This window comes from Juglans microcarpa x Juglans regia, chromosome 7S, assembly GCF_004785595.1.
Source record: "Juglans microcarpa x Juglans regia isolate MS1-56 chromosome 7S, Jm3101_v1.0, whole genome shotgun sequence".
NCBI lineage: Eukaryota > Viridiplantae > Streptophyta > Magnoliopsida > Fagales > Juglandaceae > Juglans > Juglans microcarpa x Juglans regia.
In genome coordinates, this window is record NC_054607.1 from 14,669,203 (window position 1) to 14,741,291 (window position 72,089).

Genomic DNA, 72,089 nt, shown 5'->3' on the forward strand with positions numbered 1-72,089 from the left:
CAAACTGTCGTACCATAGTATATGTTGTGAAGGCAAAATATGTGAACCGCCGTACAAGTTAAAGATTATGACGTGGTCACCACGGTCAAGTGTGACGTTGGATGATGCAGTACTAGCGTGGAACCAACAGTGCATAGGGGAGTCATGAGATATCCAACTATATTTTATAACAAATGAATAAGGCAATGAAATCAAAGATATGTTATATGTATAATGATCAATATGAAAAGATGGAAAAGTTATTTTTTTTAAAGGTCAAAGTTGCATAAGACATGTTTTATGTCAAGTATATGTCCATGCATCCATTTCATGGTTTGCCTTTTTATGCCTATGTTATCTATTGTATGTTGTGTGTTTACTTACTGAGATTTCTTGAAATCTCACCGTGGTAGTTTTCACTACCATTCCCAACCCGGAATGGTAGAAGTTATTACAGGATAGGAAGAGACCAACTATGGGGAAGCGCAAGAGGCCAGCACCCTGGACAGTCAAGGTGGCCTCGAAGAGCCCTGAGAGCTCCTCGGAGCCATCGATAGTGGAAAAGCTTTTTGAAGATCTAGAGAGATACTGAACAAGGACAAGGCAAAATAAGGATGGCCTTTTTTTTTTTTTTTTCGACGGATCAAAAAACTGGTAGTCAAAAATGAAAAAGAGGATTCATGGATTATCTTGGAGATCCCTTTGTTTTGGGAGATTTCAAAATAGTGTCTATTTTGGGAGTGACTTGAAGTCAAATGAATCATTTTGGGATAATTAGTTATGGTACCATGCTATTTTACTATGGCTATAAATCTTACTTAGATTTACATGAATTTTTTTGCTGTTATTTATTGCATACTACTAGAATATAATAGGTGCATTGCATCCTAACTGTCATGTACGGAGGTATGTAGCCTTGAGTTACATGTTCCGACGCATCAGTCACCATCAAATTCCAATGAGGGGCAAGGGGCATCACATTCCGCTTGGGATCGGACAGACTCTGAAGCATTAGGACATGCAACACAACTTTACCTGCTCTCGTTCGTGATAATTAAAGATGTAATGCACCTACCCTGCATATAATAATATGCAATATTTGCAGTGCATCACTTTTTTTAGCAACACTGTGGACCAAATGAGATATATACCAAACATTTGAAACATAATACATAGACAAGTGATAGGCATTCACGATTAAAACATAACTCCAAAAGGTTTGTAATCACAAAAGTATGGGAGACATAGCTCCTTAAGTACATGTATAAACTAGATCATCTACAAGGCTAATCTGTTGACTAGGTCGCACAACTCACTCAGGGATGCCATAATACTGATTACGAATCAGAGCATGAAGGCTATGAGCTACGCATTGTTCCTACACTACCTAATCAATCATCTCCAGTTGGCTAGTGTCCATTGCATCTTCTGGTTCTGACACATCGTCTACTATTTCAGAGAGAATGGAAGTTGAGACTACCCTGCTGAGATTTGAGTTCAAATCTCTACAAGTTAGCAAGAACCGAACTGACAGTTTAAAGATACATGCATGACAGTAAAAGAATGGATGCATAACATGATCATAAATAAGCTTGACATGACTTGACAAGTAACATGATGTGTGCTGACCTGACTTGACAAGTAACACAATGTGTGCTGACATGACTTGAACTTGACATGACATAAATTTGAACATGGATTGTACTTAAAACTGAACTTGACATGATATGAACTGAACATAACTTGAGTGTGAAACTGAACGTAAAATAATATGAACGTGAACATGAAATGCATAAACTTGGAATCTTGTTCAATAATTAAACATGGTTAATAAAAGTGACCATATAGGTACTACATGGTTTCCCTTGAGCCGTGTGTCCCTGACGATACTACCTCACAACACCTGCACCAGCTTTGAGTGCATTAACATACGTACCAATTCACAGGTATCTGCACCTGCTATAGATATGTATCTCGTGACATATGTAACTCCCCGATCCCGAAGGTCCGGAGAGTTAGCTCTTAATACCTAATATCAACTTAAATAACACAACTATAAAATCCAGAAAATTCCATAAAATATTAATTCATTTACTCAACCCAAAAAATTATGTTCCGTCATAAAGACAACAAAGAAGTTGTCAATAACATAAATTAAAAACTCTTCAAAGACTCAAAAATATTCTTAATTCATCAAATCAAAATAACCGAAATTAAATCAATTTGCTAACTACGCTTCTCAAATAACACGTGTACACTTAGGCACTTATTCCACTACGATCATCACACCTTGCTAAAACTTATTACTCTTGTTCTCTAGCTAAACCTTCAAAATTATCTGAAAAATAGTTGGAGATAAGGGGTGAGTTATCAACAACTCTGTAAGCAGAGGACATTTACTGGTGTGGAAACATGAGCATTTTATAGACTTCAGAATGCAGAATCAGAGTATTTGTTTTCAAAATACAGTGTCAGAACATGTTATCAAAAGTATCAGAACGAAAGTTTAAAAATATTCATAATCAAAATCCCTTTGGCATAGCATAAACTGAAACATCACTTCTTATCTTATCATATCAGAACATGTAACATGTTTAACCCCCGTGGTAGGGTTGTGCAAGCCCCGATAGCTAACCGAGCAGAAACAGAATGTGAATCTTCCCTTTATTCATTCTAGGAGCCCCGAGTATGCACATAGGAAAGATCATGCAAAAAACCACTTTTGTTTCCAAAGTGGGTGCACCAGAAACAGAAAAGTTGGTACCAACCCGAACAGAGACCACAGTTTTACGCCCGTGGTAAGGTCAGAACAGCAGAGAAACAGAATGTTATGCTAGAGATTTTCATAAATCACATCATATCATATCCGAGTACAAAATGTTCAGAACAGAACAAAATCATATCACAAAAAAACATAATTTATGCACAAAATTACATATTCTCTCTCTTTTGTACAGTTTAGAAAACAGAATGTCAAAAATAAGCTAATGTCTACACCAGTCATGTCAGAAAAATACTTTATTCTTAAACAGAATCTCATGAATAAAATGTAGAACAAATAACTGAGGTAGTTCAACTTTCTTTTCATAACAAAATATGCATACTTCTCAAAAATCAACCTCAACACATTTTTATTTTTATAGAAAGTCTAGAATAGGAGCCCCGCTTACCTAGACTTCTTAGTTTTTTCAGAATTTCCCTCAAAAATGCCGAACAATTAACAATCGTCACCTATAAGATAATCAAGTAATTCCTATAAATTTCCAATCCACCACATATTTCGATATTTAAACCTAAATTACTAAAAGAACCTATTTTAAATCCATAAAACCTAACATTCTCATAATTCCTAAAATATTATCATTTTCTAAAACCATCAATATCCACTAAAGTCCTCTCACTATTATACGCTAAGTCATTTCTAATTTGTATAATAATATTATACTAAATACAACTATGCCACAAAAATACATCTCTAGTTTAAAAATTCTCTAAACATAATTACAACAAAACTGATTAGAAGTTAGGAAAGTAAAAATTTCATCTAATAAAATAGACTAATTAGTTTCTTTTTTTTAAAAGGGTTTAAAAATAAAATCTTGCACTTACTATGTACTTCTAAAAATATATTATCCCTAATAATATATTTCAAATCTTTCTCTATTTTCCTTATAAAATCTTGTATTTAAAACAAAACCTACTAATATATATAAACCAAAACATGATAAACCTATAATTTGTCTGATGATAAGGGTATTTTAGGGATTAAATAAAACACATAAGGACCCCTTTTGGAATGACAGAGCATAACAGTATAAATTCATATGGAGCCATACTGATATGAACCCGTGGGAATGAATTCCCTTGAACCCACAATCAATTTGAAAACACCCCAAGAAAGCCAAAAAATCAAGTCAAGGATGGAGAATCTAGACCCGATGAGAACCCGTTTCAAGAACCTAGATTATATTAAAATCTAGACCCGATGAAGAACCCGTCTCAAGAACCCAGATTACAAAGGAGGAACGCCACAAAGGTTGTGATTTACCTTTGATAAGTTCAAGAGTTCAATCAAGAACAAGAGGAGAAAACTCAACTCACAAATAAAATTCAATATATTGTCTAATCTCTCAAATGAGGCTACAAAGAGTTTTTAAACCCAAACCTAATCAAAACCCTAGCCAAAATAAAGCCCCTTTTTCCCAAAATTACCCTTGATGAACAGTACCGGCTACAGTACCCGCAGCTACAGTAACCCCAACAATAAATTGATGAAACCCTAGTTCCTAAAATGTAACTTTCCAAATAAGCCCTTAGCCAAAATACAAGGCCTTCCCAAAAACATAGTTCATAAGAAATAAGACATGTGAGCCAAGCATTTTCAAACCCACTTATTCTAAACTAGTAAAATAAATCATTTAACCAAATTTGAAGCCTCCAATAACAATAGGCCGTATCTCTAAGTCATGTCTTCCACAGCATGAATAAAGTGGATCAAAGCTGGTTCTTCTTCTTTTAGACCCATCTTCAGTGTTGGGCTCTTGCTGGCTTCATCCCAAGTGGATTGCACCAATCCTTGCATTGCTTCCTTGATCTTCTTGGCCCTTGATCTTGTAATTGGCCCATCTGGAACTTGCAAAGGATCTTTAAGAGTAGGCCCACCTTGGTTCCTATCAGCAAATGATCTTTAAGACTAGGCCCACCTTGGTTCCCATCACATACTCATTGAGTGATGGAGGGCACGAAGGCGGCGAGTTGGGCGGTTGTTTACGGTGGTGGGGCTGGCGGCAGAACACTGGTTAGAGAGGGAGACCAACTAATGAGAGAGAGAGGGGAACCTCACGGAGAGGAGAGTGGGTGAGTTCGAGGGTAGCTTACCGAGAGGAGAGCGACGGACTTGGATGGAGTGTAGTGCCCGGCGATGCTCTCTGTGCGGTGACGATGTCATGGAGGAGGTTGGTGGTGTAGGGTGGTAAGTTGGTTGCACACGATTGGGAAAACTACCTCCTTTGTTTCGGGGGTCAAAAACAGAGTATGCCGTGGGTGTTTTTCCTTCAACGGTTGGGCGACAGTCGTTGGCTTTCCGTGGTGGTGAGGACAGGTTGGAGGGTGGTGCTCTGTTTGCAGGGAGGAGTTGCTGGCTACGACTTCGTGTGGCAGGACAGCGGTGTCATTGAAAAAAAACAGTGTTGCATTACGGGCTTGGCCAGTGGTTAGGGGTGCTGCACGGCTGCGCTGAGGGGGAGGGCTCACAATGAGGAGGAGAAGTAGGCTACCGAGGGGAAGAGGTTGGGCAGTGGGGGTGGTTCACGGTGGCAGCCCAAGGCTGGCAGTTGGTTGCGAACTTGCTGATGGCAGTGAACGAGAGGGAGTTAAAGTGGTGTGGAGGTGCAATAAGACGGGTTGCGACAGCCCTAATCTGAGAGTTTCTTCATGCAATAGGGAAAAAAGAGATGAAGCCCTAGGCGACAGTACATGAAAGCGTATAAAGTGGATATATATATATATATATATGTGATGGAAACCCTAAGGAAACACCGAGATGAAGAAACATCCAAGCCAAGGACGTGAGGAATATAGGGGAGAAAATAGACGGAAAGAAAAAAAAAACGTGCGTGAATTACGAAGTTAACGTGTGAAAATAGGTTATTAAAACAGAACAAAAACAAAACCCTAAAGCTGAGGAGAGAATAGAGGCGTACGTGCGTGGGAGTGCAATCATGCGTTGCGGGGAAAAAAAAAAATTATAATCTCAGTTGGTTTTAATGGTTTAAAAGACACGGGTGTGGGCTTGGGTCTTGGTCTTTTTCTTGACTGATTGATCACAACTCAATTTCTAAAACTAATTCCACTAATCCAAAAATATATTTAAAAAAAAAAATTGGACTTGACAGGGTCTGGGTGTTACAACATATATCTGCACCAGCACAAGTACTTATAACATGAGATTGCACGTGTGGGGAGGTATCATCGGCGTCAGTACCAGAATTCGCTCTAGTGACCAGTTAATTTGGCCCCATTCGAAGCCTGCTGATTTTTACCTTGTCGACCTAGATGATTTCACACTAGTTTAGATACTCCTGCGTAAACAAATGAGTTTCACTCGGATCTTACCTCATCTTAGCACTTAGGGTCATGATAACCATAAACAGACTTGACTTGACGTGGAAAAACTATTTTCGAGACACATTTTGTACTCCATACATGAAGTGACAAGAAACAAAAGGACAGATGACCTGAAGTAATGTAACGTGACATGTACGTGAGATGAATGACATGGTATAACATGAAATAGACAAACATTTCGTCACATGCTATAATGTGTAACAGTAACTATTTCATGACATGATAAAATGTATGACACATAAAAATTTTGTGACATGAGAAAATGAGTAACGAACATAGATGAAGTGACCTGGCATACCATGGCATATGCAACGACATAAGAACATAAACAATTGTTCCCTTACCAACACATACACAGAAATCTGACAGTAAATTAGAAGCTGACTTGCATTGATTGTTGCATGACGAATTAAAATGTTCGAAATACAAGAAACTTTAAGGAGATATTTCTAAACATTGGAAATTCCATACTAATAGTTTAGAAACATAAAAATGCTAACTTAGACTATGTTTGGATGTTGATTTGACTTCAGTTGTGAATAGTAGTATTTTGTGGATCCTATTGAGATAGATTTAACTTTTTAGGTTGAAATGTATGAAATAGAATGAGATGAGTTTAAGATTTTTATAGGAAGTTAAAAAGTTCAATTATTGGTTTGAGATGAGTTGACTTTGGTTCAACCACCAAACCCAATCTTAGAGTAAAATTACCATTTTACACCTCTACATGTGGAAAAATGACCATTATACTTGTAAGTTAAAGATTTCACATCCTAACTCCAAAACTCACCAAAAATTTTTCATAAATACAAATATCTAATTAGAAAATTTGAAAATACATCACAACTATGTCAACATGCATAAGCCAAATCTCTTAATTTTTGTTGCAGTTCTATCAACTCTCATCTTTCATGCTTAGAACGAAGTATTGCAACATACAAAATCATATCTTTTTCCAAATAACATACTAAAACAACCATCATAATTTACATCCAAAAAATCATAAATCTCTTCAATGGAAAACTTCATGATAGGAACCAAGGTGGGCCTACTCTTAAAGATCCTTTGCAAGTTCCAGATGGGCCAATTACAAGATTAAGGGCCAAGAAGATCAAGGAAGCAATGCAAGGATTGGTGCAATCCACTTGGGATGAAGCCAGCAAGAGCTCAACACTGAAGATGGGTCTGAAAGAAGAAGAACCAGCTTTGATCCACTTTATTCAAGCTGTGGAAGACATGACTTAGAGATACGACCTATAACAATTGGAGGCTTCTAATTTGGTTAAACGATTTATTTTATTAGTTTAGAATAAGTGGGCTTGAAGATGCTTGGCTCACATGTCTTATTTCTTATGAACTATGTTTTTGGGAAGGCCTTGTATTTTGGCCAAGGGCTTATTTGGAAAGTTACATTTTAGGAACTAGGGTTTCATCAATTTAGGGTAGGGGTTACTGTAGCTGGTACTGTTCATCAAGTGTAATTTTGGGTAAAAGGGGCTTTATTTTGGCTACGGTTTTGATTAGGTTTGGTTTAAAAACTCTTTGTAGCCTCATTTGAGAGATTAGACAATATTGAATTTTATTTGTGAGTTGAGTTTTCTCCTCTTGTTCTTGATTGAACTCTTGAACTTATCAAAGGTAAATCACAACCATTGTGGCGTTCCTCCTTTGTAATCTAGGTTCTTGAGACGGGTTCTTCAACGGGTCTAGATTTTAATATAATCTGGGTTCTTGAAACGGGTTCTCATCGGGTCTAGATTTTTCATCCTTGACTTGATTTTGGCTTCCTTGGGGAGTTTTCAAATTGATTGTGGGTTCAAGGGAATTCATTCCCACGGGTTTTGGGTTTGGCTGAAATTTGCATCACCTAGGGTTTCAAAATTCTAGGGTTTAATGCATATCTGAGTTTGTCAATTGCTTGGAATGTCGTTCCATTGATTCTCTTCTATTTTGTTGTCAATTCTTATGTGCTTCAATTCAATTGTTTGATTTTTACAATTGAGTATTTCTGTTTGTGATTGAATTAGAAAAAAAGAAAAGAGAAGAAAATAAAGGAAAGGAAAAGAAAAGAAAAGAAAAGAAAGGAAAAGAAAAGAAAAGAAAAGAAAAGTCGAAAAAAAAAAAAAAAAAAAACAAGAAGAAGAAGAAGGAGAAGAAGATAAGGAGAGGTAGCATATTTAAAGGTTGCTACATAGTTACAACAAAGATAAAGAAAAACATTTGTTGATTGAGTTTTATCGTCAAAGGGGCTGAATACATATTTGTACTTGGTATCTTGTTCTATAATTACTCTTTCCCTCATATAAATTCCTTGAGTCCCGTGTCGTTTTATTCCTTCCTTGTTTCTTGTTTCTTGGATCTATATTACTGGTTGGAATAATACAAGATTGTATTGTCTTGATTTAGTTCAACTAGTTCTTAAAGAACTTGAGCGGGAAAACTATCGAGGTAAAAGGCAAGAGAGTGTGAGACTATTATCGGGGAAAAGCCAATTACGAGTGAAACACGAGTGGAATGTCATTATTCGAGCGTAAACACGTAAGGGAGTGTGTGAGGTTTTCCCACTAACATTCATTTGTGCAGCACTTTACAATGTCTCATCGGAGTGGCTCTTCACCAAAGGGGATGGTAGATAACTCATCATTTGTGTTGCAATCCATGCAACAACAGTTTGAGCGGCTGAACTTGGTGTTAGGTGAAGTGAGGGATAGGATGGATCATCAAGAAGTGGTAATTAGAAATTTACAAGGCAGGAGAAATAAGAGGAGGAGTGAGCCTTGTATTGAACATAACTGTAAGAATGAAGAGTATGGTGAGTCTCTTGTTGCCAGGCATGATCTCAATATACAAATTAAGATGGATGATACAGAGAAGCAGAGCGAGAACATTTTTCATACTAGATGCCACATCAACAACAAGGTATGTAGTATGATCATTGATTTGTGAAGTTGTATTAACTTGGCTAGCACTACTTTAGTTGAGAAATTGAATTTACCTACCTTAAAACACCCTAGACCATACATGTTGCATTGGTCGAGTGATTGTGGGGAGGTTAGGGTCAATAAGCAAGTGCTAGTTACTTTTTCAATTGGAAAATACCAGGATATGGTCCTTTGTGATGTAGTGCCTATGCATGCTGGTCATATTTTGTTGGGGAAGCCATGGGAGTATGATAGGAAGGTGATTCATGATGGGTTAAGGAACATGTACAGTTTTGAAAAGGATGGAAAAACAATCAAACTTGCTCCTTTAACTCCAACACAAGTCCATGGGGACCATTTGAAACTGAAAAGTGAGGTTACTCAAAAAAGAAAGAGTGAAAATGAGTGTGATCAAAAAAGAAAAAGTGAAAAGGAGATTGAGCTAAAAAGCAAGAGTGAAAGTGAGATTGAGAAAAAAAGAAATAGTGAGGCCGAAAATGAGAGAGAGAGTAAAATGAGAGAGAGAAAAGATGAGGGTGAGGCTGAAACCTCAAGAGAAAGAGAGAATGAGTTGAAAAACAGTTGTCAGGTCGAGAGGTCAAAACAACATGAAGGAAAAGAGAGTGACAGAAAAAAAGAGAGTGAAAAGCAAACAGAGAGTGAAAAAGAAAAGAATTGTGGAAAGAAAAGAGATAGTGAAGAAAGTGAGAGAAAAACAAAAAGAAAAGTGAGTTTTTATGCTAAGACGAGTCTTAATACTAACGAACTTGACGTATCTTTGCCTAGTGTTATTGTCTTTTTATTGCAGGGATATGAGGTCATGTTTCCTAGAGGTGTGTTTAGTGGATTGCCACCTATTAGGGAGATAGAATACTACATTGATTTTGTGCCAGGTGCGACAATTCCTAACCGACCTTTCTTTGAAGAACATGAGTCTTTTTCACACTTGAAGGGACAAGGTAAGTCGTTGACTATAATGCATGCTAAGCGGGAGGACTGTGTTGAGACTTTTCCTCATGTATTCAAATACACACAAGGTATGAAAAATTTTGTGGTTGATGCTTTAGCAAGAAGGTACGTCCTTATCTTCATTTTAGATGTAAAATTGTTGAGACTTGAATATAATAAGGAATTGCATGCTAATGACGATGACTTTGCTAGTGTGTATGGAACATGTGAAAAAGCATCGTTTGGTAAGTTCTATAAATTAGATTGGTACTTGTTTAGAGGGAATAGATTTTGTGTGCCAACTAGTTTTATGCTTAAGTTGCTTGTGTGTGATAGACATGGTGGTTTGTTGGGTAACTTTGGTGTAAGGAAGACTTTCAATATGTTGCATGAACATTTGTGGGAGTATCATTTGCCATTCACTGACGTATTGCATGAACGTTTGTGGAAATATCATTTGTTATTCATTAACGTGTTGCATGAACATTTGTGGAAGTATTACTTGCCATTCATTGAGTTTGCATATAATTGGAGTGGTGGAAGAAAAAATTTAGGTGTGTTTCATGAACGTTTGTGGGAGTATCATTTGCTATTCATTGAATTGCTACATGGACATTTGCAGGAGTATCATTTGCCCTTATTAGAGTGTGCATATAAAACCTTGCATACTACTATTTCTTATTCTCCATTTGAGGTTGTTTATGGTTTTAATCCACTTACTCCATTACCTTTAATGGCCTTGCTTGTTGATGATAGGAGTAGCTTGGATGAACATTTTCAATTTCTTGAGAAAATTAATGAAAATACATATGAAGTAGGTAAGTATCATGTTTTTGCTATTTTCAATGTTACTAACATTTTTCCTTTTGATCCAGGTGGAGATTCGAGGTCGAATCCTTTTGAGGAGAAGGGGAATGATGGGAACCAAGGTGGGCCTAGTCTTAAAGATCATTTGCAAATTCCAGATGGGCCAATTACAAGATCAAGGGCCAAGTGGATCAAGGAATCAATGCACGGATTGGTGCAATCCACCTGGGATGAAGCTAGCAAGAGCCCAACACTCAAGATGGGCTTGAAGAAGGAGAACCAGCATTGGTCCACTTTATTCAAGCTGTGGAAGACATGACTTAGAGATACGGCCTATTGTTATTGGAGGCTTCTAATTTGGTTAAATGATTTATTTTATTAGTTTGAAATAAGTGGGTTTGAAGATACTTAGCTCACATGTCTTATTTCTTATGAACTATATTTTTGGGAAGGCCGTGTATTTTGGCCAAGGGCTATTTGGAAAGTTACATTTTAGGAACTAGGGTTTCATCAATTTATTGTAGGGGCTACTGTAGCCGGTACTGTTCATCAAGGGTAATTTTGGGTAAAAGGGGCTTTATTTTGGCTAGGGTTTTGATTAGGTTTAGGTTTAAAAACTCTTTGTAGCCTCATTTGAGAGATTAGACAATATTGAATTTTATTTGTGAGTTGAGTTTTCTCCTCTTGTTCTTGATTGAACTCTTGAACTTATCAAAGGTAAATCACAACCTTTGTGGCGTTCCTCCTTTGTAATCTGAGTTCTTGAGACGGGTTCTTCAACGGGTCTAGATTTTAATATAATCTAGGTTTTTGAAACGGGTTCTCATCGGATCTAGATTCTCCATCCTTGACTTGATTTTTGGCTTTCTTGGGGAGTTTTCAAATTGATTGTGGGTTCAAGGGAATTCATTCCCGCGGGTTCATATCAAATACTAAACTAAAATTAGGTTCATTTAGGGTTTGGAGGCAAACTTCGGGTTTGGGGAAACCATTTGGGGTTTTGATTTTTTTCAAGTTTTTACAGTTTCAATTGGATTCCAGGTGTTTAGGATTTCTCTAGGGCTAAAACTCTCTTTGGTTTGACACAAATTTGTTGTGCGAAACATGAACTTAACAATATGCATAAGTCCCCTTTAATTGGGACAAAACCAGAACATCTTAGTAGAGGGAACCACTAAAAACTAAAACAGTCAGAATAGTTGCATAAAGTTTTTAATTTAAAAAAAAGAATCATCTTTTTTAGATGAAACTATTATTTAGTTTTTATTTACAATTTCCTGATGAAATGTAAATTTTCATTAATGTAACACCCCGCCTAATTAACCATTAGGATTAACCTTAAGACGTCCTTAGATTAAGCTTATAATTTTGACTTTTAAATATTTTTATTTATTATTTTATTATTGCTATTGTTATTATATTATTTTTTATTGCTTATTTTATTATTTTACTTTAATGTTGATAGTTAGATTCACGTAGACCATGACACTAGTGTCATTGGTTATTTAGCATGGAGGGTTAGAGAAGCAAACCCATTAGTAATTCTATTAAGTACTATAGAACCTTAGGACAATTATGGGCCAAGCCTTAGAAGCGTTTAACCAAGCCTCTTAGGAATTCAAGACTTGGTAGGATAACCTTGGCCCAAGTATGAGGAAGGCTTAAGGCCTTTGGGCCAAGCTTGGTATATATTTGACCCATGGCCCAATTAAGCCAAGGAAAGCCTTTCAAGCCCCATCCTTGTGGATCTTGAGGTCTCTTCTAATTCCTCAAAATCTGGAAACAAGGTCTCCACTCACTCAAGCCCAAAAGCCCACGAGTCATTGACCCACACTCATGGCCCTTTTAAGTCCACAAGACCCAAACCCTTGTTTTGTTTCCTTTCACTCTTCAAATTGAAAGCCCAATGCACCATACCAAGGGTTTCCTTAAGCCCATGTCATAACCCAAGTACCCAAATTAAGTTTTAAAATTGGTTAAGACCATTAATCAACTTACCCAAGATTAGTAATATTTAAACCATGTTTTGAACCTTAATTTTCTTTCTTAATCTTTTTTAACATTTTGATTTGAAATTTTCTTGTTTTATTACTCAATTACATCACTCATAGATCATACTAAGACCCTAGATAAATCTCCACAGATGTCAATTGAGTAAATGACATATCAAACCCCAAAAGTACACCAATCGGCACACATGTGTGCCCTTTGTGTGCATGGATTGTTTTGCCCTTAAGCCTAGCCTTTTTGTATCTTTTTTCAAGGGCACTATGGTCCTTTAACACCTCATATGATCCCTTATAATCTAGACCAAGCCTTTGATGAAATTGGTTTCAAAAACCAAACCAAATAGCCAAAACCAATTGCACCTAGGAAGCTAGTTGGATAGAAATTGAATTGGTTGAGTTTCAACCACCCATCTGCCATGGTTAAGCCACCACCCCAAGCCACGTCTAGCACCACCTAATCTCCAAGAGGTCCTAATGAGCATTTGAATAAGATTTTCCCACCCAAAGATGGAACCAAAACCGCAGGCCCCCAAGACCACTTCACTCGGCAATCACCTCCCTTGCATCACCTTCTTTGAGCTGCACCTCCATGATCACATGGTGGCTAACCCTCCACCTTATACCACCTAAAAAAGGCTTCAAGAAATGACCTTAACTTTGCACAATTCAACCTTGATGAAGAGGCAAGAAGAGGAGTCAAAGTAATGATCAAATCTGCCCTTGGAAACCACTTGATCAAAACCCTTGGATGGTTTTGATGATTTTTCTCCTCTCTCCTCTACTCCACGACTTGACCAGCGCCCATAGGAGCAATGTAGCAACAGTAATGATGAAATAATGGGGGTTTAGGGCATTGTTTTGTTCTGCACAAGTGACACAAAGTGATGGACTACAATTTGAAAAATCAGCCTTTACACCACCACCCACCTCAACCAATCCCCATGAACCAAGGCCAACGCCTCTTCCCTCTTGGCCACATATAAAAGGCCTCTTCACCCCTTCATTCTTCTACACCTCCTCTCCAGCTTTTCTGATAGGAACCAAGGTGGGCCTACTCTTAAAGATCCTTTGCAAGTTCCAGATGGGCCAATTACAAGATCAAGGGCCAAGAAGATAAAGGAAGCAATGCAAGGATTGGTGCAATCCACTTGGGATGAAGCCAGCAAGAGCCCAACACTGAAGATGGGTCTGAAAGAAGAAGAACCAGCTTTGATCCACTTTATTCATGCTGTGGAAGACATGACTTAGAGATACGGCCTATTGTTATTGGAGGCTTCTAATTTGGTTAAATGATTTATTTTACTAGTTTAGAATAAGTGGGTTTGAAAATGCTTGGCTCACATGTCTTATTTCTTATGAACTATGTTTTTGGGAAGGCCTTGTATTTTGGCCAAGGGCTTATTTGGAAAGTTACATTTTAGGAACTAGGGTTTCATCAATTTATTGTTGGGGTTACTGTAGCCGCGGGTACTGTAGCCGGTACTGTTCATTAAGGGTAATTTTGAGAAAAAGGGGCTTTATTTTGGCTACGGTTTTGATTAGGTTTGGGTTTAAAAACTCTTTGTAGCCTCATTTGAGAGATTAGACAATATTGAATTTTATTTGTGAGTTGAGTTTTCTCCTCTTGTTCTTGATTGAACTCTTGAACTTATCAAAGGTAAATCACAACCTTTGTGGCGTTTCTCCTTTGTAATCTGGGTTCTTGAGACGGGTTCTTCAACGGGTCTAGATTTTAATATAATCTAGGTTCTTGAAACGGGTTCTCATCGGGTCTAGATTCTCCATCCTTGACTTGATTTTTGGCTTTCTTGGGGAGTTTTCAAATTGATTATGGGTTCAAGGGAATTCATTCCCACGGGTTCATATCATTTGGTATTCAGAGCAAGGTTTCCAATCAGGTCTTATTCTATCTTTTATTTCTTGTATATTTAATTCTAGGGCTTCACTGTTCTAGGGTCGATTACAAAAAAAAAAATAGTGGTGGTTAGCAGACTTCTTCACTATTGTTAGGGTTTCTGAGTTATTATTAGGGTTTTCTCAACTGCTTATTCTTGTTTGTGATCAAATCAGTTGGTGAAAGGAAAAGAAAAGAAAAGAAAAGAAAAGAAAGGAAAAAAAAAAAATTCGAGGATTTTTTTCTTGAGCCTTATCATCAAAGGGGGTGATTCTAGTTGGTATCTTGTCTTATTGTTAACTGTTTCATTCGTATAATTTCTTTGATTCACGTGCCATTTTTTTTTTCATTCCTTCCGTGTTTCTCTTGTTCTTGTTTCTTGGACCTAATTACTAGTTGGGATAAAACAAAGTTGCTTTGTCTTGATTGAGTCAATTAGTTCTTAAAGAACTGGAGTGGGAAAACTCTTGAGGTAAAAGGCAAGAGAGTGTGAGACTATTATCGAAAAAAGCCAATTAAGAGTGAAACACGAGTGGAGTGTCATTATTCGAGTGTAAACACGTGAGGGAGTGTGTGAGGTTTATTTTTTATTTTTATTTTTTTTCCCACTAACATTCTTTTGTGTAGTATCTGATAATGTCTCATCGGAGTAGCGCATCACCAAGGGGGAGAGCAGATAACTCATCCTTTGTGTTGCAAGCCATGCAACAACAGTTTGAACGGTTGAACTTGGTGTTGGGTGAAGTGAGGGATAGGATGGATCATCAAGAAGCAGCGATTAGAAATCTACAAGGTGGGAGGGACAGGAGGCGACGTGAGCATAGAGTTGAAAATCAGTATGAGAATGAAGGAGATGGAGAGGATGAGGAAGACTTAGCATCTGACGTTGGGTCGGGTAGAAATAGAAGAGTTAGGCATGAAAGAGGATTTAAGGGGAATCTAAGGGGTCGGGATGGTGTAGATGGAGACCTTGGTAGCATCAAAATGAAAATACCACCTTTCCAAGGTAGAACTGACCCTGAGGTTTATCTAGAGTGGGAGAAAAAAATAGAGTTGGTGTTTGATTGCCATAATTACTCTGAGGAGAAGAAAGTGAAGTTGGCGGTAATTGAATTCACTAATTATGCTATTATTTGGTGGGATCAATTAGTGACCAATAGGAGGAGGAATTATGAGAGGCCTATAGAGACATGGGGAGAGTTGAAAGCTCTCATGAGGCGGAGATTTGTTCCTAGCCATTACTATAGAGACCTTTACCAGAAATTACAAAATCTTACACAGGGGTCTAGGAGTGTAGAGAATTACCATAAGGAGATGGAGGTGGCGATGATTCGGGCTAATGTAGAGGAGGACCGAGAGGCCACCATGGCTAGATTTTTGAGTGGGTTAAATAGGGACATAGCCAATGTAATTGAATTACAAAATTATGTGGAGATAGAGGAAATGGTGCACATGGCTATGAAGGTGGAGAGACAATTAAAGAGAAAAGGGACAGCAAGGTACACTTCGGTTTCTAGCACTACTTGGAAATCAAAATGGGATAGGAATGATCCAGGTGAAGCAAAGAGAAAGACCGAACCACCTAAGGGAAAAGATGAGGGAACTAGCAACAAACCCAAGGTAGAATCCCAACCTTCACAGAATAGAGATATCAAATGTTTTAAGTGTTTGGGTTCAGGGCACATTGCTTCTCAATGTCCAAATAGGAGGGTGATGATTATGCATGACAATGGGGAGGTGATGACTGAGAGTGAGGATGATAGTGATGAGGTGCCCGAGTTGGATGATGCTAGTGATGATGATGGAGTGGTATACCCTGTGACAGGTGAGTCTCTTGTTGCCAGGTGTGCTCTTAATGCACACATTAAGGTGGATGATGCAGAGCAACAGAGAGAGAACATTTTCCATACTAGATGCCATGTCAACAATAAGGTATGTAGTATGATCATTGATAGAGGGAGTTGTACTAATGTGGCTAGCACTACTTTGGTTGAGAAATTGAATTTACCAACCTTAAAACACTCTAGACCATACAAATTGCAGTGGTTGAATGATTGTGGAGAGGTTAGGGTGGATAAACAAGTGTTAGTTACTATTTCTATTGGGAAGTATCAGGATGAGGTGCTTTGTGATGTTGTGCCTATGCATGCGGGCCATATTTTGTTGGGGAGGCCATGGCAGTATGATAGGAGGGTGACACATGATGGGTTCAAGAACATGTACAGCTTTGAAAAGGAGGGCAAAACAATTAAGCTTGCTCCTTTAACTCCAAGCCAGGTCTATGAGGACCAATTGAAATTGAAAAGTGAAGTTGCTCAAAAAAGAAAAAGTGAAAATGAGAGTGATCAGAAGAGAAAGAGTGAAAATGAGAGTGATCAAAAAAGGAAGAGTGAAAAGAGATTGAGCAAAAAAGAAAGAGTGAGAGTGAAAAAGAGCATAAAAGAAAAAGTGAAAAAGAAAGTAGAGAGGTGGCTAAGAGTAAAGAAAAAAGAGTAGAGCCACTAGAGAAAAAAGAAAGAGAGTCTTCTGAGAGAAAAGGAAAGGCAAAAGTGAGTTTCTATGCAAGAGAGAGTGAGGTTAAGAGGGCTTTCTTCGCAGAACGCCCTATGATTTTTCTTGTCTATAAAGAGTCTTATCTTACTCTTGATGAAACTAACCACTTTCTTCCTAGTTTGGCTGTTTCTTTGTTGCAGGAGTTTGAGGATGTATTCCCGGATGAGATGCCAAATGAGTTGCCACCCATTAGAGGCATTGAGCACCAGATTGATTTTGTGCCCGGGGTTGCTATTCCAAACCGACCAGCCTATAGGAGTAATCCAGAGGAGACAAAGGAGCTTCAGAGGAAGTTGAGGATTTGATGAGCAGGGGGTACGTGAGGGAGAGCATGAGCCCTTGTGCTGTACCAGTGCTACTAGTGCCAAAGAAGGATGGGACGTGGAGGATGTGCATTGATTGCAGGGCGGTCAACAATATCACGGTAAAGTATCGCCATCCCATTCCTAGATTGGATGATATGCTTGATGAATTGCATGGCTCATGTATTTTCAGTAAAATTGATCTTAAAAGTGGGTACCATCAAATTAGAATGAAAGAGGGTGATGAATGGAAAACTGCTTTTAAGACTAAATATGGGCTTTATGAATGGTTGGTTATGCCATTTGGACTTACAAATGCGCCCAGTACTTTCACGAGATTAATGAACCATGTCCTACGTGCATTCATAGGCAAGTTTGTGGTTGTGTACTTTGATGATATCTTAGTGTACAGCAAAAACTTAAATGAACATATTGACCATTTGAGATATATGTTTGATGTGTTGAGATGTGAAAAGTTGTATGCTAATTTCAAGAAATGTGCCTTTTGCATGGAAAAAGTTATTTTTCTTGGTTATGTTGTTAGTACGAAGGGTATTGAGGTGGATGAAGAGAAAGTCAATGCCATCAAGGAGTGGCCAACGCCAAAAAGCATCACCGAGGTAAGAAGCTTTCATGGCTTAGCAAGCTTTTATCGGCGTTTTGTTAAAGACTTCAGCACCATTACTGCACCACTCACTGAGGTAATTAAAAAGAATGTTGGGTTTCATTGGGGGGCTAATCAAGAGAATGCTTTTGCCACTATTAAAGAAAGGTTGTGCTCTGCACCTGTGTTAGCATTACCTGATTTTAACAAAGCTTTTGAGATTGAATGTGATGCCTCAGGAATTGGGATTGGAGCCGTTTTGATGCAAGATAGGCGTCCCATAGCCTTCTTCAGTGAAAAGTTGGGCATTCCTGAAGTACCCTACTTATGACAAAGAGCTTTACGCTCTTGTTCGTGCATTAGAGACTTGGCAGCACTACCTATGGCCAAGGGAATTTGTGATCCACACCGATCATGAATCATTGAAGCATCTCAAGGGTCAAGGTAAGTTGAATAAAAGGCATGCTAGATGGATGAAATACATTGAGACATTTCCCTATGTCATCCGTTACAAGCAAGGTAAAGAGAACATTGTTGCTGATGCTCTATCCCGGAGGAGTAGTTTGGATGGACAAAAGAAGGCGGAGTTGGTGAAGTCACTTCATGAGAGGGTACGGCTTCAAATTGCCCAAAAGAATGAAAGGGTTGCGTCCCAAGCCAATAAAGGACGAAGGCGTGTCCTCTTTGAACCAGGAGATTGGGTTTGCGTTCACATGCGCAAAGAAAGATTCCCAGCCCATAGAAGGACTAAGTTACATCCTCGAGGAGATGGACCTTTCCAAATTCTTGAGAAAATTAATGACAATGCATATAAAGTGGATCTTCCAGGTGAGTATAAAGTTTCTGCAACTTTCAATGTTTCTGATCTTTCTCCTTTTGATGTAGGTGAAGATTCGAGGTCGAATCCTTTTGAGGAGAGGGGGAATGATAGGAACCAAGGTGGGCCTACTCTTAAAGATCCTTTGCAAGTTCCAGATGGGCCAATTACAAGATCAAGGGCCAAGAAGATCAAGGAAGCAATGCAAGGATTGGTGCAATCCACTTGGGATGAAGCCAGCAAGAGCCCAACACTGAAGATGGGTCTGAAAGAAGAAGAACCTGCTTTGATCCACTTTATTCATGCTGTGGAAGACATGACTTAGAGATACGGCCTATTGTTATTGGAGGCTTCTCATTTGGTTAAATGATTGATTTTACTAGTTAGGATAAGTGGGTTTGAAAATGCTTGGCTCACATGTCTTATTTCTTATGAACTATGTTTTTGGGAAGGCCTTGTATTTTGGCCAAGGGCTTATTTGGAAAGTTACATTTTAGGAACTAGGGTTTCATCAATTTATTGTTGGGGTTACTGTAGCCGCGGGTACTGTAGTCGGTACTGTTCATTAAGGGTAATTTTTGGAAAAAGGGGCTTTATTTTGGCTAGGGTTTTGATTAGGTTTGGGTTTAAAAACTCTTTGTAGCCTCATTTGAGAGATTAGACAATATTGAATTTTATTTGTGAGTTGAGTTTTCTCCTCTTGTTCTTGATTGAACTCTTGAACTTATCAAAGGTAAATCACAACCTTTGTGGCGTTCCTCCTTTGTAATCTGGGTTCTTGAGACGGGTTCTTCAACGGGTCTAGATTTTAATATAATCTAGGTTCTTGAAACGGGTTCTCATCAGGTCTAGATTCTCCATCCTTGACTTGATTTTTCGCTTTCTTGGGGAGTTTTCAAATTGATTGTGGGTTCAAGGGAATTCATTCCCACGGGTTCATATCATTTTCCTTCAGCATAGAGAGCCATCTTCCCCCTTAGTATTGAGAGAAACTGAAAGGTGAGTGAGTTTGAGTGTTATTGGAAGTTCTTGAGAGTTTCTGTGCTAGGAGCATGAGTGGGCTACAAAAGTTGTAACTATTCTTACTCTAGATCCTAGTTTACATGTCAAGTTTAGATTTAAAGTGTTGGAGTGATTTTTGGATGAATTTAGAAAAAGTTGCCATGCTTGATTCAAAACTGGGTTCATTAAGGATGGGTTAAGTATTTGAATTATTTTAAGTGGAAGTTTAGCTATGGCATGTCTTAAGTACATTTTGATATGATTTATCAATGTCTTAGAATGATCATGGAATGTTTGATTCTTGATTAGAAGCATTCCATGATATGTTTTGGTTCTATCTTGTTTTGATCATCAAAATATACATGGATTATAAGTAAGTTGTGATTAAGGCTTGAAGGTTGATTTTTTCCACCTAGGCTTGATGATTAAGCATATAGAAACCTTCTGATTGGGATAAGAATGAAATTCACATATTTTGGATAAGTTATGAGAGCATACCTTGATGATTTGCATTAATGGACGATGAATGAAGATTAAGGTTCTTAGCTATGATTAAGTGTTGGGATGAAGTTGTTTATCCAAGAATTAGCCTTTATCATATCATTAAGGACTATAGTGATTGTTTGTGATTAAAGAAAATTGTTAAAGAAAATTGCTTAAACATGCATTCATATGGATCAATAGTTGAAAACACACTAAGGTATCAACTAGAGTGCATGCATGGGTTGGGATTATTAAGTTAATTCCACTTTGAATTTTACAATTCTAAAGGTATAGATGGTTTGAGAATATAAAGAATATGAGGTTTGTTTAAATTTCAGGTTTGTTTGCAAATAGTCAAAATTTGGATTATTGAAACTCAAATGGTAAACTCTGGATTATTGAAATCTAAAACTCAAACTCTTTAAAAAATTCAGAACCCCCTAATCATCCCACTAGACGGGATTAAATAGATGTAAAAATTCAAATCCAGAAACAAGAAAAATGCAGCTACAATCTAGCTTAAAGATCCGGAAAATAATTTCTAACAATAAAAGTTAACATAAAAGGAATTATCCCGAGAATAACGGAATTATCTAAAATAGAAGATTTAGTGATATGCGGCTTGATTTACGGAGTTTGGGAGGATTTGGTGGTCAACGGATTGATTGATTGCTGAACTCGGATGGGTCCCATCGAGTAGATACCATGTGTACTGAATATAACTAGTCTCCTCGGCTTCCGAGAGGAAAAACTCCAAGCAGTAAAGCTGCTTGCCTTTGCTAGTTGTCGCCCACAATGTCATTTAGATTGACCATTTAGACTAGTCGCCCGGAGCCTACGCTAAGTCTTCTTGCCTAGAAGGTAAAATATCTTGCTTAGCACCAACTCTTGTTGCCAATTTTGGTCGCGCATCTCCTCGCCTAAATCTCCTTGGTTCTCGCTGTCTCTCATCGGTTTGGATCCATAGTCTCTTATTTTGTAACAAAATGCTCTCATTTCACATTAAATCTTCTCATTCCTTCAAATCCAAGAAAATAAAGAAAAATATTTAGAAATAAAATAAAATCAATAGTATTAAAGGAAAAATGATGCTTTTCATAAATAAAAGAGTAATAAAAATCACATAAAAATAATACTTATCAAGTACCCCCAAACTTAAGTTTTACTCGCCCTCGAGCAAAGAAGAAAAGAAAGACAATGAAAACAAATATTGGTTTGATTCATAAAATTTATTGTCTCAAATATTGCCTAAAGTCTATAATTCAAAGGAATCATTCAAGATCAATCAACTCCAAAAGTTATTCAAAACTCAATTCCACTGCATTATCCGTCCCGACGACATTCATGCATACCTATCACTCTCAAGTCATCATTAGCTCCCCAGATAGTTTTAAGCACACATGTAAATAAACAATGGATCTCTAAACACTCTATAGGCTTACTTTTCAAATCACTATCCACTAATGTAGAACAGAAACCATCGCCAGGGATCAATAGGTCTTTATTAAGCTTGTAATGTACGGCTAGGGTGAGGGCTACAAAGAAAATATAGGATTCAAACAAAGTAAGAGAACTTAAGTTTGAACACCAACATAACAAATATAACATTCTCACTTCTAACGTCTCTTCTCAATCATTGTAAATCTCTCAACATACCTCTCTTTATTGTACTTTCAAGTATCTCGCTTTTTACCCCTCTATTCGGCAGGTCAGAAATTTTTTTTTTCTTTTTTTTTTAGGGAAGTATTCCATACCTTTTCGACACTCACGGTCTATCCGAGAGATACTCACAATCTTGTTTAGTATGCTCTTTAGCTCCCAATTACACACCTCAACCTGGCCGCTCGATTGAGGATGGTATGGTGTCGCCACGTGATAGTTAACTCCATACTTAGTCAGTAGCGCTTCAAATTGACAATTGCAAAAATGCTTCCCGCCATCACTGATTATGGCCCTCAAAGTGTCGAATCGGGAGAAGATGTTTTTCTGCAGGAAACTCACTACGACCCTCGCATCATTGATCGGTAAGGTGACCACTTCCACCCATTTGGACACATAATCTATAGCAACCAAAATAAATTTTTTAGAATATGACGATGGGAAAGGACCCATGAAATCTATACCCCAAATATCAAATAATTCAATCACTAAAATACTGTTTAAAGGCATCTCATGTTTCCCAGAAATGTTGCCAGCCCTTCAACAATGATCATATAAATTAACAAAATTAAAAGAGTCTTTAAAAATAGTCTGCCAATAATAGCCATATTATAAAACTTTCGCTACTGTTTTTGCTCCACCAAAGTGGCCGTCTGCTTCCAATGACTGACAATGTCTGAGTATACTCTCCATATCCTCCTCGAGCACACATCTCCTGATTATTTGGTTCGCACAATGCCGGTATAAAAAATGTTTCTCCCAAAAATAATATTTCAAGTCGGAGAATAACTTCTTCTTTTGTTGATATGTCATCTCGACAGGTAGAATTCTAGATTTCAAATAATTTACCATGTCAGTATACCATGGAACAACTTGTATAGCCATTAATTGCTTGTCCAAGAAGGTCTCATTAATTGGAAATTTCTCCTCGCCAATTGCCTCTTTAATCTCAAGACGAGATAAGTGGTCAGCCACTACATTCTCGGTACCTTTCTTATCTTTTATTTCCAAATCGAACTCTTGTAATAGCAAAATCCATCTTAACAGTCTTGGTTTGACATCCATCTTCATTAGCAAGTATTAAGAGCTGAGTGATCGGTGTAGACGACCACCTTTGAACCTATCAAATAAGAACGAAATTTTTCAAAGGCAAACACAACTTGCATAATAAATAATATGAAAAATTTTATCCTTTCTTTGCCCCAAAACAGCCCCTATAGTATAATCGCCAGTATCACACATTAATTTAAAAAGTAAATTCCAATCTGGTTTTACAATGATAGGTTCTAAAATTAATTTCTTTTTTAATGTTTCAAAATCATGTGAGGATTCATCAGAAAGTTCAAATCGAGTATCTTTAATCAACAGATTACAGATAGGTTTAGTAATTTGAAAAAAAATCATTGATAAACCGACGATAGAAGCGTGACCCAAGAAGCTACTCACGCCCTTTACATTAATCGATGGTGGGAGTTTGTCGATAACTTCTATCTTTGCTCGGTCGACCTCAATTCCTTTGAAGGAAATGCGGTGGCCGAGCACTATTCCCTCCTCGACCATGAAGTAGCATTTTTCCCAATTTAAAACAAGATTTGTCTCCTTGCATATTTGAAAAACCAAAGATAAGTTAGATAAGCATTTCACAATTGTCAAAAGAGTGACCAAAAACCGAGAAGTCATCCATGAAGACTTCTAAAACTTTTCCCACCATGTCCAAGAAAATGCATCTTTGGAAAGTGGCTGGCACTTTGTAAAGACCAAAAGGAATGTGCCTATATGCAAAAGTGCCATAAGGACAGGTGAACGTGGTCTTCTCTTAATCCTTGGGTGCAATGGCTATTTGATTGTAATCGAAAAATCCATCTAGAAACAGTAGTAAGTGTGGCCAGCAAGTCTTTCTAGCATTTGATCAATAAAAGGTAAGGGAAAATGGTCTCTCCAAGTTGCATTATTCAGTCTTCGATAGTTTATGCATACTTGCCATCCCGTAGCCGTCCTCTTCAATATGAGTTCATTGTTGTCATTCTTGATCATCCCTCCTTTCTTAGGGACGACTTGCACTAGACTTACCCATGCACTATCTGAGATTGGATAAATGATGACGACATCTAAAAGCTTCAATATGTTTTTGTGCACCACTTCATATATTGATGGGTTCAGTCTCCTCTAGGGTTGGACGATCTGTTTAAAATTATCCTCCATTAAAATCTTGTGCATGCAAATTGAAGGACTAATTCCTTTAATGTCCGAGATGGTCCGACCCAAGGCCATTTTGTATTCCCGTAAGGCACTCAGCAACTTCTCTTCTTCTACATCACTCAAGGAACTGTTAATAATAACTGGAAAAGTAGAGCCATGGCCTAAGAAAGTGTACCTTAAATTTAATGGAAGCGGTTTGAGTTCAAACTTGGGTGGTTCCTTACTTGGAGATGTCGTCCAAGATGAGTTTAGCTCTTCCACTTTTGGTTTTATTGAAGGATAAAGGGATAGTGTAACTTCCGAATATCTCTCACACTCCCTAACTTCTTCATCTTCGGATTCAATAGATGTAGAGTGAGTAAGACATACCTCAAGTGGTAGCTTTGGAAATTTAGCTCCATAAGTCTCGTTGGCCCTGACCACGTCTCGATCGCTTATTTGAAAACAAGAATGTATCTCAAACGGGAATTTCGTAGATTTAAATACGTCAAACGTGACTTGCTTCTCGCCAACTGTAGAGAGATGGTGATCAGCTTTGCTTCTCCAAGTTCTACTTTCCTGAAAACAGAGAGTGGCATTAGATTAATACTTGCCCCTAAGTCACATAAAACTTTATCAAAATATAAATTTTCTATAGTGCAAGGGATCGTAAGACTCCTCAGATCTTTTAACTTAGGTGAAAACTTCTTTTGTAAAATTGCATTGCTCTCCTTAGTCAGTATCATAGTTTGATGCTCCACCAAGTTCTGCTTGTTTAATGATATATCCTTCAGAAATTTTGCATATTTAGGCATTTGCTCTAAAGCTTCAATGAGAGGAATATTAATATGCAGTTGCTTAAATATACTCAGAAATTTAGAAAATCGATTATCAATCTTATTTTTTCTTAATCTTTGCAGAAAAAGAATTGGTGGATCATAAATTGAAGGAGACTTAGTTTCAGACTTAAACTCCCTAGATTTCTTGGGTTTTGCAGCCTCTTTATTCTCTTTAGTCTTCTCAGCTTGCTGGTCAGTCACATCCTGCTCTGCTTCTTTCATCTCATACTCGGTTTCCTTCCTTTCAGGCTCCATATTTTCGACAGTTTCTGCATCTTGCTCTGTATTTACTATATGTGGCTGGTCATATGTCCGCCCACTTCTCAATGTGATGGCTTTGACATGTTCTTTCATATTGGTCACAATGTTGCTCAGTAAAATCCATGTTATCCTCTCAGTAAGCAGGTTTGAGAGTTGACCGATTTGCGCCTCAAGATTGCGGATTGAAGCCAAGTTGTTTTGGATCACCATATCATTCTTTTGCATGTACTGCATAAACATATCCTCAAGTGTCGTTTCTTCTCTTGTTGTTGAAACTGTTGAGATGGTCGAACCAGCACTTGGTTATTGCTCCATGAAAAATTAGGGTGGTTTCTCCATCTGAGATTGAACGTATTTGAAAAAGGATTGTTCCTACGTTGGAAATTGGACACGTAATGAGCTTGTTCATAACTCGGTTGGGCAAAGGATTTCCCACTCGGCAATCTACACTTGAATGATTTCCTACACAATGATCACAAACAACATGAGTTTGAATAGCATTAACGTTCATTTTACCTATTTGTTTGTATAGATTTGCCAACTAAGCCGCAATTGCGGACATAGAGTCAAGCTCAACGACCCTGGTTGCCTTCTTTGGCATCACTCTCTCTGCGGCCCACTAATAGTTGTTAGACGCCAACTCTTCCGAAGTTCATATGCGGCTTCAGGGCTTTTACTCATTAATGCTCCTCCTATGGCTGCATCAACCATAGATCAATTTATGGCTCCCAAACCATTGTAAATGTCTGTACTTGAAGCCAGGCTGGGAGGTCATGATGTGGACACTTGCGCAATACATCCTTGTATCTCTCCCATGTCTCATATAATGATTCACGCTCAAATTGGGTGAAGGTAGTTATATCATTCCTTAACTTTGTTGTCTTAACTGGAGGAAAATATTTTTTTAAGAATTTTTGTGCTAACTACTCCCAAGTGGTGATGTGCCAGGCGGCAAAGAGTTCAACCAAGCTTTTGCTTTTTCTCTAAGTGAGAAAGGAAAAAGTCTCAATCAAATCGCATCATCTGTCACTCTATTGTGTTTAAAAGTATCACATTTTGTTAGGAAATTTACAATATGGACATTAAGATCCTCTTAGAGCACTCTCAATGGATTAGCTAAAGGCTAAATCCATTGTGTATTTAGCTAGTAGAGAGCAAAATATGCTCACAATGGATTAGCTAAATTCCAAATAATTGGAATTTAGCTACAGTGACTTTCAAAAGTTTTTCCAAATTTGAAGGTCACTATAGATACATCAAATATATTTTTTATCAATTATTTGTCTCTCCATTTCTTTCTTATCAACGTTCAGTGACATTCCTTATCAATTTTTCTTGTATTGCTCTTTCATTGAGATTTCTTTATCATATAATCATTTAATCTGTTTGGTATCTTTTTATTTTTTGAAGTAGTTTTGTATCTTTCATGATAGTTCTCTGGTTATTGGAAAATTTGAGAATAGAAGAAAAAAAATTCCAAATTTGGTTTGGAAAGGAAGCTGTTTCCAGCGTGATTAACATGTTTTTTGTTCAGATTATTCAATTTTGTGAAGATCATCCATGTACATGTTGAGCCATCAGTCATGTATAATTTGGTAAAAAAAAAAAATAGTTGGATGGGAATTATTGGATTGATTTCTAATAGCTAGAATAGTAAAATATGATAAAATTAAATAAATTAATAATTAAAAAAGTAATAATGAGTAAATGGATAATTCAATGTGAAGATTTGATGTGAATAGTCAAAGCTAAATTCATCTTATATTATTTTATTATCATAGAATGAAAAAATAGCTCTTCCAATGTGAAAATTTATATGAATGGAATAGGCAAAAGCTAAATTCTTCTTATATTCATCAAAAGTGTCCTTTAACTTTGGCTAATCCATTGAGGATGCTCTTATGACAGCCCCCCAAACTCGACCGTTTGTTGAATCATTTGAATAATGGTTGGCTTGATCTTGAAATTATTGGCTTGTATAGCTGGCCTCCTAATACTAGATGTTGCCCCCATTAACTTAGGGTATCGCATAGTCTCTTAACGCCTTGTGCTTCTGGTCGGCCATATCTTTGGAGGCAGCAACCTCTTTCTTCTTCTCTTTATTCATCCGACGTAAGGTTCTTTCAGTCTCGAGATCGAAAATTGTATTTTCTAATGATTTAGATCGGCGCATGCACTTCAAATTCTTGAAAACATAAAATAAAAAAATTTCTTAAACTAAAATAAAATCTAAAGTAGTAAAAATCTAGCTAGTATCGATATCAATAACAAATAACTAATCTCCAGCAACGGCGCCAAAAACATGTCCGCATAAAAATATATCTGCAAGTATACAGAATCATAACAAGTAGTAAAATGTTTTTAAGAAAACGGATATCGAACCCATGGGAAATAATTATGCTATTGAGTATTGAAATTTACTAAATTAATTACTATTTGGAAAACCGAAATTTGAAGAATGGATTATCTAAATTAAACTAAAGAAAATAGCATCAAAATTAAGATTTTAAAGATAATAAGAATAGATCTAGAGCGTTTGATTTCACTTAGCGAATCCCACACAGTTTATTCTTCCTTGTTATAGAATTTCAATTATCCCAAGTTGATGATAAAAATCCCTTAACTATTTAATATTTTTCCTTTAACAATACCAAAAATATCTCCAACTAATAACTTCATATCTTTATATGAATTTAACTAATTGGAGACTCATTAAATCTTTTGGATTTTTCTTGAAAATCACACTAATCGCGGTAAAGTATATTTACATTCACTCAACTAATGATGCTTAATCCTAGAGTTTTAATAACAAATCATCTCTCAGTCTCATTATGATTCAATAAATCAAATAATAATTAGTTAGAAAATTGCAAACAATAAAAACAAAGAATAAACACTCAATCATGGAAATAATGAAATAAAATAACTTAGAATATGAATTTTGTGTTCAATGCTAGACTACATCAAAACTCTAGAAAATAGAATTAGTTCATAATGAAACTGAAAAGAAAAACAATAAAACTAGTGTTTTTCATTGGAGTTAATTGATGAAGTATGCAGCTCTTGCCTCTGCTTCCCAAATCTGCCTCCTAGAAAGAAACTCAAATGATAAACTTTGGATTATTGAAATCTAAAACCCAGACTCTCTAAAAAACTCAAAACCCCCTATTCATCCAACAAGACGAGATTAAATACATGTCAAAATTCAAATCCAGAAATAAGATAAATGCGGCTACAATCTAACCTAAAGATCCGAAAAATAGTTTCTAAAAATAAAAGTTAACATAAAAGGAATTATCCCAAAAATAATGAAATTATCTAAAATAGAAGATTCAGTATTATGCGGCTTGATTTACGGAGTTCGAGAAGATTTGGTGGTTAGCGGATTGATTGATTGCGAAACTTGGACGGGTCCCATTGAGTAGATGCCGTGTGCATTAAATATAATTGGTCTCCTCGCCTTTCGAGAGGAAAGACTCTTGATTGGGATGATAGAACCCTCTTGCAAGCCTAACGTGCGGTAAAGCTGCTCACATTTGCTAGTTGTTGCCCACAATGTCGTTTAGGTTGGTTGTTTAGACTAGTCGCCCGGAGCCTTGCGCTAAGTCTTCTAGCCCAGAAAGTAAAATATTTTGCTTATCGCCTAACTCTTGTCTCCAATTCTGGTCGCGTGTCTCCTCACCTAAATCTCCTCTGTTCTCTTCAGATCTCGCTGTCTCTCATCGGTCTGGATCTATATTCTCTTCTTTTGTACCAAAATGTTTTCCTTTCATATTAAATCTTTTCATTCCTTCAAATCCAAGAAAATAAAAAAATATATATAGAAATAAAATTAAATCAATAGTATTGAAGGAAAAATGATGCTTTTCATAAATAAAAGAGTAATTAAAATCACATAAAAATAACACTTATTAGAGAGACTGGACTTGATCCTTATGTTTATATGCTTAGTCTTTCATGCTCTAGAACGTATGAAGTGTTTGATTTAACTCTGGAGACTCTTATGTTTAGCTTATGCTACTATGTGGTTTTGAACTTATGATGATCATTAATGCATTTGAGATATTTTTAATTATTCTGGCATAAAATTATGTTTTCACCCTTAATCCGCTACGAATATTGCATTTTACTAGTTGCATTTATAAGATGCATTGTATATTAACTATCATGTATGGGTATATGTAACCTTGAGACTTGGGGTATAATGTATGTGTATATACATTTAATTATGGGAAGATAACTGTTTATTTTAAGATCACCACAAACCTAATATTGTTCTCGATTATATAACATTTAATTATATCTAAAAAGCATTTTATTTAAAAACTTAAATACCAAGGAAGGGCCGCTAACCCCCCTGGATTCATCCCTGCCTTTGCCTCTGCCCCTTGCACATGCTAGAAATCAAACTCAAGTTAACGATCATGAATGTCTAATATAAAAGAAATGCTACTATACCGCCATAAATATACAATTCACTTTGTTCCGTTGATGTGGCACCACCATGTATTGTCACGTGGTTAGGGAACTTAGAGTTTCAATTTTTTTCTTTTTATGTTTTCGGATGCCATTTTGTTTGTAATATAATTCTTAATAAGCCATGTGGTACTACAAGATGCTGCCACATAAATGGGGTAAAGCGAGCATTATAACTGGAGTGCATAGTAGCAATTCTCCTAATATAACATGTTTAAAGCCTTCACCCTTCATAGTAGGGATATAAGAGGCATGTACAAAAATCAATAAATAAAAAAAAATGTGGAATCATTCTAGAAAACGTCATCGGCCAAAAAATTAAAAATAAAATTGCAAAAAGAGGATGTGTTTAATTTAATTAAAAATGTTATATTTTTAGTCTAAATTCTAAATATTTTTAGTTAAATGATTGGTATAAATTAAAGTTGTTAGAGGATGTTTAAAAAAAAATATAAGTACCTGTTGGAAAGGAAAACTATTGATATATAGTACTGATTTCTCCAATTTAGAAAACAATGATTACACGAATTAATTCATAGCACGTCCTATGATTCTATCATCCCTGTAAATGTATCTCGTCCCTAAAATAAGCAATCACTCTCTCGCAGCCCTAAAGTACATTCCAAGCATTAATATCACGCGCCCCCCTCGTCCGCTACAGAAAAGCCAGGGATTGTTAGGGATGGGTCACTCCCACCCACTCATTCTCTCAATCATAAAACACACGTAACCCCACACCGGCCTCCCTCTCTCTCTCTCCCTCTCTCTCTCTCTCCCATAAATCCACAATTCCACCCTTTCCTATAAAACATCTTTTCTTCACGATTAAAAAACAACTATCCCCACTCCCTCAGTCCCACTTCAATTTTTTTTTCCCGACCAGACTAGTCCCACGTCACTAGTTGTACACTTCTATCTCTCTCTAGCAAGCATTTTCTCCTCTTTGTCTTTGTCGCCAGCTCCGTCTTCTTGATCAGTATTCTCTTCTTGTTCACCTTCCATTGCGAAAGAATTCTTGATCTTGATCCGGGAATATTTTTATAGCCTGAGCAGTAAAATTATGTCGATGGACATGATGGCATCCGAACGTGTTTGTTATGTTCACTGCAACTTCTGCAACACCACTTTGGCGGTAAAACCCTCAATTCTCTCTTATATGTTCTTTCTTCTTCTTCTTCTTCTTCTTTTCTTCTTCTGCTGCTGCTGCTGCTTCTTCTTCTTCTGCTTCTTTTCTTTCCTTCTAAGCCTTTTTTTGTGCCGTGTCTTTCCACAGTTGAATTGACCATCGGCAGTCTCAGATTAGCTCAATTATAATTATCAAAAAAAACTTTTTTGGCTAGGGAAACTATAAAAGTCAAATTGAAGAACTCGCAAGAGTTTAGATAAAAGATATGTTTTGAATGATTACATTGTATCCTAAATTATAAAATTTCCAGTTTTTAGTAAAATTTCCATCGAATTGAAATCAATCATGGGTTTCTTGTTTGGAATCGAAGGTTCTCTTCTCATATGTGATATTTCATGAATAATTGTCACTGGAATTCGCCACAAAGCGTCCAAACACGCATCAAGATTCTATTTGAAATAAGGTGGTACTCGTACGGGTCCGCTAGCTGACACTTGTTTTGATTTTGGGATATAACACCCCTGTAGTTGACGAAATGCAATTTACAGGCCAGACTCCCACTTATGAAATTCTCGATGATCGATCCTCCGAACCGTAGCAGATTTAGTTTGGTAGAAAGGGTTTGAACAGTAACAACAGATTGCATACAGCTTAAGGAATCAATCCATCCGCCTTCCAATGTTCCATATGTAGTGTTTTAAGCCTCTGGGTAGGGTTGAAGCCAGAGCTAGGTATATGTATTAACTTTGTAGCCAGAGATATGTTAGGGTTCTTCCCAATGCCAAGCTTATGGTACAAGTCATTGAGTCAAGATGGAGCTTTCGATCTCAAGCACCAGCTTTTCCGGACTTCACAAAATTTCATGTTACTCCACAGTAAACGGCAGTCGATTACTGTTTCAATGGTAGTAAATAATCCTCTCTTGCAATTGTTTCTCCTGATGCACTGGTTCGTTTCTCTCTCTCTCTCTCTCTCTCTCTCTCTCTCGTTGGCTTGCTCTCCCGGAGGTGGGTACCGTTCCCACTTGCGATGCCACTGAATCATTATTATGATCTCATATACGATCAATTTTTTGCAGAGTTTCTTGTTTGTGGCGATCGAGAGTGCTAACAAAGAAAATTATAACCATCACCAATGCTTTTTTTTTTTTTTTTTTTTTCTCATAAGATGCCTCTTTTAAACCTCTTTTGAAAGCCATTAGGTGATCATCTCTCGCCTATACATTTTTCTCTTTTTGAAAAGAAAACTGTGTGATATTAAGCACTGTAAAGAGCAGTAAATTAATATAGTCTAGTCTGCTTCATGATAGTGTGGTTTAATGGTGGCCATGACCTTAATGGTTTCCGCTCCAGTCACGTCATTTTCGTCTCCCTCCGTCTCTCTCCTCCTCTGTAAATCTTTTTTACATATTTTGTAATCTTGCTTGCGGGTGTCAGCGAGGCAGAAAAGTCAGTAGCCGCACCGAAAGGAAAAGAGATGATGTTGCAAAAAAGAGGCAGCCTTTAAATAAAGGCAGCTCGCAAGTCCTTGACCATGTGAATTCTGGGAGCTCCGGGGGTCACAGCTGAGCAGTGGCTTCTGATCTCTCTACATATATAATGTGTTAGCATATATTTCTTGCCCAGAAATAGATCCCTAAAGAACGAAAGAGATTCATGATTCAGTTGGGATAATTTACGCATGCATTAGCTCTCCGCCCTAGCTTCTTCTTCTTCTTCTTCTTCTTCTCAGATTTTTCCAGTTTCTATTTTTCTGATAATCTGTAATATTTTCTATCCTTCTTTCGTTCTAGACTCCTAGATGGAACTATTAGACATGCTGTTGTAGTTTTTGTTCTTCCAATATGGTGGGGGCTGTTTCTAGTCAGTATATATGAACTAGACTCGCGTGGGTTCCAGCATTTTCCTGAATTATGCACGAAATACTCTAGGTTTCGTGTTGGTGTCTGAAATTAACGATTGAAAAAGGAGAAAATCTTTAGCAGTGTCAGTAAAAACAATTTGGATCTCATATATACAGTCTGATTTTGTGTATGTTAGACTAGATTGCAATTAAGTTTATGATGTTTGTTTTGTCTTGCTAAATGGCTTTTGTCAGGTTAGCGTTCCATGTAGCAGCTTGCTCACCATGGTAACAGTTAGATGCGGACATTGTGCAAATTTGCTTTCAGTTAACATGGCAGCTTCGCTTCAAGCTGTTCCTCCACAAGATACCCAGGTATATGTATATATAAATCGGTCAGATTCTTTTGGCCTCCTTTCTCGGGGATATTTTCTAGCTATATTGGGGGGACTGATCAATCTATATAATAATGGCAATAAATACAAGACAAAGGGATTGCTTGTTCTTTCAAGGAATGAGATTCCTATCCTACATTGTGCTCCGAGTAAGATATATATATATATATATATATATATATATATATATATATATTAACTACACTCTTCAACTAAATTTAGCAGTTTTTGTCTTATAATAATAAAATAAATTCAATATTCTCGTACCACCAAAAAGGTTATAATATAGACAGTACCATTAATGAAAGTCCACTATTTAAATTATATCATCTCCTCTATTTTATTCTTAAAATAATAAAATTAGCACATTTACTCTTTAAATGATTTTATAAAATTGTAATGTGTGCTCCCTATCAAAATCTAGCGGGCAAGAATATGAAGTTACCTTTTTTTTTCATCTATTTATTGTGAGCTGAAACCAAAGCGTGAGTTAAAGGTCATTCAAAATTAGGGTATAATTGTAATATGTAAATTTCATATATAATTAATTGCAAATATTGACATGTCACTTAAAGAGTGGAACACGTATTTTCTCTCTTTTCTTCTCTAACAAAAAGTAGTTCCTTGCTTATGAAAATATCACAAAGCCCAGATGGGTTTTAATTTCAGTTTACTTTGTTCTCGGTTTTAATTTTATTGATTAGAATATTTCTCATCTTAATTAATTTTTCTTCGTTTGTCTGTTTTGATTAATGCTCCTAGCTAGCCAAGCTATTTATCGTGAATAAGTTTTCACTAGAAAAGTAATTTCAGGCACAGCGCCCTAGCCCAAAACCAAAAAAAAGATTAATATTATAAAGATCGACTCTGTCGTTGTTATATAAACGAATATTTGTTACGGATTATTTGTAACGATGATGACTATTTACAATGAAAATATACTCATTTTAAGAGGAAATAGTTATTTTTATAAGAAATAGCTGACGACAAATTAATAAACAGTTTTCTTGTAACGAATTTTTCCTTTTTCTTTTCGGTTTTGTTTTCTCTGTATGCGCGTAATGAGATGGTCTAACTAGATCCCTTGCGTTTGAACAGAAGCAGCAGTACCTTATCAATTCTGAAGACTGCGGGTCATCTTCCAAATCTGGCAAGCTCGCTGCATTTGAGGCTGTTGAGCACGAACAATCTAGAAGGCCTCCCATCCGCCGTGAGTCTCTCTCTCTCTCTCTCTCTCCATGTACAAAAAAAGGCTCAGATACGTTAATATATATTTGGAAGGCCATGATAATCCGTATATATATAATACCCTACACTAAGCCAATATATACATGTACATGTGAATGTGAACATAACTTTAATGTTTAAAACTTTAAATAAATAATTACAATTTACCTAAATTTTAAGTACTACTGTATGGTGGACACAGAAACTTTCAACAAATTAATTATCTATCCAGCTGGTAGAAGTACTAATTAATGAAGTGGTTCTGCCTGCTTAATTAATTATTGGGAAATGCTTTTCCCACAGAAGGTAGCCACCATCGAGATATATTTTTAATTAGTGATTAAGTAAGTATTTTTAAATGAATATGTGATTTTTTTTATTTTAAAAAATATCTAAATAGTTTAAAAAAATGGTGAAAAAAAAAATTAACTGATCGGCAAAGGACGTAGCAAACTTCCTTACTTATGTAGTACTGAGTAGTGCTAAGCCAGCAGTGTGTAGCACGAAGATGGCTACCCACAAGTTATAAAAAAGATTTATTTATTTTTTTCATATCCTTAAATATTCTTAAAAAAAATTCACATAATTATTTAAAAAAAATACTTATTTAATCACTAAATAAAATAAAATAAAAATTGGATGGTCCGGATGGATATTCGGGGAGTTTAGAATATCTGCCGTTTGAGTAGCACCACTTGTTTTGACTGTTAATTAAAAATTCTGTTTTTATTTTTTTTTTCAATTTTTTTATTCATATTTTTTTACCATTTTAAAATATTTTAAAAAAATATAAAAAATATCAATACACTAATAGTCACTTTATTAACTATTAAATAAAAAAATTAAAATATATGAGATGTCAAAATGAGAGGACAAATAAAGTGGACAAAATATCAATTTTCTAAGAATTATTCCTTCAGCTGGAAATAATAGGAGTCCTACTCTAACCGGTCATCTCTAAATGCCGTTCGATACTTTTTCTCCCCAGTACTCTTATATACAGTCCCTCTCAGATGGTGACTTTACATAGAAAAAAAAAAAAAACAAAAAAAAACACCCATCAGTAATTCGTAGCAGAGGGAAAGAATCAAAATTCGTTTACCCTAACATGCAATTCGTTGACTGTGTGGTATTCAGACTTTATTAAAAGGACCTGTACATTCACAACGATATAAATGATTTTGAGAAAATGCTAGGAAGTGCCGACAAAACTTTGAAGTAATATCGGACCACATGATCATGATAAGCTAGCGGATCATCATAGCTAGAATGTTAATTAGACTGATCTATCGACGTACGTACGCGCGTATAGTTATGTCACCATGCAATAGTCATTATCCTAGTCTATTAATTAAGAGTACTATAGTCCAGTCAATTTCTAGAGCCTACACATGTGCAATGAATTCTGGTACAGAGTTTGCAGTGCTATGTATACCCATTGGCCATTGCATGCGGTTCTGGTTAATTTAATGAAATTGCTCATGTGTTAATTTGTAAGACTAGTAAACTTAATTGCATATTTTTTTTTTTTGTTTGTTAATTTACATCACAGCTCCGGAGAAGAGACAACGGGTTCCTTCAGCCTATAACAGGTTTATTAGGTAAGTGATCCTTTATCATGCATGACCCCTAGTACTTTGGTTTGATTAATTAATATATATATATATATATATATGCCGTTTTAAATCTGGTTATTCCTTGTCGTCTTTAATGCTCTCGTAGACTGACTTGATCGCATGCAATCCATGAATAATTATAAAGTCGTTCAGCAGCTTGAAACTGAAAGATTAATAATAATAATAATAATAAAGCTTGAGAATTTTTTGTTATTTGTTTTTCGTACTTTTCAGAGAGGAAATCCAAAGGATTAAGGCTGGTAATCCTGATATCAGCCACAGGGAAGCTTTTAGTACAGCAGCAAAAAATGTGAGTTTTTCATGTTGTAATTATGGAAAAAAACTGGATAGACTCTAATATATATATATATATATATATATGCATCACAAATGAAAACAGTAGAATTTTCATTTTCTATGGATACAGTTCAGTCCTCAAAACTTTAGCTAGATCCATGCATACAGCTAGCATTTTCAACAAATAGGCCGTTACGCCTCTCAACCTACGTGCCCTTACGTTATCCAGCTTGCTAGTTTATTATTTCTCTTTAAGCTGAGCCATTGATTCTACTAGTTGAAGTAGTTGCCAGCTTCCTTTCTTATCATTACTTTTATAAAAAATTATTCTTATCAGTCACTATTTATCACCATACACTTCATATCTTATGAAAAAATTATAAGTGTGGAGTGTGAGAATGAATAGTAGCTGATACCGAATAAATCTCTACTTTTATTTATCTCTATTTCTTCGTGCGTACTGTTTATATGTTAGCTCTTAATTATATAGTATGTCAAAGTACTACTTATCATCATGCTCGTCAAAAGGCATAACTAACTTTTTGACTTCTTAAATTCATTAACATTTCTTAAATACATTGGTTACAAATTAAATTGAATTAAAAGGTAAAAGTTGAAAAAGGAAAAAACAAAACATGTGTTAGGAAAACTGAAAGACCACTATTTTAGAAATTATATGTTATTTTTATGTAAAATATAATTTAAAAAATTAATTTAATTTTACATGATTTCATTTAATAAGATTCACTATGACATATTAGAAGATAGATTGGCTACATATATAAGAGCAAAACTCCATGTTTTGAAAATTATAATATTATACGTACATATAGATCATTTCTCAACAAAAATGCAAAAAGGAAAAGCATATTCCCAAGTATGTTTTAATGATTGTGAATAACAATATATGTAAAAAAAAACAGTACTCTAGGGGTCATACTAAAATTTGAATATTTTCGCTGGTGCTACATATAATTTGTGGATTATGGTTAGTTGTGTGGACAATTAATTTGGTATTTTAGGTAGCCCTAGTAATTCAAATTTCTTTTTCATAAGGTATAAATATTTGTATTAATATATATATATAAGAAAATGATAGATATACAAAGAGAATTGCAAAGAAGAACCCTATAAACAGTTTAATTTGATACATGAAATATAGTTTAATATAAAGAGTTTTACAATATTATTCTGATCATGTACGACATTTTTATGAAGTAGTTTTTATTATTATATTTGTGAGCCAATTATTTGATCTCTTGATAGAAATTTCATATCAACAGTACAATTAGATCAGTGAAAATCAAGATGGATCTCTAAATTCCAAACTATGTATCGATCGGTTTTGGTTATTTTAATGGAATTGATTTTGTTTATCAAGATTTTATGACTTTCAAGTTCAAAATGAGTAGGTCAAATATGATGAGTACTGCGAAGTAAATATTTGAATTTGAAACTTGAAAGTGACAATAAAATTATATCTAGCATTGTGTTTAGAAATTCCTACCATTTTGTTTTAAAATAATGGTCGGAAATGATGGATGTAAGCCGGCTTTTATCGGTACTAGAGTTATTATAAAGAAAAATGATATTTACAGTCGTAGAATAAAGTAGTCATGCATGCATAGCCTTAAGTTTGAATTTTCTTACTTAATTAGCAAATAAACAAACTGCCAAAACCTCAAAAAAAAAAAATATTGTGTATATATATTAAATTTTTGCATACTATTGTTAGTATGATGTTACGAACAAGCATATTTAATGTACGTCCTTTGGATGGGCATCTTTTAGAATATATACTTAGATCGGATAACCCGGCCACTTGGAGTTCGTTTAACCTAAATGCTTTCATGATTACCTCGAATAAGTTAGAAACTGAAATGTATCATAATGATGGAATAGGTGATTATTGGCAATTTCGTATGGTTCCTATCTACTTTATAAAGGAGACACAGACTCTTTTCTTTTTTCCTTCCTCCCCTATTCATAATGATAGCAATTCAGGAAAAAACTTACCACTTCTGCGAAATTGCTATTCTTGACCAAATAGTATCCGTACGTGGTCCCAACTCCCATTCAAACTGACCTAGGTCTGAGCCCAAGAGTTCAGGTCATTTGAGGAGTTAGAAGGAGATTATAAGGGGCGAGGATATTTAAGGGTATGATTAGATGTAATTAATGCATATGTGATATTCTTTAATTCATTAAAAATAGTCAAACTTGTGTTTTAGGTTTAGTTGCACTTCTTTTGATAAAGATTTCTCTAAGAAAAATTCTCTACACTACACTACCATCTCACTTTCATCCCACTTTCATCCATATAAATAAAATGTGTCACATTTATCATTTTTATCATCTAATAGTGATAAATGTGCCACATCTTACTTAGTAAGATGAGAATGTGGTGTATAGGATTACTCAATCATCAAGTTTTGTTCACTCGGATTCTATCTAAATCAACTTAGAAGAAGCACTCTAATTATTATCTTCATTGGACCTTGGAGCTTTTGTTATATATGGATATGATTGCCCTCTCATGATTTCATATACACTGTAACCACTTAAAAGGCGTATCTCTGCCAGGGATTTTTCAGGAATAATTCCCAGCAGTTAACAGTACACAACACAGGTAGCGCCAGTACTGGCAATCTCTGAGAATGGTATTTCTGATTCACAAAGAGACTATAACATCTAAAGTAAAGAATCAATATTAATGCGAGTTCTTCAATCATGATCTTTGCTCTAAATTGTTCGTAAGGGCCGCTTCTTTTATGTAGTAAGATCCCAATAAAGTAACAGTTATCATGAGGCCGTTTAATGATTATGATTGCATTTTTTTCGTAAATAAATTTCACTTCTACTTGATCGTTAATTTTTGTACATGATCTTATTCTAGTTGTACTGTTGCTATTATATATACTTCTCGTTAATGGTCTTCTTATTTAACCTAGTTTGGATTAGAATATGATCTCAACTCATCTCACTATTATTCATTATTATTTATAAATTTTAACTCGTAAATTTTATTACTATTCACAAATTATTTCAAACTTTCAACTCATCTCTAGATCCAAACCGGCCACCGAATATAACAACTTTCATATATAAGTTATGTGGGAAGGGGGGATATTATAAGAACTTTGTTTTTTGTTTTTTTTTTTATTTTAAATTGCTTTACTTTTTCAGTGGGCCCATTTCCCTCACATTCATTATGGACTAAAGGTGGATGGTAACAAACAAGCAAAGTTGGACCAGACACTTGAGGGATCAGAGGGAACGCAAAACGTCTAATACAGGATTCTGATCACAAAAGGAAAAGCAGCTAGTTTTCCTATGCAAGTACTGAATATATGAGAGGTTTGTGAATTTCTCTTTTACCTGATCGAACAGCAGGAAGAGTCTCTTTAGAAGCTCCCCGTGTGCTTACCTTTTCTAAATGTCAATTAAGCAGTCTCCATGGGCGCTGCTATATATTCTTGTTATAGTGCATTTGTTATCTTGAAGTAAACATCGTATATATAGTATTATTGAATAATGAGCGATGTTTAACCGACATATATAAGTTATCTCTCTGGTCTGTTGTTCTATATCTTGTAATTTGCTGGTTACAGTCATGGTCCTCTTGATATCACCATATCCTAGCTAGTTACGCGGTCCTTAAAGAGAGAGAGAGAGAGAGATCAGGTCATGTAACGTATAAATAGAAGTTTATATATAACGGATAATGGATACAAGTTCTTTGGTTTATCTGTCACGTTCTGAGCTGGTTCAGATAATATCATCATATTATTATTATTACTATTCTCTTGGGACATAACCACACGTGAATGAAGTTCCACGCGTACACCGAATTTCATGGCACCGAAGGCATGCTGAGCAATAGACGACAAGGCCTTGGGATAAAGAGAAATAATAGTTATAGTTGTAAGTGTGTAAACGTAGTGTAATCATTTTTAAAAAAATAAATAATTATGAGATCTATATAAAATAATAATAATTTTTTAATAATAAATTCTAATATTTTTTAAAGTGACTATATAATATTTATATATTCTACGACTGCATGTAGTATTATATACTTGGATAAATTATAGCCAGCCAAATCATAAAAATATATTATAATATTAATCCTTAATTCAAAAAACATCACAGCTTTTGTTGACTACGGATACCTTATTAGTCACTGCTTTTTGAAAAGATCAAAACCTAGGTGGTTTAGTGTAAAGAAACAACAATACCTATAAAGGTACATGCGTCGTTAATCATAAAAAGTATCTTAATATATGTATTGTCAGTTGTTACGTACGTCGCACTTAATTAGTAGAGGAAAACATTTGCTTCAGCATTTTTTTTAAGAGAAGTTAATCCTATTGCTTAAGCTCTTATGAACAATTCGTCACTAAGATGTTGGTGTCTCGAGCAAGTCATGTACCTAGTACTTTACATATTGCCTCTTCGATCCACTCTGGAAGCAGGATCCTTTCATGAAAATATGTGTACTTTGTTTCGAGTTTAATCCGTCACACGTGTAAAACTAATTTTCTCGATAACCCAAGGGACGTTATATCCTAAAAAAACTGTCTAAGTTGTGGTTCGAGTTTTTTTTGGAGATATTTAAGTTTACTTTGATCACCTAATAAATACTTGTGTAATGTAGGATTTTGTACCCATGCAATAATGTTTTAAATCTCCACCTAACTCGTTGTGGGTAATGATTTACTGCAAAACTTTTTACATGCAACCTAGGATACCCAAGGACTACGTTGTTGTGAAAACGATGACAATCAAAGCGAAATAAAAACAAGCAAATCAATAACACGACACAAAATTAATGTGGTTCAACAATTTAACTACGTCCACAGAGCTGCAGATGATTTTATTATACTGAGGAATCACAAAATACTCTTTGGAGCAAAATAAACATTGTTCACATTGTTTTGTCTATGATAAAGTGTTAAAAATTACATGATTAAGTTGCTAAAATGAATGATTTGTTTAACCAAAAAATGAATTAAGCACTTAATTATATAGTAAAGTTTAATGCTTGACTCAATGTTAAATTCTGATTAATATCTCAAATTTTATTCTGATATTTTTGTTAATGTTGCAGGGCATTGTGGGAAAGTTGTTAAAAATATATGGGTATTCTTGGAATTACCCAACTGACACAGCAACTACATATTTAGTGCTTCTGAAAACTCAAGCAAAACACTAGGACTTGAGGGGCAGACATGCGAACAATAGCTTCCAGGAGACGCAGCACGCAGGAACCTGGGCTGGATCGAGCGGCTCAAGGCGCGCTGCAGAGGCTGGAATGGTGTAGGGCACTCACGTGTAAGAGGAGCAGCTTGAGGCGCGAGCTGCAGAGGAGGATTGGAGTCAAAACGCAAGGGGCTGCAGATGAAACGCGGATCTGTGCTGGGCTGGCTCAAAACGCAGTAAATGGAGAGATGAAACGCTCACGCGGGGCTGGCTCGAAACACATGAAAAGGGGCCGCGACTCACGCACGCTCAAAAGGCAGAAATTGGTGCTGGGCAGAAACGGACAGTAGCAGGGATGCACGAAGTGGAACGCGGGAGCTGAGATCAAAACGGGCAGCTAGTAGACGCGAAACGTACTGGGCTGAGACGTGCGTACTGCAGAGATCAAAACGCACGATCTACAAACGTGAAACGCAGAGAGGGAGAGAGTATAAAAAGAAAATATTTTTGGCCGAAAGGGGTCGGCTGGGTTTTTGGGACTTATTTTCGTTCGGCGTTCTTTCGTTTTGCGTTCTTCTTCTTCTTCATTTTATTTTCCAGTTCTTTTTACTGCTATTTTATTTTATTTTCTGCCTGTTTTTATGGTTCTGAGTTTCAGATTTCAGCACATTTTAGGGATATAGTATATTTTTCATTCAGCAATTTTCCTTTGAAACAGTATTTAGTGATGTTGGATTTTAATCTTCTTGAGCATTTTGTTAATCTAGAGATGATAGGCTAGATTTTTAGCTTGGGATTCAATGAGTAACCCATGACTATTTGGGGTTGGATTTTCTTCAATATTTAGTGCTTTTGATGATTAACTTGATGGATTATATTTCAATGTGCATCTAGAAAAGATTAGAGTTCTTTGTTCTTGGTTTGGATCAATTGTAGACGTAAAGGCACAATTGATACTTGAACAAGTAACATGACTTTAATGTTTTTCTTTCACTTTTCTATGATTGTCATATAATTTGTCAAGTAGTTTTATTAAAATAAAAATTGTGGATCATTGCTATATTATCCGACCATGATTTCTAGGAAGGAGAGAATGGTTGAGAGAAAATGAAAGGAGAAGTAAATCCATCACCAAATTAGTGGGTGAAAATTGCATCCCAAGTGTTTGTTTATTTGCTTCTTACAAGTTTAAGTCAACTTCCGCACATTTTCTTTAAATCTCTTGATTCTTAGCAATTTTAGAAAAATAGATTCACTTTTATTTTCAGCTTTACTTATGCTTGAACTTCCCGACAATTTCTCTCATAATTCATTCCACACTCCCTTAGTAAATAGCCTCATTTAGGTGTTAATATTGTTAGCGGTAAATTTCTAAAACTTATTTTTCTTTTCTTATTATTTTTGCTCATAGCTAGCTCATTTAGTTTACTCTTTTCTTATCATTTAAACTTTCGAGTCACTACAAACGGTATAATGTTTTCTTGCAAAAATGAAATGTTTGCTAAATTCTCATTGTCCCTGTGAATTCGATCTTGGGATTTACCCTTGTATTACTTTGACAGCTTCTACGCTTGGAAGTCGAAATTAAAAGCTGATCAGTCTACCACACTACTCATAATAAACATATTTATAGTGTCACATATACGGTAAAAACCCTAAGTTCACTTTTCTACATTATTCGCTTGACTAGAATGTCGAGCGAGGCTCGAGCGAACTCTCTGTCTAATGTTTACTTGAGCGAGCCTCAAAAGAACTCTCTTCCTGAATTTCGCTTGAGTGAATGTCGAGCGCTTCTTGAGTCAAAATAGTGTCCAAGCCTCATTGAAAATCCGTCAAAAAACCATAATGCGTCCTTATTGGGCCAGGTCATTATATTGAGCGACACACCAACAAACCAGGTTCCACAAACGCAATTGGTGTAATTACTAGATTGGCTTCCCCTTTACTATCCTCAAGAACACATGGCTTATATATCTGCATTATATCCCAAATGTACCAGACCAAATACCTAATGAACAAAATTAACAACTCACGACTATCATTTCTGCAAAACTACTAGTTCAAGCTCCAATCGGAATTTCCATGAATTAAACTATGAATTTGACATCATTAAGATGCCAGTACGTACTGAACTTCAACCCTAGTCAAGCATTGTTCTCACTATCTAAGGAGTTAAATATTTTTCCGAAAAAGAACAACTTTTAGTTAGTATTTTTTTCACCTTATGTGGCGTACTAGCTAGCCACCATGATTCAGATGATCATCATAGTTTTTCATTCTAATAACATATCACAACTTAAATCTAAAAAATTGCTCATATAGCTCTTTTGATATTTTCATGTCTATGTTGCGATTAAATTATTAATTGTGCTATGTTCTATGGTTATGTGGTGAAACTGTAAAAACTGTATTTTGGTGTCAAAAGATTAAAAACATATTTTGTGAGTGTGTACATAGCACGACCCCAAGTCGAGATAGGACATTATCTCGATAGAGCTCATTTGATCACTCGGGAGCGTGTAAAACTGAGTAACGTCTCTTGGGTTGTCATCAGGTGACAACGGGCTAGAACGAGACAGTAATGCTCTCTTGTGCTGACTCTGTGGCCTCTCTACTGGCAGAGACTAGAGGATACCTGGTCACATACGAGCCGTGCGCGGAGTTAGGTATCGCTCGTCACGAAATTACATGCACGATTATTACCAGTGGTATAGCAGAGGGAGCTAGGATGTGCAGCTGGTCCCTAGAGAAGACCATGGTGCATACAGTAATGAAATGGATGGAAATGTGTATTTATGGCGTGCGTAGCATTTTCTGTAAATTGTTGAGAAGGATATTGGCTTTGTGCAATTTTGGTAAATCTCTTGTTTTTCCAAATGCTGTAATAAGTCCACTTTTTCCCTTTTTTTATTTTTGGGTGTCATTCTATCGATTTTATTGACTGAGATTGTGAAATCTCATTATGGTGTCCCAACCTACGATTCCGCTTTACGGAATCGTAAACTTTGATATAGAGGACGGTCATGACCTTAGTGGACCTGCCCCACCTAAGGAGTGGAGACATGAGAACTTTTCCCTTATGTAGCTTGTTTTAGCATTTACTTATTATCTAGTTTGATGACTGTATTAATTCTAGATGGGCCAATTACAAGATCAAGGACCAAGAAGATCAAGGAAGCAATGCACGGATTGGTGCAATCCACTTGGGATGAAGCTAGCAAGAGCCCAACACTCAAGATGGGCTTGAAAGAAGGAGAACCAGCTTTGATCCACTTGATTCAAGCTGTGGAAGACATGGCTTAGAGATAGGGCCTATTGTTATTTGAGACTTCAAATTTGGTTAAACGATTTATTTTATTAGTTTAGAATAAGTGGGCTTGAAGATGTCTGGCCCACACGTCTTATTTTCAATGAACTAGACTTTTCAAGAAGGCCTTATATTTTGGCCAAGGGCTTACTTGGAAAGTTACTTTTTAGGAATTAGGGTTTTAAGAGGTACTGTATCGTTACTGTAGCCGTACTGTAGCGCGGTACTGTAGCGTGACACTGTTCATCAGGGGCATTTTGGGTAAAAAGGGGCTTTATTTTGGCTAGGGTTTTAATTAGGTTTAGTTTAAATACTCCTTCTAGCCTCATTTGAAGACCAGACAATATTGAATTTTATTTATGAGTTGAGTTTTCTCCTCTTGTTCTTGATTGAACTCTTGAACTTATCAAAGGTAAATCACAACCTTTGTGGCGTTCCTCCTTTGTAATCTGGGTTCTTGAGACGGGTTCTTCAACGGGTCTAGATTTTAATATAATCTAGGTTCTTGAAACGGGTTCTCATCGGGTCTAGATTCTCCATCCTTGACTTGATTTTTGGCTTTCTTGGGGAGTTTTCAAATTGATTGTGGGTTCAAGGGAATTCATTCCCACGGGTTCATATCATTTGGTATTCAGAGCAAGGTTTCCAATCAGGTCTGATTCTATCTTTTAATTTCTTGCATCCTTAAATATAATTCTAGGGCTACATTGTTCTAGAGTTGCCAAAAAAAAAAAAAAATTGCAGAAGCGAAAAGTAGGCTGCCAAAATTCTAAGGGTTTTGGGTTTGGCTGAAATTTGCATCACCTAGGGTTTCAAAATTCTAGGGTTCAATGCATATCTGAGTTTGTCAATTGCTTGGAATGTCGTTCCATTGATTCTCTTCTATTTCGTTGTCAATTCTTGTGTGCTTCGATTCAATTGCTTGATTTTTACAATTGAGTATTTCTGTTTGTGATTGAATTAGAAAAAAAGAAAAGAAAAGAAAAGAAAAGAAAGGAAAAGAAAAGAAGAGAAAAGAAAAGAAAAGAAAGGAAAGGAAAAGAAAAGAAAAGAAAAGAAAATTCGAAAAAAAAAAAAAAAAAAAAAGAAGGAGAAGAAGATAAAGAGAGGTAGCATATTTAAAGGTTGCTACATAGTTACAACAAAGACAAAGAAAAATATTTGTTGATTGTGTTTTATCGTCAAAGGGGTTGAATACATATTTGTAGTTGGTATCTTGTTCTGTAATTACTCTTTCCCTCATATAAATTCTTTGAGTCCCGTGTAGTTTTATTCTTTCCTTGTTTCTTGTTTCTTGGATCTATATTACTGGTTGGAATAATACAAGGTTGTATTGTCTTGATTTAGTTCAACTAGTTCTTAAAGAACTTGAGAGGGAAAACTCTTGAGGTAAAAGGCAAGAGAGTGTGAGACTATATTTATCAGGAAAAAGCCAATTAAGAGTGAAACACGAGTGGAGTGCCATTATTCGAGTGTAAACACGTAAGGGAGTGTGTGAGGTTTTCTTTTTGCCACTAACATTCTTTTGTGCAGCACCTTATAATGTCTCAGCGGAGTAACGCATCACCAAGGGGGAGAGCAGATAACTCATCCTATGTGTTGCAAGCCATGCAACAGCAGTTTGAGCGATTGAACTTTGTGTTGGGTGAAGTGAGAGATAGGATGGATCATCAAGAAGCAGCGATTAGAAATCTTCAATGTGGGAGAGATAGGAGGCGACGTGAGTATAGAGTTGAAAATGAGTATGAGAATGAGGGAGATGGTGAGGATGAGGAAGACTTAACATATGAAGTTGGATTGGGTAGACATAGAGGAGTTAGGCGTGGAAGGGGACTTAGGGCAAAGCCGGGCGGTCGAGATGGAGTAGATAAGAACGTTGGGAGCATCAAAATGAAAATACCATCATTTCAAGGTAGAACTGACCCTGAAGTTTATTTAGAGTGGGAGAAAAGAATAGAGTTGGTGTTTGATTGTCATAATTACTCTGAGGAGAAGAAGGTGAAGTTGGCGGTAATTGAGTTCATTGATTATGCCAGTATTTGGTGGGATCAATTAGTGACCAATAGGAGGAGGAATCTTGAGAGGCCTGTAGAAACTTGGAGAGAGTTGAAAGCTATCATGAGGCGGAGATTTGTACCTAGCCACTATTATAGAGACCTCCACCAAAAATTACAAAATCTTACACAGGGGTCTAGGAGTGTAGAGGATTACTATAAGGAGATGACGGTGGCTATGATTCGGGCTAATGTAGTGGAGGATCGGGAGGCCACGATGACAAAATTTTTGAGTGGGTTGAATAGGGAGATAGCCAATGTAGTTGAGTTGCAACATTATGTGGAGGTAGAGGACATGGTACACATGGCTATGAAGGTGGAGAGGAAGTTGAAAATAAAGGGTACATCAAGGTATACTTTCGTTTCTAGTACTCCTTGGAAACAAAAGTGGGACAAAAATGATCAAGCTGTAACAAAGGGGAAGACCGAACTACCTAAGGGAAAAGATGAGGGTGAGGCTGAAACCTCAAGAAAAATAGCGAATGAGTTGGAAAACAATTGTGAGGCCGAGAGTTCAAAAAAAGAGGAGAGTGAAAGAAAAAAAGAGAGTGCAAATGAAAAATATAGTGGGATGAAAAGAGAGAATGAGGCCGAAACATCAAGAGAAAGAGAGAGTGAAAAAGAAAATATAGAGGTGGCTGAGAGTCAAGAAAAAAGAGTGGTGCCACAAGAGGAAAAAGAAAGAGAGATTGCAAAGAGAAACAGAGAGACAAAAGTGAGTTTTTATGCTAAGGCAAACTTTTATACTAACAAATTTAACAACTCTTTGCCTAGTGTTGTTGTTTCTTTGTTGCAGGGATATGAGGTCATGATTCCTAGCGGCGTGTTTTGTGCATTGCCACCTATTAGGGAGATAAATCATTACATTGATTTTGTGCCAGGTGCGACAATTCCTAACCGACCTTTCCTTGAAGAACATGAGTTTTTTACACACTTGAAGGGACAAGGTATGTCGTTGACTATAATGCATGCTAAGTGGGAGGACTGTGTTGAGACTTTTCCTCATGTATTCAAATACACACAAGGTATGGAAAATTTTGTGGTTGATGCTTTAGCAAGAAGGTACGTCTTTGTCTTCATTTTAGATGCAAAATTGTTGAGACTTGAATATAATAAGGAATTGCATGCTAATGATGATGACTTTGCTAGTGTGTATGGAACATGTGAAAAAGCATCGTTTGGTAAGTTTCTATAAATTAGATTGGTACTTGTTTAGAGGGAATAGATTTTGTGTGCCAACTAGTTTTATGCTTAAGTTGCTTGTGTGTGATAGACATGGTGGTTTGTTGGGTAACTTTGGTGTAAGGAAGACTTTCAATATGTTGCATGAACGTTTGTGGGAGTATCATTTGCCATTCACTGACGTATTGCATGAACGTTTGTGGAAATATCATTTGTCATTCATTAACGTGTTGCATGAACATTTGTGGAAGTATTACTTGCCATTCATTGAGTTTGCATATAATTGGAGTGGTGTAAGAAAAAATTTAGGTGTGTTTCATGAACGTTTGTGGGAGTATCATTTGCCATCCATTGAATTGCTACATGGATATTTGCAGGAGTATCATTTGCCCTTATTAGAGTATGCATATAAAACCTTGCATACTACTATTTCTTATTCTCCATTTGAGGTTGTTTATGGTTTTAATCCACTTACTCCATTACCTTTAATGGCCTTGCTTGTTGATGATAGGAGTAGCTTGGATGAACATTTTCAATTTCTTGAGAAAATTAATGAAAATACATATGAAGTAGGTAAGTATCATGTTTTTGCTATTTTCAATGTTACTAACATTTTTCCTTTTGATCCAGGTGGAGATTCGAGGTCGAATCCTTTTGAGGAGAAGGGGAATGATGGGAACCAAGGTGAGCCTAGTCTTGAAGATCATTTGCAAATTCTAGATGGGCCAATTACAAGATCAAGGACCAAGAAGATCAAGGAATCAATGCACGGATTGGTGCAATCCACTTGGGATGAAGCTAGCAAGAGCCCAACACTCAAGATGGGCTTGAAAGAAGGAGAACCAGCTTTGATCCACTTGATTCAAGCTGTGGAAGACATGGCTTAGAGATAGGGCCTATTGTTATTTGAGACTTCAAATTTGGTTAAACGATTTATTTTATTAGTTTAGAATAAGTGGGCTTGAAGATGTCTGGCCCACACGTCTTATTTTCAATGAACTAGACTTTTCAAGAAGGCCTTGTATTTTGGCCAAGGGCTTACTTGGAAAGTTACTTTTTAGGAATTAGGGTTTTAAGAGGTACTGTATCGTTACTGCAGCCGTACTGTAGCGCGGTACTGTAGCATGACACTGTTCATCAGGGGCATTTTGGGTAAAAAGGGGCTTTATTTTGGCTAGGGTTTTAATTAGGTTTAGTTTAAATACTCCTTGTAGCCTCATTTGAAGACCAGACAATATTGAATTTTATTTGTGAGTTGAGTTTTCTCCTCTTGTTCTTGATTGAACTCTTGAACTTATCAAAGGTAAATCACAACCTTTGTGGCGTTCCTCCTTTGTAATCTGGGTTCTTGAGACGGGTTCTTCAACGGGTCTAGATTTTAATATAATCTAGGTTCTTGAAACGGGTTCTCATCGGGTCTAGATTCTCCATCCTTGACTTGATTTTTTGGCTTTCTTGGGGGGTTTTCAAATTGATTGTGGGTTCAAGGGAATTCATTCCCACGGGTTCATATCAGTAACCCATGACTATTTGGGGTTGGATTTTCTTCAATATTTAGTGCTTTTGATGATTAACTTGATGGATTATATTTCAATGTGCATCTAGAAAAGATTAGAGTTCTTTGTTCTTGGTTTGGATCAATTGTAGACGTAAAGGCACAATTGATACTTGAACAAGTAACATGACTTTAATGTTTTTCTTTCACTTTTCTATGATTGTCATATAATTTGTCAAGTAGTTTTATTAAAATAAAAATTGTGGATCATTGCTATATTATCCGACCATGATTTCTAGGAAGGAGAGAATGGTTGAGAGAAAATGAAAGGAGAAGTAAATCCATCACCAAATTAGTGGGTGAAAATTGCATCCCAAGTGTTTGTTTATTTGCTTCTTACAAGTTTAAGTCAACTTCCGCACATTTTCTTTAAATCTCTTGATTCTTAGCAATTTTAGAAAAATAGATTCACTTTTATTTTCAGCTTTACTTATGCTTGAACTTCCCGACAATTTCTCTCATAATTCATTCCACACTCCCTTAGTAAATAGCCTCATTTAGGTGTTAATATTGTTAGCGGTAAATTTCTAAAACTTATTTTTCTTTTCTTATTATTTTTGCTCATAGCTAGCTCATTTAGTTTACTCTTTTCTTATCATTTAAACTTTCGAGTCACTACAAACGGTATAATGTTTTCTTGCAAAAATGAAATGTTTGCTAAATTCTCATTGTCCCTGTGAATTCGATCTTGGGATTTACCCTTGTATTACTTTGACAGCTTCTACGCTTGGAAGTCGAAATTAAAAGCTGATCAGTCTACCACACTACTCATAATAAACATATTTATAGTGTCACATATACGGTAAAAACCCTAAGTTCACTTTTCTACATTATTCGCTTGACTAGAATGTCGAGCGAGGCTCGAGCGAACTCTCTGTCTAATGTTTACTTGAGCGAGCCTCAAAAGAACTCTCTTCCTGAATTTCGCTTGAGTGAATGTCGAGCGCTTCTTGAGTCAAAATAGTGTCCAAGCCTCATTGAAAATCCGTCAAAAAACCATAATGCGTCCTTATTGGGCCAGGTCATTATATTGAGCGACACACCAACAAACCAGGTTCCACAAACGCAATTGGTGTAATTACTAGATTGGCTTCCCCTTTACTATCCTCAAGAACACATGGCTTATATATCTGCATTATATCCCAAATGTACCAGACCAAATACCTAATGAACAAAATTAACAACTCACGACTATCATTTCTGCAAAACTACTAGTTCAAGCTCCAATCGGAATTTCCATGAATTAAACTATGAATTTGACATCATTAAGATGCCAGTACGTACTGAACTTCAACCCTAGTCAAGCATTGTTCTCACTATCTAAGGAGTTAAATATTTTTCCGAAAAAGAACAACTTTTAGTTAGTATTTTTTTCACCTTATGTGGCGTACTAGCTAGCCACCATGATTCAGATGATCATCATAGTTTTTCATTCTAATAACATATCACAACTTAAATCTAAAAAATTGCTCATATAGCTCTTTTGATATTTTCATGTCTATGTTGCGATTAAATTATTAATTGTGCTATGTTCTATGGTTATGTGGTGAAACTGTAAAAACTGTATTTTGGTGTCAAAAGATTAAAAACATATTTTGTGAGTGTGTACATAGCACGACCCCAAGCCGAGATAGGACATTATCTCGATAGAGCTCATTTGATCACTCGGGAGCGTGTAAAACTGAGTAACGTCCCTTGGGTTGTCATCAGGTGACAACGGGCTAGAACGAGACAGTAATGCTCTCTTGTGCTGACTCTGTGGCCTCTCTACTGGCAGAGACTAGAGGATACCTGGTCACATACGAGCCGTGCGCGGAGTTAGGTATCGCTCGTCACGAAATTACATGCACGATTATTACCAGTGGTATAGCAGAGGGAGCTAGGATGTGCAGCTGGTCCCTAGAGAAGACCATGGTGCATACAGTAATGAAATGGATGGAAATGTGTATTTATGGCGTGCGTAGCATTTTCTGTAAATTGTTGAGAAGGATATTGGCTTTGTGCAATTTTGGTAAATCTCTTGTTTTTCCAAATGCTGTAATAAGTCCACTTTTTTCCTTTTTTTATTTTTGGGTGTCATTCTATCGATTTTATTGACTGAGATTGTGAAATCTCATTATGGTGTCCCAACCTACGATTCCGCTTTACGGAATCGTAAACTTTGATATAGAGGACGGTCATGACCTTAGTGGACCTGCCCCACCTAAGGAGTGGAGACATGAGAACTTTTCCCTTATGTAGCTTGTTTTAGCATTTACTTATTATCTAGTTTGATGACTGTATTAATTCATGTATTATTTTGTTGGAGTTTGTAATTTAGATTTCTAGTACTATTAGTAGTTTAGACTGCTCTTTTTTATTTCTCCGTTGCGTTTATAACCGTACATTTTTAAGTTGTATGCTTGTACACACTTGCTTTCACATTACGCTTGGGGTCTGTGATCTATACGATGAGCACGTCAGCGTCGCGACTCCCTCCAAATCACACTTGGGGTCGGGTGCGCCACACAAAATCTTTCCATCCCTCAAACTTTAGATATGTGGGATCTGCCGAATACGTTTTAACGGGATTGTTTTTTACATTATAGTTTACCCTAGGCAAAACCCTTAAACCACTGCATATAGCTCCTGTCATGCTGACGCGTTGAAACCTGCTTACATACTGTGGAGGCCGGTGTGACCATCTTCCACCGTGGAATTAAGCCCTGCTCACACACCGCATATAGCTCCTGTCATGTCCAGTCGTTTCTTTAGAGATCCCAGCATGTAAAGTGGACTCTGATATCTGCAATTTATATCGAATTATTGTAAACCAGTTACATCGCTTGGTCGATTCCACTAGCATAGTAAAATGGCATGGAAATGATGTCCAGCGATAAAAAGTTAGTAGGGTTGCATCAGTTTGTTTGCTGGGAAAGGGTTAACAGTACAGAATCTGAAACGTCAAATCAAGTAGTTGGTGGTTTGGATGTATGCGTTGCGCTTTGCGAGTGGGTCTTGTCTAAAAGATAGATGGATCATTTAACTTTCTTCGCTTTTTTATAAAAACAATAAATCATGTGGACTGTCATGTCACAATATTTTTTTCATATTTCTATATGGAAGAAGGCAGAAGAGCTGGCATTAGAACCAGACACAGCGAGCAGACACGACAGAGAAGGTCAGCCCGGTGATTTAACCTTTTTCTTTTCCTTGTTGCAGGCTAACTTCAGCGCACGCTTGTTTGAAATACTTTCCCATGATTCCCCACCCCATGCGTGTAAGAATATATCTAAAATGTCTAATGTTGAATTGATAACCCTACCCCACTGCTGATTACTGGCTCGCATAATTAGACACCATGCACATCGGCCTTTTCCAACTATCAGAAAAGGAGGCACACGATTTTTGAAATTTATGGTTCATGATGTACAAATGCCATCTTTTTTTTAAAAGTTCTGTTAATGAATTAGTAGTTGTGTAAATGAGTATATATATATATATATATATGTTAAAATTTATGATAGTTATAAAAAATTAAATGTTAATATTTATTATACCTGTTAATTATGTAGAATCTTTTTGCATTTTCGACGTCAACAATGTGTTAATAGTCAAGTTTGCAAAATAAAATTTTATATGAAAAGCAAAATCGATATTGGGAGAAATTCTAGTCTCGATATGTAAGTTAAAATCTTGATTATCCACTGATGTCATTTTTTAGATCAGATAGTCATCAATTGGTCAGATAATTATAATGTGATGATAATAGAGACGTGTTTCCATAGAGAAAATAAATAAGACACGATCTTACGGGATTCGATTTCAATTACAAGGACATGGAAGTATTCCACTATGAAGATGTGTACATGTTAAGCTCTTAGTCTTGTTCCCACATTCAAGTTATGTTCCCCACATTTTATTTCCCAGTTCTTATAGATGTTTAAGCGTCTCGCGAAGATGCCATTGAGAATACCAAGAGTTGCTCATAATTGTGGTCTTCGCCTTTCAATGTTATACATCTTTCTGGCTACTTATAGTCCCATTACGAATACTCATGGCTTCATTTCATTATTAGTGTCCAATATTTATCTTATCCTATTAGCGCGGATGTTCTTTATTGAGGTTGTCTAGTCTATCGAGTTGGGATTGTGGAAACCCTAGCGACAAGTGTTTTGAGTTGAGGGTGTGGGCACCGAGATTTGGACGTCCATATATAGGAGTCTCAAGCATGTGACTTCAAGGAGACTCACTGTGGTGTCCCAATCATTGATAAAAGACCTAACGAGAATCTTTGGTACCAAGGGTGCCAAGCGGCAACACCCAAGGTTGCACCATAACTCTAATTGTTAAGTACCATAAATCTATAAACCATAAATACATTCTCACAATATCCACAGGTCAGTTTGTTCCTTAAATAACTATACACATTGTAATAGTTCACCAGAAATTCAATAGATGGATTTGGGCTTCCCGGAAAGATTTGTGAAAGGAATTGTACCACTAAACTTATATGATTACTTAGAATGTTATGGTACAATGTAAATTTTCGTAATTTTTTGGGTGAATAGTAACACCCTGAATAATGCCAAGTGGCACTCGGTTCAATTGATTTTAAAATTATTATGTGGATTGTCCAAAATAGCCTTGGGGAGTATTTAGTAGACACTTGGCACAATGAGGAATTATGAGATGGAAATGTGAAGGAATGGAAGGCAAATCAAGCCAACTGATCATGCCACCTAAGCCAAACATTATTCCATCCAACCAAATACTCTGTGGCCAACCAAAACAGGGTTTGAACCCTCATGAACCTCCAAACCATTAAGAGCCAATTGAAACCCAAAATCCATGGAAGAAACCGAAACCCTAAATGGTTTTCCAAATCCTAAACCACTTGCTTTTTGCTGAAGTGATTATTCACTTGATTAAATCATTTTCACATGCTATTAACTACTTAGATTATTTCTATTACACCCTCATTTAGTCTTTTATCCCTTGGTAATTTTATTAGGCCAAGAAAAATTAGAATTGGGTTTGATCAAAACTGAAATCCTAAACCAAATGCCATGTATACCCTAAAGTGAGTCCCCTTCGGTTAGGCCCATAAAAAACCACCACCAATGCAAAACTTCTTGACAAAGTTTCCCCCACCACCCAAGGCAGTTTTATGCACTACAAGGGATTTGACTTTTAGGGACAAAATTTGTTAGGGACGAATTAAATTTCAACCCTAAAAGTCATTTTTGGAGACGAAATGTCCAAATATGCCTGAGCTACTAAATTCGTTCGAACAGATAAATATCCATTCGAACAAGATATTTTGTGATGAACAAAATTGTCTCAAAAAAGGAAAACCGTTTGAACGGAACAAAATAGATTCGAACATCAAATTAATGTATGTTCGAACAGTATATAACCTGTTCGAATAATAAAATTGGCGAAAAATTAATTTATTTTTCTCAGGGAAAGTAAATAACCGTTCGAACTTAAATTTCTTTGTTCGAGCGAACATTTTTTCAATTAGTTTGTTTATTAGTATGGATTTGCGCATATATTTTTTTCCATTAAAGTAATAAATATTTTTTCCATTAATTTGTTATCATTTTCAAAATATAAAAATGTGTATATATTATATATTATGATTTGCGGTGAGTTAAAATATTTATAAATTCATAAATTAATTTTATGTAATTAATTTCAAAACTTTATAGTGATTTCTTTTATGTTAAATTTGTATAAATATAACTTTAAAAATAGCATCATTTTTTATATTATCATGAACGGTAAGTAAAATGAAAAAAAAAAAAACAAGGTAGCAAACTCGAAAAATAAAAACCATACACTAATTACATCACAAACATATAATGTTCAATACAACATAAAAAAGTAAAATAATAACTAAAACGATGACTATTGCCTTAGTAGATCAACATCCTCCTGTAACATTTTAATGTGTCATTCCAGATCCCTAAACTTCTCCATGATGTGCTCGTCGAACTCCACAAATAGAGCTTGTACCTGATCCAAAGTAGCCCCAAGAGGCTGTCTCTCAACAACGGCAGTACTACTAGAAGCTGGATCTGTGGGAGCATCACTAGGCTTTTCTGGTGCAGTCTTTTGCAAGTGCCCTTTGCTCTTGCTAAATGTGATCTTGTTAAGGGGTCCCATCTGTGGTGACATTCGCTCAGTCACAGACACTGTAACCCTCGATCGGAGTAGGAGGTTAGATATCAGCAGTGCAAATGGTAGACTACCTCCACTGAAAAAGCGTGACTCCGATTGAATGTGGATGAATAAATACAATACCAGATCAAGGGGGTCCCCTCGTGCTATCCGCAGCAAAAAGCTTGCTCGATTGATCCCGAAATCAGTCTTGTATTTTTTCAGATCGATGTTATAGCTAACAATCAAATTAAGCATTCTGAAAAATGCTATACAATTGGTCTGTCGGATCACCTTACTCATATCATATGGAGGAGCTGATGGGTCTCGCACTAGCTGATGTACCTGATCATCTGTAACACCATCATCAGGTAGATCCTCATCCTCACTACCATCCTTACTAGCACTCGACTCTACATTCGGGGCTAGAATGGAGGATACGGCCGGTGTGTCAGAATCAGATGGTGCAGTTGTTGGTCCTGTGTAGCCACTGCAGGATATGCATTAGTCACACACCGAGATTTCAAGGAACTTAGAAATAATGCGGGGAGAAAATTTAATACTCACTCCTCGTACCGATAAGGTGTAGAAAAAATCATCAGCACTAAGTTCTCCCATGGCACGGTAGAACTCACCGACCATCTCTGGATATGTAGTCCCCCGCTGCTAACAGATCGGTATCCATCTTCACTCGGTGAAGATGGACGGTATGCTCTGTCTCTCCTATGAAAGATTGGAGAAGTCAGACAAAATGATCTCATGCTCGACAAGTATAGGCCTCATCTACTGAGCATGAGCTGCTCCATTACTTTGGTTGGGCTAATCTCTCGCATGGTTTCTTCCGCTGGATGCTATTGATATACTATTTAACCCTAAGGAAAGTAAGATATAATTAACCATAATATTAAATTATATTATTGAAGAATTATACAATATTGAACTAAATTGAAATAATTTGTTCGAACGGAACATATTCTGTTCGACCTAGTAAATTCTATTCGAATGGATTGTTCTATTCATTCAAACGAGTAATCTTTGTTCATTCGAACAAATATCTTTTGCTCAAACAGAAATAATGTTGTTTGGCAACTAAGCAATCAAACGAACTAGAGTTAGTTCGAACGGAAACAAGCCAAACAGCCATGGTCGAGTCGACTTAGCCCCGAACTTAAAAGCCCAATATAGATGTTATCCTTTGTTTTAATTTGTAGAAATGATAAAGGAGTGAAGCCCAATCATTTCTTCCGATTATTTTGATGTTATTTCTATGGAATAAACCAAAATGGGGGATTTCGGATTCGAAATCCATACCCTCCCCCAAACACAACTCATTTGAACATGAAACCAAACAATAGATGTGGAGACTTAACCCATGCCTCTTAGAAGTTCAAATATGGGGTTGCTATGATGGTTGAGTGGCGATTTTCGTGACGGAGATAAGGGGCGAAATTGGAGGTCTCGACGGCTGCTGGTTCGAATTGGAGTGATTTGTTTCATTGTATTCAAATTAGGTCTATAATGATTGTGGCGTCTCGTTCGAACTAGGTAAATATCTGTTCGAACGGTTATTATACTAATATATTTATAATTATATTACTAATAGTAATATATAATAATACTAATATTACAAATTACAAAAGTATAAAAATAAAACAAATAATAGTATTATAATACTTATAATTATTATATTTAGTATATTATTTGTAAATATATTTATTCTATTGTACTAAGTACATACTAAGTACTTAGTATAATTTTAATTATATAGCTACTATATATAAGTTATGATAACTATACTCGTATAGTTTATATAATATTATAATACTAACTGTAGTTACTAGTAACTATACAAGTGAATATAATTAATATATATATAGTAGTTATTAGTTATATATATATATAGTTACTATATATATATATATATTAATAAGTTATGATAATTATACTCATATAAGTTAAATAATAATATAATACTCACTATCTTATAAGTACTACATATTAATAAGTACTATATATTAATAATTAGTATATATAGTATAAGTATTATATTAACTATTAGACCAAAAGTATATTATATATTATCAAGTATAATATAAAATAGTTATTATAGTGTATATATATATAAATATTATATACTATATATATATTATATACTATATAATATTAAAACTACATTAGATTATTAAAATTATAGGAAATTAGTTATAAGTATAATAATACTATTATTAGTTCGAACCCAATAACGTCCCGTTCGAATGGATTTTTCACGTGGAATATGTTTGGAAGGAAATTTCGTGCCAAATACTCTAAATGTTAGTTTATTCGAACGTGAAAATTCGTCATTTGAATGCATTGGTCGAATAGTGTTATGAAAATACCATTTGAGTTTGTCTACATTTGTAGAATATGCCAAAGAATATTCTGATTTGTTAGTTCGAACGTGAATTAAATCATGGTAGATTTGGCGCCCAATCAAAATTTTCGTGTTCGAATGCTTAAATGTCCAGTTTGAACGGGAGATGCCACAGATTCAAATACCTCAACCTCCAGTTCATTTTCACAATTGAGGTGGATTTCTTTGGAGGCAGAGCACGACAGGCGATTTTGGGTGTGAGAGAGTGTTGTGTGGAGAGAGAGAGGAACATACTAAGTGAGAGAGAAGGGATTCTTGAGAGAGATGAGAGGTTTATAAAATGTTTTACTTTTTTTTTTCCTTTTTTTTTTTGTATTTTAAGTTTCATTAATGTTAGTTTATTGCACATGATTTAAGATTTTCTCATAATGTGTTTTATGCTTATGTAGGTATTGTGGATTCAATTTTTGTTTTGATTGCTTAAATTTGAGGTACTATTTATAATTTTTAGATTTTTTATAATTTATAGTTTTTAATTAATTATGTTAAGATTTTTGGTATATTTGTGTTTGTGCAATCTCATTTAAAATGGGCACTCTGCCAATATACATTTTATGAGATTGTATTTGTAAAAATTATGTTTTGTGACAAAAGTTTTGTCTCTGTTTCGTGTCTGGATTCTGGGCTTGTCCCGTTCGAACGCTATAATGTTCGTTCGTTCGAATGGGATCTTGTCCGAATAGAATCTTATTCGAAGAGAATCCTGTTTGAACAGACTAATAAGATTTTAAGTGCAATATTTTACTTAAAAGACTAATAAGATATATAAAAATTAACAGTTAAAATTAAAAAAACTATATAATATAATTACAAAATATTTTTCACTAAAATTAAAATGGAAACTTAAAGACTTAATATAACATAGCAATTGTTAATCCTTAAATTAATGTTTAATACTTCTAAAATATTTTATTAAAAAACTATATAGTATAATTACAAAATATTTTTCACTAAAATTAAAATGGAAACTTAAAATATAATATAACATAGCAATTGTTAATACTTAAATTAATGTTTAATACTTCTAAAATATTTCATTAAAAAATTATATAGTATAATTACAAAATATTTTGCACTAAAATTAAATTGGAAACTTAAAGACTTAATATAACATAGCAAAACATTAATAATTAAATTAATGTTTAATACTTCTAAAATATTTAATTAAAAAACTATATAGTATAATTACAAAGTATTTTTCACTAAAATTAAAATGGAAACTTATAATATAATATAACATAGCAATTGTTAATACTTAAATTAACGTTTAATACTTCCAAAATATTTAATTAAGAAACTATATAGTATAATTACAAAATATTTTGCACAAAAATTAAAATGAAAACTTAATATAATATAACATAGCAATTGTTAATACTTAAATTAATGTTTAATAATTATTAAATATTTATAATATTGGTGATTAGTAATTTTGCAATGGAATTGTGATTTGGTATTTGATTTGCTTTCAAATTTATTGTATAATTGTAGGAGTTGAACATTTTTGGATTTTAGGGTTATTTTTATATGTACTTGAACCTTAGACCTGTTCGAGAGCTATGGCCAAATATTTTCTTAAAGAATGTTTGGGTACAACTCTTGAATTGTCCAAAGTAGGCAGTTTGAGATTCTATCATCTATACGACAGATATATTCAGTTTAAACTCTTGTGTTAGTCAATTAAAATTTTGGTTCAGTGATTCCTTACATTCTTCGAGTATGTGGTTCGTAAGTTTCTTAGCCCATGAATAGGGTCGACAACTTATTGTAACTAGCATACTTGGAGAATTGTAGGGAAATGCTGTCGAAATTTGGATTGACTATATATGCGATATATATGATAGTCTCTCGAATGAGATGTGATCAACTACCTTATAAAATAAATGATAAGCAAGTATGAATATACTGTTGATAGTATTTATGCCATGAATTGGGTGTTTTTTAATAGATATCTGACAAGTAACGGAAACACAATGAATAAAAGTTGGATGCTACTGGGAGATAGGCTTGGGCGAGACTATAAGGAGTATGCACAAGGGATGAACTTTTTTATAGAGTTTGCTTGCATAAGTGTTGACAGTCGAAGATTTATCAGATTTTTGTACAAGAAGTGTAAAAATCTTAGTTCTTATAATTTGATAGTAGTGGAGGATCATTCATTTATAAATGGAATTGATTCTAAATACTCACCTTAGGTCTTACATGGCAAACTATTTTCCAAACGAATTAGATTTAGCAGTCAGACCAATCAAATGGAGGAGGGTAACGACATTGACATAGATGACATTAATGTAGATGATCCTGATGACAGTGATGATAATGGAGAGGATATGACTGAGACGTTAGGCGATCTAGGGGCAGGAATATTTGGGATGAGGGATGGAGAAGGAACATCTGAATAATCATTTGAGGGAAATGATAACTTTGCAAGACTGTAGGAGGATGCACAAAGAGAGTTGTATGAGGGGTGCACTCGTCATAGCAAGTTGTCTTTCACGATGAGGTTGCTCTGATATGAACTCGCGGGAATAAAATCTCTTGAACCCACAATCAATTTGAAAACTCTCCAAGAAAGCCGAATTCAAGTCAGTGGATGGAAAAAACCTAGACCCAATGAGAAATCGTTTCAAGAACCTAGATTATATCAAAATCTAGACCCATTGAAGAACCCGTCTCAAGAACCTAGATTACAAAGGAGGAATGCCACAAAGGTTGTGATTTACCTTTAATAAGTTCAAGAGTTCAATCAAGAATAAGAGGAGAAACCTCAACTCACAAATAACATTCAATATTGTCTAACCTTCAAATAAGCCTATAAGGATTATTTAAACTAAACCTAATTAAAACCCTAGCCAAAATAAAGCCCATTTTTACCCAAAATGTCCTGATGAACAGTGTCTCGCTACAGTACCTGCGGCTACAGTACGGCTACAATAACACTATAGTACCTCTTGAAACCTTAATTCCTAAAAAGTAACTTTCCAAATAAGCCGTTGGCCAAAATACAAAGCCTTCTCGAAAACCCTAGTTCATTAAAAATAAGACGTGTGGGTCAGGCATCTTCAAGCCCACTTATTCTAAACTAATAAAATAAATTACTTAACCAAATTGGAAGTCACCAATAACAATAGGCCCTATCTTTAAGTCATGTCTTCCATAGCTTGAATCAAGTGGATCAAACCTGATTCTCATTCTTTCAAGCCCATCTTGAGTGTTGGACTCTTGCTAGCTTCATCTCAAGTGGATTGCACCAATTCGTGCATTGCTTCCTTGATCTTCTTGGCCCTTGATCTTATAATTGGCCCATCTGGAATTTGCAAATGATATTTGAGAATAGGTCCACCTTGGTTCCCATCATTCCCCCTCTCCTCAAAAGGATTCGACCTCGAATCTCCACCTGGATCAAAAGGAAAATTGTTAGTAACATTGAAAATTGCAAAAGCATGATACTTACTTGAAAGATTTACATCATATGTATTTTCATTAATTTTCTCAAGAAATTGAAAATGTTCATCCAAGCTACTCCTATCATCAACAAGCAAAGCCATCAAAGGTAAAGGAGTAAGTGGATTAAAACCATAAACAACCTCAAATGGAGAATAAGAAATAGTAGTATGTAAGGTTTTATATGCACACTCTAATAAGGGCAAATGATACTCCCGCAAATGTTCATGTAGCAATTCAATGAATGGCAAATGATACTCCCACAAACGTTCATGAAACACACCTAAAGTTTTTCTTACACCACTCCAATTATATACAAACTCAATGAATGGCAAGTAATACTTTCACAAATGTTCATGCAACACGTTAATGAATGACAAATGATACTTCCACAAACGTTTATGCAATACGTAAGTGAATGGCAAATGATACTCCCAGAAACATTCATGCAACATATTGAAAGTTTTCCTTACACCAAAGTTACTCAACAAACCACCTTGTCTATCACATATAAGCAACTTAAGGATAAAACTAGTTGGCACGCAAAATCTATTCTCTCTAAATAAGTACCAATCTAATTTATAGAACTTACCAAACGATGCTTTTTCACATGTTCCATACACACTAGCAAAGTCATCATCATTAGCATGCAATTCCTTTTTATATTCAAATCTCAACAATTTTGCATCTAAAATGAAGATAAAGACGTACCTTCTTGCTAAAGCATCAACCACAAAATTTTCCATACCTTGTGTGTATTTGAATACACGAGGAAAAGTCTCAACACAGTCCTCCCACTTAGCATGCATTATAGTTAACGACTTACCTTGTCCCTTCAAGTGTGAAAAAGACACATGTTCTTCAAAGAAAGGTCGGTTAGGAATTGTCGCACCTGGCACAAAATCAATGTAGTACACACCTCTAGGAAACATGACCTCATATCCCTGCATCAAAAAGACAATAACACTAGGCAAAGATACGTTAAGTTCGTTAGTATTAAGACTCGCCTTAGCATAAAAACTTACTTTTCTTTTCGTTTTTCTATCGCTTTCTTCACTCTCTTTTTTCTTTCCACAATCTTTTTATTTTTCACTCTTTTTTTTTTTGTCACTCTCTTTTCCTTCATCTTGTTTTGAATTCTTGAACTGACAACTGTTTTTCAACTTATTCTCTCTTTCTCTTGAGGTTTCAGCCTCACCCTCATCTTTTCTCTCTCTCATTTTACTCTCTCTCTCTCATTTTCAGCCTCACTATTTCTTTTTTTCTCAATCTCACTTTCACTCTTGCTTTTTAGCTCAATCTCCTTTTCATTTTTTCTTTTTTGATCACACTCATTTTCACTCTTTCTTTTTTGAGCAACCTCATTTTTCAGTTTCAAATGGTCCCCATAGACTTGTGTTGGAGTTAAAGGAGTAAGTTTGATTGTTTTTCCATCCTTTTCAAAACTGTACATGTTCCTTAATCCATCATGGATCACCTTCCTATCATACTCCCATGGCTTCCCCAACAAAATATGATCAGTATGCATAGGCACTACATCACAAAGGACCATATCCTGGTATTTTCCAATTGAAAAAGTAACTAGCACTTGCTTATTGACCCTAACCTCCCCACAATCACTCGATCAAAGCAACATGTATGGTCTAGAGTGTTTTAAGGTAGGTAAATTCAATTTCTCAACTAAAGTAGTGCTAGCCAAATTAATACAACTCCGCAAATCAATGATCATACTACATACCTTGTTGTTGATGTGGCATCTAATATGAAAAATGTTCTCGCTCTGCTTCTCTGTATCATCCATCTTAATTTGTATATTGAGAGCATGCCTGGCAACAAGAGACTCACCATACTCTTCATTCTTACAGTTATATTCAATACAAGGTTCACTCCTCCTATCTCTCTTGCCTTGTAAATTTCTAATTACCACTTCTTGATGATCCATCCTATCCCTCACTTCAACTAACACCAAGTTCAATTGCTCAAACTGTTGTTGCATGGATTGCAACACAAAGGATGAGTTATCTACCATCCCCTTTGGTGAAGAGCCACTCCGATGAGACATTGTAAAGTGCTGCATAAATGAATGTTAGTGGAAAAACCTCACACACTCCCTTACGTGTTTACACTTGAATAATGACATTCCACTTGTGTTTCACTTCTAATTGGCTTTTCCCCGATAATAGTCTCACACTCTCTTGCATTTTACCTCAATAGTTTTCCCGCTCAAGTTCTTTAAGAACTAGTTGAATTAAATCAAGACAATACAACCTTGTAATATTTTAACCAGTAATATAGATCCAAGAAACAAGAAACAAGGAAGGAATAAAACGACACGGGACTCAAGGAATTTATATGAGGGAAAGAGTAATTATAGAACAAGATATAAACTACAAATATGTATTCAGCCCCTTTGACGATAAAACTCAATCAACAAATGTTTTTCTTTGTCTTTGTTGTAACTATGCAACAACCTTTAAGTATACTACCTCTCCTTATCTTCTCCTTCTTCTTCTTCTTCTTCTTCTTCTTCTTCTTTTTTTCTAATTTTCTTTTCTTTTCTTTTCCTTTCCTTTCCTTTCTTTTCTTTTCTTTTCTTTTCTTTTCCTTTCCTTTCTTTTCTTTTCTTTTCTTTTTTCTAATTCAATCACAAATAGAAATACTCAATTGCAAAAAATAAAGCAATTAAATTGAAGCACACAAGAATTGACAATGAAATTGAAGAGAATCAATGGAACAACATTCTAAGCAATTGACAAACTCAGATATGCATTAAACCTTAGAATTTTGAAACCCTATGTGATGCAAATTTCAGCCAAACCCAAAACCCTTAGAATTTTGGCAGCCTACTTTTCGTTTCTGCAATTTTTTTTTTTTGGCAACTCTAGAACAATGTAGCCCTAGAATTAAATTTAAGGATGCAAGAAATTAAAAGATAGAATCAGACCTGATTGGAAACCTTGCTCTGAATACCATATGATATGAACCCGCGGGAATGAAATCCCTTGAACCCCCAATCAATTTGAAAACTCTCCAAGAAAGCCAAATTCAAATCAATGGATGGAAAAACCTAAACCCATGAGAACTCGTTTCAAGAACCTAGATTATATCAAAATCTAGACCCGTTGACGAACCCGTCTCAAGAACCTAGATTACAAAGGATGAACGCCACAAAGGTTGTGATTTACCTTTGATAAGTTCAAGAGTTCAATCAAGAATAAGAGGAAAAACCTCAACTCATAAATAACATTCAATATTGTCTAACCTTCAAATGAGGCTTTAAGGAGTATTTAAACTAAACCTAATTAAAACCCTAGCCAAAATAAAGCCCATTTTTACCCAAAATGCTCTGATGAACTGTGTCTCGCTACAGTACCCGCGGCTACAGTACGACTACAGTAACACTACAGTACTTCTTGAAACCTTAATTCCTAAAAAGTAACTTTCCAAATAAGCCGTTGGCCAAAATACAAGGCCTTCTCGAAAATCCTAGTTCATTAAAAATAAGACGTGTGGGCCAGGCATCTTCAAGCCCACTTATTCTAAACTAATAAAATAAATTATTTAACCAAATTGAAAGTCTCCAATAACAATAGGCCCTATCTCTAAGTCATGTCTTCCACAGCTTGAATCAAGTGTATCAAAACTGATTCTCCTTCTTTCAAGCCCATCTTGAGGGTTGGGCTCTTGCTAGCTTCATCCCAAGTGGATTGCACCAATTCGTGCATTGCTTCCTTGATCTTCTTGACCCTTGATCTTGTAATTGGCCGATCTGGAATTTGCAAATGATCTTTGAGAATAGGCCCAACTTGGTTCCAATCATGCTCCATATTAAGTCTATTTGTCATATTTCTACCAAGGCCATCAACATGTTGATAGCATTATTTAAAGAGGCTCTTCTTCAGGATAACGTAGTACCTCATAACTTTTATGAAGCGAAGTAATTGAAGTGAGGGCTAGGATTTGATTATAATATCATCCACGCTTGTAAAAATGATTGTGTTCTCTACTGGCAGCAATATGCAGAATTTTACTCATGCCTAATTTTTCATGAGTCAAGATGGACATCCAATAAACATAATGTATCCCAAAAAGTGTTAAGACATTTTCCTTTGATTCCTCAATTTCAAAGATTGTTTACATCCCGATTGACTACCAAAGATATGTCTTGGCATCACACAGAAAAAGTCCAAAATGAAAACTTCCTCTCGCATCCTGCAGATTCCTTACAATGGAAGAAACTTGACTTTGAGTATCCATGGTTTGCTGAAGAACCTGACAATGTACATCTTGGTTTAGCAATGGATGGTTTTAATCCATTTGGCAACATGAGCATTTCTCATAGTACTTGGTCTGTCATATTAATGCCCTATAACTTGCCACTTTGGAAGTGTATTAAGGATCCATATTTTATGATGATTCTATTTTTCAGCATATGGAAATTTGTCTAGGTGGAGTACAAAAGGTAAAATGATTTGTCCTGTTTGCAATAAAGATACACAGTCTCAGTGGTTGAGTCATGATAGGAAATTATGTTTTATGGGACAACGTCATGGTAGGAAATTATGTTTTATGGGACAACGTTGTTATTTACCACATGATCATGGATGGCGTTCAAATAGAGCGATGTTTGATGGAAGGGATGAGCGCAGGGCATCACCGCCAAAGTTGTTTGGGAATGATATTATCACGTAGTTGGGGGATGTTTCAGAAAATAGATTTGGAAAAGATATAAGAGTTCGAAAGAGAAAACGACAAGCAGTAGAGTTGAATTGGGCAAAAAAAAAAAATTTTTTTTGAATTGTCATATTGGTCTACCTTGATACTGTACCACAATCTAGATTTTATGCACATCGAGAAAATATATGTGAGAATATATTGAGTACTCTGATGTCAATAGAAGGTAAGACAAAAGATACAGCTAACTCTCGTAAAAACTTAAAGGAGCTGGGGATAAGACTAGAGTTACATTTGCAAGATAATGGGTCATCAGCTTATATGCCTATTGGATGGTATACATTTTTAAATGATAAGAGAAAGAAATTTTGTGATTGGTTTATTGCAATCAAATTACCCTATGGCTACCCTTTGAACATGACAACATGTATTCGATCACATGATTGGAAGATAACTAGTCTTAAAAATCATGATTGTCATGTATTTCTGCAGCGTTTGTTGCAGTTGGTGTGCATGGAAAGCTTACTCGAGATGTTCGTACAGCTCTCACCGAATTAGGGAGATTTTTTAGAGACATTTATAATAGAATGTTGAAAGTTGATGCATTGTTAAAAATGGAAGCTGTCATTACAGTAATATTGTGCAAATTGAAGAGTTTGTACCCGCCTTCATTCTTTGATGTAATGGTTCATTTGGTTGTGCACCTACCTCATAAGGCTTTAGTTGCTGGCTCAATTTAGTATAGATAGATGTATCCTATTGAATGATTTTTAGAAAAACTTAAGCGGTCTGTTGGGAATAAAGCTCGTCCAGAAGGTTCGATTGCAAAGTCATATATTGATAATGGTGGCATACCTTTTTTTCAATGTGTTTTCGCGAGACAGATACTAGATTTACAAGACCAGACCGAAATTATGAAGGTGGACGAGATATGTGAGTCTCATTGACATTTACTGTGTTTTCCCAGATCGTGCGTCCCATAGGCGCACAAGAGGGCTACGACCTATGTGGGCAAGAGTTTGAAAGAGCTCGATGGTATGTCTTGAATAACTGCGTAGAAATTGATCACTACTTGAGGTTAGTGATGAGCCTCTAAATCAATATTATCTTTGAGTTTATTTATAATAATATAGTATAACTCCATACAAATTAACTATTCACATGAACATGCTCAGCAAACATATACTACTACTTCGCTCGAATGGTGTAATTGACATAGAAAAGAAGCACGAAGAGGAATTTGCCTTGTGGTTTGAACATACAGTATTACTGTTAAGCCCCATTTTATGCTCTTCTAGTATGTGGTCCGTCCAACCGAGCCATCCAGTGCTCAGGATGTTTGGTGCGTGGATATAGATTTCACACAACTGATAGAGAATGATATAGGAAAACTCAAAATTATGGGGTCATAGTCAAAGGTTGCAATGGGGATGATAACATTAACTTCTACGGAATTGTGGAAGATATCAAAGTGTTAAAGTACGTGGGGGGGGGGATATATGGTTTGGTTGTTTAAAATGTAATTGGTGGAATATCTCAAATCCTAGGTTGAGAGTGCGTAACGATGATTATTTTGTAAGTGTCAATACGTATCGCACATGGTATGAGGATGATCCCTTCATTCTCGCATGCCAAGCAAATCAAAATTTTTATTTAGATGATCCAGAGTACAGAAACCCATGGCAGTAGTGGAGAAGTTTGCACTACGAAATATATATGATTATATTCCAGAGGTAGACGAACCACATGAAGAAGTTGATAGTCCAGCAAATGAAGAAGCATATCAAGAAAATGAATTAGGTATCAATCTATTTGTTGATCTAAGCCAATATAATATGGTCTCATTGCGTAGAGAAAATATTCAACCTGAAGTAATTGAGGGTGAAATATCGGAAGAAGATGAATCAACTAAAGTGTCTAGTGAGGATGAAGGCGACTGATCCAGCAAAACGGATAGTAAATGAGTTTGAAACATGAATTTTTGTAAGTATTATTCTTATAAATATATATAACATTTGTTTGAATAATAATTTGTTATAATTTCAAATAGATATGCCTCTCAAACGCAAAACAGTACGTGTGCTATCCTCATCTATTATTGACTCCTCGTGTGGTTCACCTGTCATGAATAGTGAGCCAACCTCACCAGCTCAAGAATAAGGTATTTTATCAAATTAAATATCACATTTTTTGCTCAATTTAAGTAATATATCTATAAAATAAAATAATTTAATTAAAAAGTTATGCTTTAATTACTATATATATAGCTGTTGTAAGCAAGCGCTGAGGTAGAGACATTACGAGGGGTGTTTGCATAGAGAAAGTAAGGAAAATGGGTAAAGTCAAAGTTGATATTCCTGATTATCACACCGGTGGCTCCAGAGATTCGGTAGAATGGCTTGCTTCTTATGTTGGTACTACGGTTACTCGCATGTATGCACCGATTGCTACATCCTCTTGGTCTAAATTTTCCTAAGTTGTGAAAGACCACATCAAAAAGCGTTGCTTGGTAATAAGCTACATCTCAAGCAACTAAGTATATAACATGTAACTTTCAAGTTACTTTGTATTTATACTAATTTTTATAATTCTTGAAAGGATGAGTTTGAGCTTAATTTAGGCCGAAGAGAGGATCGATTAATGGTTGAGGAACTGATGTCGAATGCATTTCAGAGGTACAAAAGTTGATGTCATGCACACTATAAGAAGTTCGGTACTACAATAAAGGCGCGCCAAAATCCATTCCAAGCAATTCCACCAAACAAATGAGAGAAGGTTTGTGATGTGTGAAGATCCTGCTTATCAGGTACTATCGTTGTTATCTTTTTCTAATAGTATATGATAGATGCATTAAACATATAGACTAATTTTTTTTAGCAATAGAGTACTGTAAACAAAGTAAATAGATCAAATTTAAAGATAAACTATCATGTGGGTTCTCGATATTTTCATCATTTGTCTAACAAAATAGTAAGTTATTTTAGTGCCCGTTAAATATTAACTTATAATACACTTTTCTGATTGAAGTTCTAATGTAAATTTTCCTTTTGCAGAAAGAACAAAGTCCTACTGACTATGATCTGATCAATTGTATGCTAAAACACATAAAAATCATGATGGTGCTTGGGTCAGTCCCGAAGCAGAGGCAATTTATGTAAGTTTTAAGTTTCTTTAATTTCATTGTCACATAATATTTTTGTTACTTATATTAACTTTAATGTTTTATTTTTTGTAGGACAAGATGATATCTTTTAAGAAAACTGCTGCGGATCCATCTGATGCATCATTTGTCAACGATGCTCATATCCTTTCTCAAGTTCTTGGATCATGTTCTGAATATTTGAGGGGCTAAGGATGTTGCGTAAAACCATCTTCAACATCATCATCCTATTTTCGAGCCAGATCGAATGATGACAAGACTAAGGAATTGGAAGAAGCAACATTTGAGATAGAATGATTGAGGTCCAAGGAAAAAAGTTGCTGACCCCATTAGATCAAGCAATGGATTTTGAGGTGAGATTAGAAGAGAGGATTCAGTTGAATAACCAGAAAATGTTTAAACAATTCCAATCAATGATATCCCAAAACTCTATGCTACCACCATAGTCTTAAAACTTATCTTTTCTTTAATTGCATTTATATTATGATGTTCCAAAACATTTGAACAATTAGTGTTTGAATTACATTTTGTGTAATATTAGTATGGCATTTTTAATTAAATTCTGATCTGTATAGTTCGAACGGTAAATTACCATTTATAAATTCCATTTGAACCAAAACCGACCCATTCAAATAAAAACTAATCCATTCGAACAAAAACCAACCCATTCGAACGGCAGCCGAGAAATATGGATATTCGAACAATAAAATATTTCTTCGAACAATATTAATATATAAAACCCGGTTTGAACGGATATAATTTCTGAAAGTAAAATTTCACTTCGAATAGACATAATTTTTGTTCGAACATAAGTCATTTGAAAAATTTCTTTGTTCGAATGCATAGAATCTGTTTGAATACTCCATTCATTTGAACATGATCAAATATGGTCATTAGTTCGAATGGATATTTCATATTGTTTAAATGGACGTGTCGGTTTGAATCGAGAAATATTCCATTCGAATAATGTATTGAGACAAAATTAGTTTCTCTTAAAAAAAAAATTTCCTTTCGAACGGTTTCAACTGGACCAACCCAATTTTGTCTCTAAAAATGATTTTTTGAGATAAAATTTGATTTTTATCTCCAAAAAATTTTTGAGACGGTCTTTTCGATATAAAATAGAGACGAAATTTTTTCATCTCCAAATATAATTTGGGAAGAAATTTAGATTTTTTGAGACAAAATTTTTTGTCTCAAAAAACCCAATCTCTTGTAGTGATGGCTGACATGTCAGCCCAAGTAGTTAATTGATGGGAGGCCAAAAAGCCACCCACAATCACCTCACCCCTCTCGGCTGTAGCACTCGAACCCATGGGTTGAGTAGCCAATGGTTTTGCCCATTGTTTTGACTACAAAACCAACATCAGAAGTCACTCGGCCATCCCCCATCAGCCCTCTCTTCCTATAAAGGACGACCCTTGAGTTTTCCTCACTATTTGGTTTGTTTTCGTTTACTTGTTTAGAGAGAACTTGGGTGAGAGTTTTAGATAGTTTTTTTTTTGGCAATTCTTGCATTGTGTTTCCCAACCCTTTATAAGTGGATTCTGATAAAACTTCCTTTATATGATTTGGTCCTCTTTGAGAATTGTTTGCATTGATATATTTTGTGTAAATTTTCCTGGACTTTTGATTGGCGAAATTTGGGTGACAATTTGGATGATGGTGTGAAATCGTGATGTTTTGATGAATATTTTTTTAAGTTTCGTGGTAGATATTGATATTATGACATTCTAATACATTCTTATACATGCTATGAGTTGATACAAAGCATGTTAGAACTTTTATTAAAGAGAATATACACATTTTCTTTGATGTTGAAACTGGAACACACAAGTAGTTTTTGTTCTGATGTTTGTTGGTTCTAGAAACCTAGTTCAATGGCTATGAAATTCATATGTGTTTTCCTTAAGACTTTTCTTTATGTGTTAAGAGTTTATTTATTAAGATAGTTGGTTTAAATCTTTGTTGGAAGCATGTTTTTCTCGCAAAGGTGTTCATTAGAACCCAAACTTGAAGCTTTCGGGTTAATGGTTGTGTTTTTGTGAAGTTTAGCCATATGATTTTAGAATCCGCATGATGGTTTCTTTTCTTGAACCTTTTTTTCATGAAAATTTGGGATTTAGTGATTTTGATCTAAAGTCAAAACATGCAGTACACGGTTTGAACTTAGTGTGCAAATTGATTAGTTTGGTGATAAGTTTTGTGAATTTGGTTCTTATTTATGGAATGATTATCACTTAGGTTTTATTTGTGATCATGTCAAAAGTGTGTTTATTGAATTTTGGAGTTCTTGAATTGATTTGGAATGTGTTAGACTAAGAACATCAAGGATTTGTTCTATTTGAACAAAACTTAGTGTCTTCGCTTTTTGTTTGTAGAAGGAGTTAATGATTTTTATGGAATGTATGTTTTGATGTCTTAGCATGATTTTAGAACATTTGATGTGATTTTTAAGTGTTGTATAAATCGGTTTAAGCATGAACATTGAAGTTTTGATGAATTGTAACAAAAATCAAGATTTTAGCTTTAATCTTATTTAGCCAAAGCATGGTATGCATAGTTATGCTTAATTTAACTTTTTCTGATTAGA

General features: G+C 35.6%; 1 protein-coding gene and 1 non-coding gene across 5 annotated transcripts; both read left to right on the forward strand.

The window, feature by feature from the left end:
• Positions 1-18,572: 18,572 nt before the first annotated feature.
• On the forward strand, positions 18,573-39,908 carry LOC121240285 (putative axial regulator YABBY 2). 4 transcript variants are annotated; one of them, XM_041137675.1, is made up of 7 exons: positions 18,573-18,587; positions 30,713-30,990; positions 33,082-33,201; positions 34,320-34,431; positions 36,001-36,049; positions 36,299-36,374; positions 39,548-39,908. In XM_041137675.1, the coding sequence occupies exons 2-7, from the start codon at positions 30,919-30,921 to the stop codon at positions 39,650-39,652; spliced, it is 534 nt and encodes a 177-aa protein (XP_040993609.1). In that variant the 5' UTR covers positions 18,573-18,587; positions 30,713-30,918; the 3' UTR covers positions 39,653-39,908. The 4 variants fall into 4 exon arrangements, with proteins under 4 accessions (XP_040993609.1, XP_040993610.1, XP_040993612.1 ...); XM_041137676.1 differs by lacking the exon at positions 18,573-18,587 and having other exon boundaries at positions 30,547-30,990; positions 39,584-39,908; XM_041137677.1 differs by lacking the exons at positions 18,573-18,587; positions 30,713-30,990 and adding an exon at positions 32,490-32,830.
• On the forward strand, positions 26,151-26,257 carry LOC121241754. Its single transcript, XR_005935782.1, has one exon. It is a non-coding gene; the product is annotated as a small nucleolar RNA R71 (small nucleolar RNA).
• Positions 39,909-72,089: the final 32,181 nt, after the last annotated feature.

Bases quoted from the DNA above. Each gene is read 5' to 3' on its own strand.
- LOC121240285 (XM_041137675.1), top strand. From the start codon at position 30,919: ATGTCGATGGACATGATGGCATCCGAACGTGTTTGTTATGTTCACTGC. The intron at 36,050-36,298 runs GTAAGTGATCCT...CGTACTTTTCAG, and splicing joins GCCTATAACAGGTTTATTAG to AGAGGAAATCCAAAGGATTA. The intron at 36,375-39,547 runs GTGAGTTTTTCA...TTACTTTTTCAG, and splicing joins TTAGTACAGCAGCAAAAAAT to TGGGCCCATTTCCCTCACAT.